This window comes from Perna viridis, chromosome 8 (assembly GCF_037379345.1).
Source record: "Perna viridis isolate PV_CMFRI_1.1 ecotype Kerala chromosome 8, ASM3737934v1, whole genome shotgun sequence".
In the NCBI taxonomy this organism is placed as follows: Eukaryota; Metazoa; Mollusca; class Bivalvia; order Mytilida; family Mytilidae; genus Perna; species Perna viridis.
Window position 1 is genome coordinate 22341576 of NC_142452.1, and position 60948 is coordinate 22402523.

The 60948-nt window shown below is 31.9% G+C and overlaps 4 protein-coding genes across 4 annotated transcripts in view; 1 reads left to right on the forward strand and 3 right to left on the reverse strand.

Annotated features, from left to right (window-relative positions):
- The window catches only part of LOC148609850 (atrial natriuretic peptide receptor 1-like), an 11993-nt gene extending 6662 nt beyond the window's left edge, over positions 1-5331 (reverse strand). The window contains exons 1-8 of the mRNA XM_088541277.1: positions 5242-5331; positions 4197-4304; positions 3030-3140; positions 2243-2378; positions 1869-2005; positions 1441-1549; positions 998-1079; positions 551-647 (exon numbers count right to left, since the gene is read on the reverse strand). Coding sequence (XP_088397403.1) covers positions 551-647; positions 998-1079; positions 1441-1549; positions 1869-2005; positions 2243-2378; positions 3030-3140; positions 4197-4304; positions 5242-5307 — 846 coding nt within the window. The 5' untranslated portion in view covers positions 5308-5331. The remainder of the gene's footprint in view (positions 1-550; positions 648-997; positions 1080-1440; positions 1550-1868; positions 2006-2242; positions 2379-3029; positions 3141-4196; positions 4305-5241) is intronic.
- A 14983-nt stretch (positions 5332-20314) lies between these two features.
- On the forward strand, positions 20315-35737 carry LOC148609851 (aldo-keto reductase 1B-like). The gene is made up of 9 exons (XM_088541278.1): positions 20315-20667; positions 22075-22239; positions 24882-24998; positions 28738-28932; positions 29469-29575; positions 30781-30856; positions 33049-33132; positions 34720-34802; positions 35517-35737. The coding sequence occupies exons 1-9, from the start codon at positions 20587-20589 to the stop codon at positions 35557-35559; spliced, it is 951 nt and encodes a 316-aa protein (XP_088397404.1). The 5' UTR covers positions 20315-20586; the 3' UTR covers positions 35560-35737.
- A 2109-nt stretch (positions 35738-37846) lies between these two features.
- Positions 37847-42035, reverse strand: LOC148609852 (protein lin-7 homolog C-like). Its single transcript, XM_088541279.1, has 4 exons — positions 41926-42035; positions 41126-41167; positions 39165-39313; positions 37847-38719 (listed from the first exon to the last, which is right to left on the reverse strand). Exons 1-4 carry the CDS (start codon positions 41960-41962, stop codon positions 38354-38356), a joined length of 594 nt encoding a protein of 197 aa, XP_088397405.1. The 5' UTR covers positions 41963-42035; the 3' UTR covers positions 37847-38353.
- A 15211-nt stretch (positions 42036-57246) lies between these two features.
- Positions 57247-60058, reverse strand: LOC148609853 (C-type lectin domain family 4 member C-like). The gene is made up of 4 exons (XM_088541356.1): positions 59796-60058; positions 58927-59012; positions 58139-58235; positions 57247-57851 (listed from the first exon to the last, which is right to left on the reverse strand). The coding sequence occupies exons 1-4, from the start codon at positions 59803-59805 to the stop codon at positions 57640-57642; spliced, it is 405 nt and encodes a 134-aa protein (XP_088397482.1). The 5' UTR covers positions 59806-60058; the 3' UTR covers positions 57247-57639.
- Between the last annotated feature and the right edge of the window lie 890 nt (positions 60059-60948).

Consider the following 60948-nt stretch of genomic DNA (forward strand, 5'->3'; position numbering starts at 1 on the left):
TGCCTCTTTTATGTTTGAAGATGTAGGTTTTGATAATTTTGTATTAATCTGTATTTTATCAACATAACCTTTTTGATTATAAAGATTTCATTTTTCTTAATGGATAGAATAAGACGTATGTATATTCTTTAAAAAAAATTATAAAAAAAATCCTTGTACCTTTAAGGTCCAAGTATGAGACAAACTCGTCTTGCTCTTCGTAAATTTGTAATGTTAACATATTCTTGGGATTAAAATGTATTTTACAGCTCCACTATCAGGAAAAATTTCAAGTCTCCCCATTACCCATTGCCACGTTCCTCATGTCTCTTTCGCTATTCATATACCGCGTCGGTTGTATGTTACGAAATCAATTGAATATTAATATTTACTTGGTACAATTTTTATATTAAAATTAGAGCAAACTAATTAAATTTCGATTCCCCATTTCCCTTTCCTCAAACCATACTGTTCAATGTCCAATTCTCCATGACCCCAGGACCAATAAAAAAGGTGTTTATCTCACTCAAGTACTGTAAGTTTTAAGTTTCAAGAGGTTTATTTAACTTACTCGAACACTTCCATGAAGTAAAGCAGTCACAAAATCAATATCCTCAAACCGGACCTGCCATATCATACTTTTTAACAACTGCACTCGACGATAGCGCCTGTGAAAAAGACATTTTAATTCTTGAACTTCTTCATCATATTCGGCCCTAATGCTAGTGATTAGAGATTTCTCCTTGAAATGTGTGTACAGCATACTAATATTTGCAATTTGCATATGATTGTTATTTTTGTATTTACATTTGTCTATCACACTTTCAGTTTGTATTATAAATGTATGATTTGTTTAAAGTTGAATGTATTTCACCTTTATAAGTTGTTAAGTTCGCGGATGACATAGAATCCCATTGACAAACAGATAAAGTCAAATTCACTTTTTACTGTCTTATTGAAAGAAAATCTGAAAGACGTTCAGTAATCAAAATAAATATGAAAATAAACTTTAAGTTACCTAAATATGATGTTGATAACAATTGCAATTACCACAATTGCAGACGAACCACATACAGCGGCAACAATAGTTGGTGTAAAATCTGCAGAAATATCATCTTAATACACAAAACTACATAAGCAGAATCAATAAAACAATCTGTACAGTGTTGATTCAGAATATAGAAATTCAAGGAGACAAATATAACGTAGGTGAAAATGTAAATAAAGTAGAAAAGAAAATTGAAACAGAAAAAAATCAAACAGGACTTTCAATTAAGATTACTATTAAACCGCTTTTAACGAAAATTTTAAGCATGTGTGCCCAGTAAACTAAGCATTTCCGGGGAGTCCAAATATTTCAAACTTTTTTAACCAAAAATATTAATAACTCTTTATATGAATGGCATTGTCGTAATGTACTGAAAACTGTATTTACACCAGTGATTCAGACAAATATAATACCTTCTCGGCAGTGCTCGTTTTCAAATCCACAGATTGGAACATCTCTAGGTGCGTTTTGAATTCCGTATTTTCCATTTACCCAACGTACAAGCTTATCACGCTTCTGAGTCTACAAAAACGGAATCAAAGAATTAAATTATCATTCGTAATGCCAAAAACAAAAAAATGTATATATACAATGTAATGTGTCAGTGTTTTCTGATTGGAAAGTATTCATGGTATATCCTTAGATCTTTAAATGATATCAACAACGGTTCAGAAGATTTTCTCATTAAATTGTTATACGTATGTACAAATGTAAAATAATAAGGAATTGATGTAAATGTTTTCTCTCTTTTCATAAAAATCTAAATTCAACTGAAGTATAGAAGAAAAAAAATGAAAAAGAAAACGCAGATTTTTAATGGAAACCAAAAATAAAGACTCACAGTGTTGACAAAAACATCATTATCTTGAAATTTAATCTCGGCTATGCGTTTAAATCTTCCATCTTCCTGTAAGTCTAACATCCAAAAGTTCAAAGCTCGGTCTCCTTTCTCATCTAACTTGATGCTGTCGGTCAAACCTATTAGATTGATTATAATATTTGGAATAAAGTATTGAAAAAAAATGCAGGTGGAGTAGTCATTCCAGTGTATCTTGGATCTCTTTCACAATGTTTTGGAAGTAGACATGATATATTTCTCTCTAACAATTCAATTTCTTTAAAAAAAAAAAACTGCACTAGCTTCAAATTTCATCAAAAAAAATATGAAACTTGTATAAAAGGTTAATCATCCACAAAAGATCAGCTACGCTATACCTTGTTGGAAAAAGTTGACAGTTCTTTTAAACATGAGATCTCCGTCAGATGGATCGACCTTATCAGCTAACATTCTGTGTACTATTATGGCCCACGTCAGTGTTGCGTCATACAAATAGGGAGCGTAGGCATCAGGCTGTAAATAGTTATTTTTTTAAACAATCACTTATATAGTATAAGCATGAAATGACTGCTATAAGGAAAAACGAGTAAGACCAGTTATATTAGTGCTTCACGACAGAACTTTGATCAGTCGTCACGTAGGCAATAATATTCTAAACTCGCGACCTTATAGTCGTGAGTACACATCAATATTTGAAGTTAAATGTATGTAGTTCTCTTCCTAAATGCATAATGAAGTACAAGATAGCAATAATTTGTGACAAATTGCTAGATCTAAATGAAACCTTTATTATTTTATATTTATTGGTGTTGGTAAGACCAACCAACACTAGCCCTATTGGTCACAAAGTGAGTTCTCTGCCTATCAGAAAAAGCTCATCTGTTACAACGTCCTAATCACTTTCTGTTGTTTTAGCATTACCAGAGATAATGCGTGTTATGATAAAAAGCTCAGTAGAAAACTAGCTTGACTGAAATAATAGACATTTAAAAAATAAGTATTTACTATATATACATCTTTTGATGTAGTGTCAATTCAAATCTTATCAAGTTACATACTTAGTCAAAACTAGTTTTATTTAAAAAAAAAAAAAAACATGTAGTAGCTTTTAATTAAATGATGAGGTTTTGAAGAAACAAATAAACGAACACCAAGTCTATTTACCTCAGAAACCGTTGGTAAATTGATCCAGTTTACATTATCCGCATATTTCATCCTCGCAACGGCAACTTTAAACTTTTCCGACTTCTCTTCAGTAAGTGTTGGTAAAATTATCTACAAATCGTCAAGAATTATATGTTAATAAAACTTTATCAACAGAATCAGCTATTGCTAGACCTTCATATAGAAAAATATTATTTTCATGTCCCAATACTACATTTCAGCATATATATATATATAATAAGACTAAATGGCATTTTCGGAACATGTCAGGTGGGCCCTCTGAGATGCGTCCTTGTATTTACCGTGATGAAGTCACTATCTTAAACAAAATTTATTCCTTTTATCGGTAAATTGCTATTCGTAAAGAAAATGATGCTCGTTATCTGAAATATGCTAAAGATATTACCGAAAAGCATTCATTAAATGGGACTATGTAATCGGATGACAACTGATCGTCATGATTTATGATACGGTCAAGTCAAAATTTATCACGTGCGTCAGTTGATGGAGCGATGTAACAGAGAAAGGTTGACCACAAAAATACTTTTGTTGTGCATTATTATCAGGATCATTTTAAAGATTATATATATTACATCATTGTAGTTTGTTTTATTTGTGGTGTCTCATAAGCCGTTATCGGTTGGCATCTTTTAACGATGACTATGTTCTTTTATTGATGTAAAATAAGTTATATAAACGATGGGGACACTTTAATAAAATATTATCAATTATAAATTCTACAATAGCGAGTTAAAATTTGTCAGTTTTCTTGAAAATAAAGTTACTCCTGAGTAGTAAGAATTGCTCGATGTCCAAAGAACGTTAAACATCGTCAGTCATATGGGTACAATCCATGTTTTATTTTAAAATAGTACTTTATAGTAAGTCACTTACAATACAAGATTAACAGCTACATAATTTTTAAGAGCATCATAGTTTTTCCTCAGCGATAGAGCAAACGATTTACATGTACATGATTGTAAGGATGCAGCAAACCTGATGTAAGCATATGCAACTAAATTTCTAATTTCTATACTTTGAAATTATCTCACTTAGCAGACATGAATATTTGTTCTGTTCCTAGAATGTTTCATTTAAAATCTACTTTATATTTTACATTATTTAAAATAGAACATCTGCGTTTAAAAAAAATAACGCAATACTGACGTGTAAAACTGACTCGAATGCAAGTCTTGCTCCATGGTCATCTGTGTCATTTCTTCGCCAACCATTTTCTGATAAGACTTCTTCATGTAGTTGTTTCCAAGAGTAGACCTTTATCAAAATCAAATGAATACACTCTACACATTGGAACAGATATGGTGTAACGAAACGCCTAAATAGTAAATACTTTCAGAAATCCCCAAAAGGACACCAACAAGTGTAAACACACATCTTGAAGTAAGCTTTGAAAGGCAGCACACAACATTTGTCACAAAATGCAGACAGTTTAAAATCGTTATACTGAAATGTGATTAATAAGTATTCGAGTGATTGTGTTCTGTTATTTACTTTTCAGAATCCTATTTGATATCAGTGAGTAATGGCGGATTTCATCAAATTTTTCAATGCATAATCTGGTAGTTAGTTGTACATTATGATTCTGCATATGATACTGTTCCATTTCAGTGTATGGAAATACAAATAGTGGCTTACAGAATCGATATGGTTATCGAAACGATTTGTTCACCGTATCATAGATTTCCTTTCCTTTTCTGTCTATCCCGGATGCGACATTTTATAAGCAACTCGACGGGTGTTCCAAGTAAAGCAAAGGATGTTAACACTAGCTGTGCACCCGGTCAACGCTCCCAGTTTTTAGTGAAGTCCAGGTTGCTCACTTGCTTTTGTTTCTTTGTACGTCTTAGTTTGGTTATTTCATGTTCTTTGTTGTGTTTGTTTGCTTTTCCTGTCTGGCCATTATCCTTAGGATTTATTCTTTTGATTTTAGCGCTGTAATCGTGGTTGCCTTGATTACTCTCATATCTTTAGAGATATGGTAAAGATACAAATAACAATACTGGTATTGTTCACCAATCTCAGAATATTTTGTACATGAAAACAATAGGAATTTTTTTCTTTCTGTAGCACTTTATACAAAAGTCATTTTTCAATATCCTTAACAGACAAAAAAACACAAACAGATACTGTAATACTAAGTGTTATAACAAGCATATGTATAATTACATTATAACTATCAAACTAAACGTACATCACCATGAATGCAAAGAAAGGCAAAGTCACCGTTTGACATCCCTAAAGAATGAGCAACTACCATGTATCGTCGGAGTGTATTCCAAGGAACAGCAAATATCAAAACTGGAATTAAACAAAATGTATGCGATTTGGTTACATGTTAGAATAATAATTTATTAATTATTCAAAGCAAAGTTAATGTAATAAAAATGCAACACTTTAATTAATATACATGAACTGAATGTGGAGACAAAACATGACGACTACGAATTAGGGTTGTACGACCATTCATTCTACAAAATTTTCCTTTAGGTTGACATCCACTTATCATTCAAAAGATCAGTACTTACTTCTTGAATATTTTCTGACTTGCTGGAAAAGACTCTCAATTTCTGAGTTCTTCATGTTGACACTGACTTCATGTGTGCTCTTGATCATTATGTCTTTGTTTTCTGCTATTGCTGCAGCAACTGCCTTGTAGGGGGCTGCTTCGTCATGGATCATGGAATATCTCTTCCATTTAAACATTTTGGAGACGTATCGCATAATTGTAGCTGGTAAAAAATTAAGAAGTAATGTTTTACACTGAATAACATTAAAACCTTACGGGGCAAATATCATGTGATTTATTTGTGTTTGTTTGGTCGGTTTTTCTATTTTTTAATATATTTTTATTGTGTAGAAATTATATGCAATGCATGCACGCACTTTTAGTACATGTAATTAATGCATTAATGCAATTGCCATAGAGAATGTGGAAAGTGTTTAAATGATATTTATTTATCATTTTGATTACAATATCATTTGCATTTTAGTGGCGTAAATGAATTTTACATCGAGGATATTCTTATTCTTCTTGTTTATCATCCTCTGTGACAGGTGCAATAACTGATATTCAACATCCTTCCAATGAAATCATATCAACGATACTTAGATTTAATGCAGTTTGTAAATCTCTAAAGCATCAATGCATAAACATTTGGTCGTTTTAAGGTTACCAAAAACCCAAATAAATAGTATGATAAAAGACAGCTAAACATAAAAACGAACTTATGGAGGCATTTTTTTAAATCTGTATTTACATGAAGTAATATAAGGGTATTGCTCAAATTAGTCAAACCATAAAAGCAATACATCGAATTCTTTAAAGCATTTTAAATCGTTAAATCATGATATAATAAATGTATTTATGCATAAATGTCACATTGTATAATATTTACGTATATATCATGTAGCAGGATTCTAAAGTTGGAATGACAATTATAAAATCATTAAGTAGACTTTTGTAAAAAAAATTATCTTATTCATAATCTCAATTTAAAATAATAAATATTTAAGACTCGGTTATGTGATCTAACAATTTGCTACAAGAACTACGTAGTATAAGTGTAATTTCCATTATACCTGTGACATTGTTCGTTTGTTATCGCTCAAACGTTCCCGTTTTCTTTGGTATCGTTTTTAAATCTTGGTAGCCAACGACAATTCATATTTAAATATTTATCAAAGATCATATCTTAGTAGTTATATACTCACGCAAATTGTTTAATGGTCCTAGGAGACGAATAAGTGTTGAGAAAATAGTTCTATTTCTGAATTCAATGTCATTTGAAACCCATCCAAATATTGGCCGTCTCCAATAGGATGCAAGGTGAGCAACTCCACGCATTGCTGTAATACAACATTATAAGAAACAAATCATACATGAAAACATTTGTAGCCATTCTTTGTGGTAAAATGAAAGGTAACCAGAGTTACGAAGACTTAATATACAATTATATACATTAAACGGCAAACAACTAGCAATTTACTAAGAGCACCTTAACGCAAATTTAAAAATCTGTCAGAGTGGTTTGGTTGGAAGTTATGTTGCTAAGATTGTCTCATATTATTGAGTTCAACAATGGTTTAATATTAAAAGTATCAAACTTAGTTCTCATCTTTATTTAATCAGTATCCTAATGCAAATATTATGAAACAACAATACAGTATTTTGCTGTCATTTACTCAATAGTAAATGTTGCGCCAATTTTTTTCACAGAAAAAAACTGGGTTTTTTTTCGGTCAACGGAACAAAAAAGGATGATCCATTATGCATTCGATATTGGATGTGAACTAGTGCAAACAGTATATAACTTATGTAAGTGAAAACCGAATTTTAACATATAATAAATTTCAAAGGTCCATTTTTGTCATGTTACAGTTAAGGTTAGGACCTGTTTTGCAAATGTTTTGTTGATGTAGTTTAATTTTGTGACAAAAGTGAGGATGTTTGTCTGTTTCCACTCCTGGTATAAGTCTTGAAATTACACCTGCGGTTGTCAACCTCTCCTTCTTACATGCATTTAAAGCTATTAACATGTATCTTTTCACCCTACATGCAATGAAAAATTATCAAAGTTACCCTAAATGTCAGGAAGCTAGTGAAATATATGATAACGTTTAACCCTATCAGTATACCTAACTCAAGTGACATTAATTTTTTTTTCTAATCAACCCTCAAGCGAGGAAATGTATAAGTACATTTCAACAAATATCCAAAAATATCCCATTAACTACGTAAAGAAATGATGACGTAATTGTACGTGTGTTGAAATAACAATTGCTGGGAATATCTGACTGAACAAAATACTTGCTGAGCATAATACCGCGGGGTCAGAGAGTGAAGTTATTCCAAACGATCGAATACTAATTTGTAATAATGTTAAAACGAGATGCTTTAATACATAAATCATTTTACATAAACCGGCATGTGTTAGAATCTTCCAAATATATTTTCTGTCTATTTAACAGTAGCAGAATATGAACATAAGTGGCAAAAAAGGGAAACATGTTCACACAATAGAAAATTCAGACCCAAAATCATATATTAAAAATCTTAAGGAAAAATGAATAACAACTTCAAAGGGAATGAATTCTGTTTAATAATGGACGCTTAAAAGTTGTATCTATATTAATTGACTTCATTTTTAATCTATCAGTACACCTGGAATATACCCAGTAGGTTGTAACCTATCGGTACACCTGGAATATACTCCTAGGTTGCCCTTTTATGTCTCAGACTAAATTTTCTTTTTGTTTAAAGTGGCGTTTTGTCTGTTTCCTTGTACATGTACATGTTGTTCTAAAATTTAGTTTCCTACATTTCTGCATGTGTATGTCACGTATTCAACTGTCGTGTTTATTTGGGTACACGTAGACATAAAAATGCAGAATTTAGAGAATATCTCAAATTTTCGTCTAACGAGTAAGAAATAACCAATTCTTAAGCTAATATAAGTCTCTACCTTTACACAAGGGCATCATATTTGGCTCATTAAGATATGCTAATTTAAACGACAAACCAGTCATAGAGACAGCTTTAAAGTTCTTCACGGCAAGATAATGCTAATATGGAATCTTCCTCATATTATTAAAAACGTTATAATGAAAAAAAGCTTTGTCTGATATGTCAACAAAAACAAACACACATATAAAAATAATTCAAAATAATAATTGCAAAGGCAAAGAAATGTCATAAAGCAATATCAAACCAGTCGCTAGTTAGGAAATGTTATTGTATCGATTTTCATGTGTTATTAACATACCATATAGTAATCAAGAAAAACAAGATTCGAGCGGAAAATCAAAAGCATGCACCCCATTAAAAAGACAAGAAAAACACACACAATGAAATAACAAAAATTTACACGAACAAAAAAAACAAAACAAAACAAAAATACATGAGCAACCATTACTCCACTAAAACCTGGAGTGTGGATCAGGTAAATTGGTAGAGTATGCGTCCTCTTTTCTGGAGTTGCTCATACAATATCCAGTCCGAGGTAGACAAAAGCGAAAAGAAGAACTACGACACGGTGAACAAATCGGTTCTCATGGTGCAGATATACACTCAATTAAAATCTTTAGATGTAATACTCTTCGGCATTGTGACGCCCATTGTTAATTAACGGCTGGACTGAGCTCATAATGATACTTTAAAACGTTCGGGTAAACTTATTTAACAGTACTATGACAAATACACTTAATTATAGAAACAAGGGCAGCCCCTGTGGTCATTTTACATTGCTTTTATTTAATGTAATTTATTATTACAACAAGCATGTTCAACATAATTGTCAATATAATAATGTTAACCGCTTTAGTTAGTGGCTTTTGTTGGCTAGACCATAAAGACGCAAACATACGTATTTTATTGTTTAAATGCTGTCCAAATTTAAAACTTACAACTTTGATGGAAAAGGAAAACTCATGATCAAACTACATTGTATAAGACAAACGCGATAAATTCTCATTCCGAATTGTCATCTTTTCTTTCATATGTGGCAACATCACTTCCGCCCCTGCGTATGGAGTTTTCATATCACAACTCATACATTATGCCAGAGCTTGCTGAAACTATGCAGACTTTTTTGTACCGTGCTAGACCTCTTACAATTAGGTTTCTGGAACAGGGTTATGTTGCTACGAGATAAAAGTCATCACTACAAATGTTTTATGTTCGTCATTATTACTCTTCCGTTTACCCTGGACGTAATATCATATTATCAACTCCGTGAGCGTTCTAAACAAGCAATGGAGCCGACACTATAGGTGCACCTGATCCACTTTCCCATTTTCTGGTAGAGCCCGGGTTGCTCATTTACTTACGTTTCTTTGTACATGTTTTTTATAATGTTCTTTGTTGTGTGATTCTGTTTTCCGTGTCTACTCTTATTGTTGGAATATATTCTTTTGATAACCGCTCAAATCTTGGTTCCTTTGATTAGTCTTTAACCAGATCGTACTGACTAAATCGGATTTCTATATATATAATACGCCATAATTATAAATAAAATATAATGTATTACCTGCAGAGCATGGAGGACCAATGAATACATCCGGTTCAAAGTTCGACTTTGCGCGGACTGCAGCAGCTAAGGCGGATTTCTGGTTACAGTCGGAGTCATACCATTTCACTCTGAAAGATCAAATCAAACATGTTTCTATCTAATGTTATTCCAACGCAGTCGATATAGTTGCGCTTTTTATCCTTTGACCTTAAGGACGCTCTTCCAAGGAAACGCAAGTCACCTGATTGCAATCCTGTTTCCCAATTTGTCAAATGCTAATAACTTAGTGCGTTAAAAAAAAAAAACGGTATCGAAAATTGAAATTGAATGCCATGCGTTTTTATCTTGAGTGAAATGTAGAAAGTTAGTAGTAAAAAGGGCAAACTTTTATTGCGTCACATTTTTTTAAAGATAGTACTTGTTTTTGATATTGCCGTATATATACGAGTATTAGATGATTATCCACTTAATGTTGTACGCATTCAAATTTAACTCAAAAAATGTTGAATATTTCTATTTGTTATACGTTTAATTGACAAATATATCGAAAATGATATATTTTATATTTGTGTTTTTCATCACGTGTTTGTTTGTTAGTTTCAAGAGTCCATTGTATTTTGTGTTCAGCTTACATTTTTTTGCATATCATGTGACTTTCCTTAAATCATATAAGCACGAAAAACGGTTATACCAGATTTCGACTGTCACAATATACAGAAGGACGGAATATGGAGTCATAGATGTAAACTTAAGTTGATTAAAGATAGTCATCACTAGTTTAAGGTCCAGTGAAAATGTCCAAACCAATTATAACCGTACAACAATAATAGATTTGCAGGTCATAAAAATCTATTTCAGGAACGAATCATTAAAAATAATGTAACCGTCCAATGTCAATCCAACATACTGGAAAGTAGAACGTTCTTTTTTTTTCTGAAATAATTGTAATAAACGAGCCAAAAAATATAACCAAGGTAAACGTTAATTTGAATACTAAAAGTTACTGTAATACTTTATTTTGAATTTTTTTTAATCATTCAGTTTTGGCTCTATACATATACTTTTGTCCAGCAATGATATCACGTTTAACCATTATTTTGCTACTTAAAATAGAAATGTTTATGCTAATTGGTCGAGGGCAAAAATGTTCAATAATATAACATGAGGTACGTTACAAGTGTCAGCTCAATAAAATTAGAAACGAAAATACAAATCAACGGTTTTGTAATCTATTAATGCGAATATAGAATTTTAATTTGATTATTAAATACTTCACTTCATTAGTTTTAATGGATCGATTATTAATATTTGATTGTTATTTATTCGGGATAATTTTTTTACACTACCCTCTGAAATTATTTAAAATCTATTCTAAGAATTCGGCAAATTGAAAATTAGTAACACGCACAAGCAAAAAAAAAACTTCAGATGAATTATGTTAGTATGTACTTATTAAACAACCCTTGTCCGTGGTGTTAACTATTACTACAATAAGATAACCAAAGTTAGATGTATTTTCTAGTCAATTCAAGGACCTACTTAAACTAAACACTAATCATACTCCTTACAAATGCACCCTGAATTGAGAAAAAAACAGCATAAGACAAATCCTGTTTTTTTTCGGGATATTTTTCTGAGTGGCAATTGCTTATAGTGTCCTGCGCATTAGTTTTTATACCAGTGTGTTTCGTTTTCTTTTTTTTTTATTTCGTCGTATTCTTAACGTTATTTGATTTTCGTCGTATTCCATCATTTATTAATGTTAAAACCATGTTTTTTTTTCATACACAGTTAGAAAAAGTTAATACTTGTCAGAATTTCAAAAAACAAATATGCAAAAACGATAAAATTGTTTGTTTTGAATGTTTTGTTTTATTTTTTCTAACTTCCTAACTCCCTAAAGGATTTTGTAATTTTTTTTCTCCCTTGTACATTATATATAGATTGTTCTATCAGAAATTTCATAAAGCAAAGAATCGCTCTATTTCATAATAATATCAAATAAATATGTATTATAACACATAATCTTGTAAACAACACATACATTTCATTGAGATAACATATCAAAGTCTGAGCTTAGTGACACGTTTTAATGAGGGGAATTGTCTTTCTGAATATGCTAACACATTTGTGCTTTTATTTATTTGTATTCATTCTTCTGGGTGTATAAACATACATAGATATAATAGAAACATTACAAATGTCGACATGCTGAACATGTGTTTCAAGGAGTATCTTCTGAATATCTGCATTAAAACTAAATACTTAGAAAGATAGAGATCCAAAAAATCATTTGTCGACAAGAAGTTCTCAAAACCAAAAATATCGAAATGCAAAGCTTAATCAGGCATCAAGAGAATATATCGTGTCCAATATCAAGACGGAAGTTTTAGTGGTTTTGTATTTTGGGATGCTCCAAATAAGTCATAGTATAAATCGGATAAGATAAGTCTGACTACTAAGCTGGTGAGTACAATCGTGAACAAGTAGTGTCATCGACTCAGTGATTTTAAATACAGAAATGCCAGTCATGTGAATGATGCAACTTTTAGTATGCTGAACACGTGTTTTCAAGAGTATGCCTGTACCAAGTCAGGACCGTTACGGCGGTTTCCGTTTTTTGTCCTGATATTGTTATTTGTTTTACGAACTTCCCTTTTGACATTTCCTTTTGACTTTTCCATAGATTTTACCAGTATATAACCAAAATTTGGTTACCAATACTCAGAGGGTTATGTTCCAAATATACATTGTATACAAGACGTACTCAAAACTTAACATATTGAAATAGAAAGCCAAATCCAACACCATAAGTCTACACCATGTAGTGTTAGGAATCATGCATCTGTGTTTTAGAGATTTTAAATTTGAAAATTCTTGCATATTTCGATAAATAATCCTTGATATAAATCAGGGCGAGTCTGACCACCGCGCTGGTCAATAAACTTATTCAAAACCGAAAACAGAACCTGTGCTTGTCATGACTTATTAAACAAACGCCATAACGTCAAACAAATTAATGTATATTGATAACTAACGTTGAAACTGAGCTACAGTTTGGTTTATTTTATAAATCAGTTTCAAATATTTATTGGGCTAACGAATACTGTCAAAGAGGACAGGGCGACAAATCAAATGATTATAGGGCAAATGAATGCATACAGACAGGACGTCAAATTCAAATAATACAGAGTAAAGAAATATAGGTAGCATGTAAATTATTCAAACAGAGAAACAGGATACAGACAAATAGAAAGTCAAATCAACATACAAATGAACAAGTCAGAATAATGTTCTCTAAACTATTAAAGATCAAAGGAATACAGACAAATAGAACGACAAATCCCAATTCCAAAGCAAGGGAAAATAGACAAAGGAAGCAACGTTATCCAAACTTCTACAGAGTGTATTTATGAATACACCTAAATAAAACGAGTGTTTTAGCTGTTATTGCCCATTTTCATGGCAACAATTTCATTCCAGAAAAGTTTAATATTTTGATCAATGCATTTTGTAGGCAATAGAGTTATAGCTGTGATGCGTGAATTCTTTGTTTTTTAAGAGTTGTTTTTACCACATTTTAGTAGAAAACAAAAGGATCAAAATGTAATGCTAATACTAGATTTCATGTCGAGTGTATTGTCTCATGTTTAAATCATGGTGATAGTTTTGCAGCTATGATGAATACAAATACATGAAATTCCAGAACATGAATCATAAAGGAATTACAGTGTTTGTCAAAGTCATGGTCATTACTTCTAAAACATAAAATAAGTCATTAATTACTTGGTTCACCAAAGATGAGTTTCTTTGAAAGAGTTCGTGATTTGGGTAATAGAAGTTGACCTTCCATCATAATAATTCACTTCACAAAGTGTTAATTCTAATGTATTAATATACAACACCTGTGGAGACATCACATATATTGAACTTTAAAGCCTAAAAAATATCTTGAAAACAGTAGTCTCTGGTCTATCAATAAAAATGTCAATATTGCAAGCTTCAAGTAGGTGATAACATATTTTACAAACTGTCGGCAAAAGTACCAAGAATGGTTTAAATCTAATGCAGCAAAACCCAAATATATTGCCCAGTACAAAATCATAGATCTAATTAACTCTTAGAGGTTAAGATAAATTTGTTATTTCAGACTTGTTTTGAGTATACACTCTTAGTAATTTTAGATAATATTGAGCCTTTTGCTTTTTTGTGCATGTGCGTTAGTGTTTTCTTGTATGTTTGCTGACGCATTCAATCAATAATTTATTAGCTCAGGAATGTCCTACAGAGAATAACGTCTTGAACTTTCAATTTCGAGTCTTAAGTGTTCCATTTATGCATGGAAACTTGATTAAGCTTAGTGTAATAAACATTACAAATTCACAATATATAACAATTTCTTCTTCTGTAAAACACTTGTTAATTTTAACAATTATATATAGATTTAGTGGTAGAATGCTGATTTCACATTATGGTAATATTTCATTTCTTCCTAGTTTTCCTTTCCTCTTTCGTCTACCCCGGCCCGGACTTGACTTTTATGAGCAACTCGGCAGGTGTTTCTAGAAAAGCAGAGGACGCTTACCCTACCGGTGCACCTGGTCCATGCTCCCAGTTTTTAATGGAGTCCGAGTTGCTCATTTGCTTGTGTTACTTTGTATATATGAATTTAGTTACTTTATGTTCTTTGTTGTGTATGTCTGTTTTCCATGCCTGGTCTTTGTCCCCGGATTACATTTCTTTTATTACCCTATAACCTTGGCTCACTTGATTACTCTTAAATTAGATTAACGTGTTACACATTGTTTCGAATATGTTTGAATATGTTTTATCGTTGTTTATTTTATCAAATTAATAGATAAATAAAACTTTAAATAGCCCCTGTTTACTAAAATGATATTTATCATTATTTACAACGCAGCTTGTAGTGAATTTATATAAGATATATACTCCAACTAAAGTTTGGAAAAAAACAGAAGCAATGTAAAATTTGTAAATTTAAATCAAATTAAATCATTCAACGTCATGGTTCCATTAAATAATATTCGTGATATATAAGAAATATGTGCTACAATTACAATAACATTTTCAAATATTCGTTTTACTATGCAAAATGAACGCCTTCTTAGATATCAATTCCAAGCATTTTTTCATTTACAAGCATCCTGTTTCGTTTGTCAGAACGACAAGAAACATCATTATTTAAAATGTACTCGACGATTTACTGAAAATTATAGTAGTTACGTGTGATTAATAAAAAGGCTACTAGGGTTAACGTGCATATCACGATGTGGATGCTTAAGTTCATAAAGCGACAAATTTGTAGTGGCAACCAACAAACAAAAGCAAAGACCTATTAATGACCTGAAAATCCATTCTTGCTTAAGGTGATGAGCCGTTGTTTTGTGATTTTTAAATTTGTTTATCTATTAACTGTTTAAATAAATTATTAGAATAGAAGTAAAACGAAAAGCAGAGGCAAGATTTTTTATCACCTTTTCGTAACGATCAATGTTGACTAATAACCTCAAAATCTACATGTATCTAATAGAATAAAAACGATTAAATATGTATCGAGTCGCAGCAAACTAAAATAAAGGAAAATTTGCCATACGGAAACAAAATCATATGTATATGTATTGCATTTCTGTTGACATGTTATCCTTCAAACTTTTAAAAAGCAGTTATATAATTTAATTTTGACAAAATTAAATAAATTTCTGTACACTTGTGTATGTGTGTACCAATTAAAATTTTTCAAACCTGTGACATCCACATTTTTGTTGTATTAAAAATGACACTTTATTGTTTCCAGTTGTCATTAAAATATGATTTCGTCACAATATATTTCGTGCAAAGTATAATACATAAAAGCATATTAATTATAGTAAATTGATTGATAATTTATTGCAATACGCCTGAAGGATACAAACATTGTTGTCAGTCGGTGAAGACATTATGGTCTCTACATACTCCTTGTTTAGTGTATCTACATATGAACACAGAACAAAATCGTTACAATAAAAGTGATCGTCATAAATTTGAAGTTGAACTTAATATTTAAAAATCTTCAGGAAGAAATGATCTAATACATAATTTCAGTAGAACATATTGAACGACAGAGCACTAAATGGTGAAAGGATTCCTCATGGTCGTAAGGGTCATGCAATGATTAGAAAAGCAGAGGACGCTTACCTACCGGTGCACCTGGTTCATGCTCCCAGTTTTTAGTGGAGTTCGAGTTGCTCATTTGCTTTTGTTACTTTGTATGAATGATTTTAGTTACTTTATGTTCTTTGTTGTGTATGTCTGTTTTCCATGTCTGGTCTTTGTGCCTGGGTTACATTCTTTTGATTTCCACTATAACCTTGGTTCCCTTGATTATTCTTTTTAATGTGATTTCTATTTATATAGAGTGAGATAATTACTTAAGCAATAATGCATTCACTTACAAACTTCATTTCATTTGTATTAATTCAATCTTAAGCCATACTTCAGTACAATTTAAGTATATGCTTCATTCATAACTATTAATAATTTTGTACTAACATATCAACTTTCTGTCTGCATCTCTGTAAAAGTAGTTTTAATAGATTTTTTAGAAATTTAATTGAATATAGGTTTTGGTAATTGATCTAAAATGTATGTCATTTCATAAACCACTTAATTTTTTTATAAAACACAAAGTGGAACATGATTTATGCCCATAAATATACGATGTTAATAAATCTGTGTAAATTTCATAAGGTACTACATGCTATCGAGTACAATGACGGGTCATATGTCATTAGAACACCTTGTGACAACGTGACGGGAATTACAGTCATAATTGCATTATATGTATATTTTCTTTTTTAATTTGATGAGTTTGTTTACCACATCTGTACATGAAGAGTGATTTCTGTTTATACATTTGTTGTATTTAAGAATTCGACCAGCAATGTACAATTAAATTAAAAAGTGAATGGGGATTTCCGTACATTGTCAATACGCTACGGGTTTTACTAACTATATTGCCATGTGGTTTACCTAGGCGTCTATTTGCATTCAATACACATGAAATAATCCAGAAATGTGAACACACAAACTGTAAAGATTTCCGAATAAACAATGTCGGATTTCATGAAAGCAGTCAATGATTTGGAATAGGTTTCGATATTGTCTTTTGTATGTCCAAAGTTAAACAAAGTTGTTAAAAACCAGTTTACTAAATGTTAACAAAAATATCTTCGAAATAAGTGTCCACTGAAATGTCGTTCTTTATTTTTTTTAGATGAACCTGCTTTCAACTATATCAAAATATGATATAAATGTTAAAGAACATGCATATTTACAACATTGTCAGTGGATTTTTACTTTACAAAATGAAAGAAAATTTGAAATTAAAAAAAAAGTGTGTTTTTTTTTTTGTTTTTTTTTTGTTTTTGTTTTTTTTTTAAACAACAATTTTAGTGAGTATCAAGAAACATGAACAAATACATTATCAGTGAACTACTTTCACTATACAAAATAAAAATTTGGAAAAAATATCATATTTTATTGAACAATATCATATTTTATTGCTGATACAGGAATAGTGTTTACACTTTTACACAGTGGAAACAATTAAGTAATACACCTATTAATCACCATGAAATTTACCAGTTGTTGAAACAGTAATTCATTGTATGACACAAAATACAAAAGTTTAATTTTTTCTTGCACAACAAAACAAATAATTTGAAACTTATAAAAAAGCTAATTAAATATCAATGCCATGTAACTTACCGGACTGAGTGGTTCTGAAGAAGGTGTGAAGTGGGCATTGATATTGCATGTAAAGCCAATTTTAGTCCTCCGACGCTAGACGAAGCGTTAAGTCCATGGTATGTATTTTTCGGTGCCATCCATGCTATTCTGAATTCTCTACACCAACATATAACGATTTCAAATATGAGAATGAAGAATACCCTTTTGACTATACACATTATGAATTTCGCTTTCAGAGTGTAGTACGACAAGGCTGTCCTTTGACGGCCTTTATTTACGAAATCATTTGCACAAGTTATCACTCAGTAAGTTATTAAATCATTATAACTATGTAATCCAATTTTATAAAGATAATTATGAATTCAAAAGAACGTGCAAAACAAAAGGCCAACTTCCATATTGTTAAAATAAAATCTGATGACGTCACAGACACGGCCAATGAACATAGAGCTAACAAACTTTCTTAGGTGATATTATATGCATCATTTAGACAGCTAGCAATCCTTATGTTACAAAAGACATATTTACTACCAAACAATCTGACAGCTTGTAATATTATGGCAATTCATCACGGTAAAAGGGAAACTATTCAGAAGTCAGAACTTGAATCACATCTATTTAGCGAAAATACCAATCACAATATTTCAATGAATATTTCAATGTTTTAAAACAAGGATTTACAGTTTGTTTTCTACAGGCTTTGGAATTTCAGCTTTCACTTTAACCATGATTAATCTCAACATTAACTATGCTTCAACATGCTCGTATTTTTAGTGTATGAAACAATAGGACGAAATAGAAAAAATACTTAACATAATTATTAATATCCATTCTTGTGTAAGAATATAAGTTATTTCTACTAGACCAAAAAAGAAAAAAAAAACTCATGATAAATGAGTTATGTCATTTCTATGATATCCAGAAGATGTTTAATTGCACATGAATAAAAACCTGCAGAAAATCAATGTGTTCTACCTAAAACAAACTTTCCTAATTGTATATGCTGGCCTCAATACTAAACGAGTAAAACTACCATGTACTAGTGTTTCATATACATGTAATAACAGACTGTACAAAAGAGACGTGAAATGGGGATTTGTAGGTCGAAAAGTAACGCGTCATGTCCTAGTCGGTATCGGCAATCGATTTAATTTTTAGTAGTAGCACCAATTCAGAAAATAGCTTGCCAGACCACCTTTAGCATTGTTGGGGTAGCTTCCAAAGCACCTGATATCAATCCCGTGTTTATTTGTGTGGTATTTTATATTCCTAATGCTTTTGTTTTTTGTGTGACGTCTTGTTCACACCATCTTCATTTTTTTTTAATGAGGGGGGGGGGGTATTTATTTATTTATTTTGTTTTCCTTGTTTTATTTTTCCCCTTTTTTAATGTTTAATATTTTTTTAGGTTTGCTACATTAATTGTGTATGTATCTACAGATTGCTTTTGATTTCTGTCTTAACGTTTATGCAATATGTTTTTTTGGACTTTGGCGTATGTTATAACCCTCTGCTGACGCTTCTGTATTTTTTTATTATTATTATTAATTCGCTAATATTATTATCGACTTCTTGGACTCGTAATTTCAGTACTTTACATTCGTATATGTCTTGCATATTACTACACCACATTACCACATTATGCTATTGATCAGTCCCGTAGTTACCGTCAATTCTAGCATAATTCATACGAGATCAAAATGTACCTCTTAAATGTCCACATGTCATGTCCACGTGTGTTTTTGCTTGTATGAGAACGGGACGTTTACTTGTACATTAAAAGATGAAATGATCGGTTAGCATTGAATTTAGTGTAATATTACTCAGTTTCCGATTCGGACACAGGGGCTCGTTATATAGGTCATAAACATCATCAGGGGTCCGATAACATTAATGACCTATATATAGTCATTGCCACATGTTTAATTTGATTCCTAACCTGGTTCCCTGGTCAATATTATAAGCGACTCAAGTTTTTAAGACCGCTGAAAATTTGAGAGAAACTTGTGGAACGAACACATCACCTGCACTTCCTGATACACAGTTTATTTTATTGAGAAAACATCTATCAATCTTATTCGAATATAATTCTTTCCTTTATTACAAGATATAATATTCGTATTCTGTAGACATGTGCAATTTACTTACAAATGCCTTCTGGAACTCGTTAAATTGAGTTTTCGAGGTTTTCTCTGCTTAGTTTTACATACCATATCGTCATAATTAATTGTTGAACGTACTCGATAATGTTTAAATTTTACAGAACAGTCAGTATTGAAATACTTTTTACGATGAACAGATTGAGCGTTACATATTTATCGTTGATTTTAACAAACGTATTGGCTTGTTCTGCCACAGTCTTAATAACACTATTACAATCTTCGACAACATTATTTATATTGGGTGGATTGTATAAACGCGGGAAGGGATTGCCTCCCCTCACGTAGAAACACTCTCTAGGTTTTTCTTTCACTCTCGCGTAAAATCCAAAGTACCCTATCTGTAAACTGTGCCAATGTCAGAGGTTATATCAGGGAATGTACTGTTCTACAAAGATAATTTGTTTGGTTTTGCTAAGCTCATCAAATGACAGGTTAAAAGAACTGTGAATACTTGAATATTATAGATAACGTGTTTAGATTTAGGATTACACATTATTTTATCTTTACACTAATATGTAGAACTTTTAGTCAAGTATATTTGTTTACTGGTTTTGGTGATTTGGACACTTTTTGCTCTTTTTGGGTTTGTTTTCAAGAGCTTGCATTTACTCCAAGGACATGGCAGATAAATTTAGCTTCGTTTTACCGAGTGGAAATGTTATGCCAGCTCTCGGATTCGGAACGTATGCCCCACAAGACGTGAGTTAATTCGTTAGTGTTATTTGCAGCACGTGAAAATAGATACTATACTTGACACTATATAGGATTTATTTTAAGTACAATAAATCGGTAGGCACATGTTTGTTACGTGACAGCTGACCGAGAAACACAATTATCACACAATACTGTTTTCATTGAAAGCTATATATATATGGAATGAACAATTTTCTTCATTGAACTAAAGCTCGCTGTATTATTTTTTAAAACAATTTTTAAAACAATAATTTAGACTTTGAACTGTTTTGGGTCACTCAGCCAAACCGAACATAATAAATAAAATTACTTATGTGATAATTATATAAAAAAATATACAAAAACATTTTTTTTTCTTATTTTTTTTTTTTTTTTTTTTGGATTTCAGTAAATTTAATTAAGTTAGCCCCTATGACATTGCCTCCTGTGGGAGGTTTTTGTGTATTCAATTATTTAGTATATTTCGCAGATCAGTAATTTGTACATTTTTAATGAAAACCTTCCACAAATTTTATTTTTTATGTGGGTGATTTTTTCATTCTACCTCCTAATGACTGGGAGAGTTAACAGGTATGAATTTTGTACTGTTGATGTAAACATTTGATGCTATGTCTGAACATTGATGTACAGAGTCAGGTTTTTATCATAACTTTAAACTGGTTGAGGTCGCCAGGAGATCTATTATTAGATATGAATGACCTATAATCAAATATTATTGTGTAATGTTTGTTTACAGTATAGAACCCCCTCTATCTGTGTTAGCCTAGGACCTGTAGTAATGATAAAGCAGGCTTTCAAGCCCACATTTGTTTTTTTATTAATTTTTGTAAATTTTTTATGAAAATTTACTCCCATGCTACCACCAATATGTTAGACAAGTTTTAAAACCATTAATGACAATAATAATTCACCTAAACATTTCAAATACATGTAGATGTTATTTGAATATTTATTATGTTTTTTTTTTGTGATGTCAGAATTTCAGAACCATATTGTTGTTTTGCTTGAGTCATTACCATTCATTGATTTCTTGCAAGTTCTCTCCTAAACATGTAACTTCAAACAAAGTGCATTATATTAAAATTCAAGAAAATTCAAGAATGCTTATGGCAATGCTGTTGGATGGCTGCTGTTTTTGTTTTTTTTTACGCAGATGGTTTTTGGTTTTCCTCCACCCTTAGTTGAAGTTTGCCATTGTCTAAAATGAAGTAACCATTCTATTTTTGGGTAATATTGTTTTATATCATAATGCTTTTGAACATTATTTTAAGTATGATTTCTAGAAACTATATGTACATGAAATAGGTGGTCAAAAGAAACATCTTTTGTCAACTAATCTCACTGAAATTCTAGTTTTTGTTCAAATGATTGCCCCGTAGATCCATATCTTAAGGTTTTTTGTTTTTTTTCCAGGGTGAAGATAAGGTCCTTGTAGCTGTAAGAGCTGCCATCAAAGCAGGATATAGACATCTTGATTGTGCTGCTATTTATAGAAATGAGCGGGCTGTAGGTCAGGCAATAAAGCAACTTATTGTAGAATCAAACATCACAAGGAAGGATGTATTTGTTACAAGTAAGGTGAGTTGGATCCATGTACAAGCTTGAAAAATAGGCTGGATGCGGGGGGTGGGGGGGAAGCAGCCATAGGGGCTTCACAAGATTCTCAAAGAATATAGTTTTATACATTGGTGTTAGGTAAAAAAAAATTGCCGTATTGATATGGTTACTTTCTGGTTCAGGAATGTGTTTCATAGTAAACTTGTAGAACTGAAACTAGAAGTTTTAAAGATAGATGAGTAAAAATGTTTCTGGTATATGAACATGAGTGTTGCATCCCTTTCTTTCGTACCATAGGAAATTGGTGGTGGGTTAATAAGTTTTGGCCATATTTATAGTATATCCAATTCAGATATTGTAATTCAGGAAGTGATTTAAATGAATAAATACTGTGTAAAACAGTGGAAAGTGCATGCATGTACTTGCATGTAAGTCAAGGTTCAGCTGTGTTGTAGTTAGTCATAGTAAAGTGTTTTTTTTTCTTTCTTGATATTTACTTTAAGATTCCATATACATGTATTTATATTTTCCAAATACAGACATTTTACCTCCTTTTAGTTCACCTGGCCTAAAAGGCCATGTGAGCTTTTCTCATGTCCGTCGAGGTCATCATGGTCTGTCGTTAACTTTTCTTTAAAAATCTTCTCCTCTGAAAAACCTGAATAGAATTTGATAAAACTTAGTGACAATCATCCTTGGCATGTCTACTCCCATAATTATATCTGTTATGGTCCCTCGCCAAAGACCATGGCTGCTGTTACTAAAAATAGAAAATGGGGGTATTTCCATATATTTTTGCCTATATCTCAAAAACTGTTTTAGTAAGAAGAAATTTGAGACATCTTAGGCTCTTTGGCTTGAAGAGATCTATCTTCCCTGAAAATTTCAAGATAATAGAAAATGGGGGTATTTCCATATATTTTTGCCTATATCTCAAAAACTGTTTTAGTAAGAAGAAATTTGAGACATCTTAGGCTCTTTGGCTTGAAGAGATCTATCTTCCCTGAAAATTTCAAGGTTTACTTATTTTGAAGTTATTACCCTTTTTCTGCTGATTTTACCTTTTTTTGGCAGTTTTGCTTATTATTAAGAAAATGAAAGCAGATTGATGTTTAAGGTAAAATGATAAATTGTTCAGTATTTCAATATCGGTTATTGGTGCAAATTTTTTTTAAATCTGTTGACCCTTCTTGGAGTCATGGCCCTTGGAAGTGTCATTTTTGAAGTTTTTATCAGTTTTCACATATTATTTTAAAAATGGAAGCAGATCGATCATTAGTATAATTTGACAAAATGTTCAGTATTTCAATATCTGTTATTGATGCAAATTTCAAAAAAATCTGTTAATCCTTCTTGGAGTTATGTCCCTTGAATGTGTCATTTTGATATTTTTATCAGTTTTTGCCTTATATTTAGAATCTGAAGCAGATTGACGATACTTGTATGTTGCTAAAATGTTCAGTAGTTCAATATCTATTTTTGGTGCCAATTTAAAAAAAAATCTGTTAATCCTAAAATTTTGGAGGTATAGCCCTTGAAAAAGTCATTTTAGACGCTTTTATCAGTTTTTGCCTATTATTTACAAAACTAAAGCAGATTGGTAATTAATGTAAATTTAAAAGATATATATTTAAAAGTATGTAAAGATATATGATTGGTACAAATTTGGAAAAAATAGGTTAATTGTATTTTCTATTAATTTTTTGCACTTTTAGCATGTTATTCAGTTAACATAAGTAGAATCATGATATTTTATTTACATGTTCTGTACCATGACAAATATCATCTGCAAAACTGGTAAAATGTGTATATAGTCATGTATTCAACTTTTTACAGTTTTTAAACCAGGTGATCGATTCAGGCTCTTGAGAGCCTCTTGTTCACTTAAATGACTATTACAACAGTAATTATACCTACTGATAAAGAATGTTTCAAAGCAAAAACAACACTGACAAGTTTTTAAATGTATACTATCATTCATCTCATTGAAAACTTTCTGACATGACAGTAAATAAAATGTGATTAGAATAATTCATAATAATATTTGTTTTTAACTTCGTATTTTCTAAATGTTGTGCCACTGTGGCCAGTGTCATTATACCTTTCTCTTTGTTTCTTTCACTCTGTCCTTTTCCAGACCAGTATTCTACTAATCTGTCTTCTAAATGCTTGCATATATATTAAGTTGGTTCTTGGTTGTGTTTTTATATCTTGATGGTTTACAATTCTAGTGTGCAATTTATATTGCTCCACTAATTAGATGAAATCCAGATAATTTCATAAATACATGTATATGTTATTTGTTGAGTGTTTCAAAATGACAGCAGAATTGTGTGTCAAAAGTGCTTAGTTTATCCTCTGAAAAAAACAGTGTCCAATATGAATCATGTGTCCACATTGGTCATCAAATGTACAGGGTACAATAGGCTGCAGGGGATATTGGTCCTTTTAGGACAATGTCTAGTTTCTTCTAAATGCTAAACAGATATACATTTGTATTGATTTTATTATTGGCATAAATTTTTACCTTGATAGGTTACTGACCAAGTTATGCGTATGATAATTGTGTTTCACAAACACTTGTACACAAATTTAAGTTTGGATATCAGCCACACCACATAGGAAGAGAGCCAAATGTATTTTAGGAATAATTTATATTGTAGCTATGGAACACCTGCCATAGACCAGATTTGGTCAGATCTAGTTTAAAGAAGACATTAGATGATCTTGGATTGGATTATGTGGACCAATACCTTATTCATTGGCCAATGGGTTACAAGGTAAAGTTAAATAGATAGTAGAATTTCAGCAGTCCCATTTTTTTTTAAATAATGGGTTTGTGATTACAATATTGAAAACTCATGTTAATAAATTCTTTGCATTACCTACACCAAATTTGTCTCAATATTGCAAAAAATTGAAACTTGATCCATCAGGACGGATCGTTCATCATGTCATAGTCTTCCTCTCTTCTTCTGTCTCACTGTCTACCCCAGACTTTACATGTTTTAAGAACAGAGAACACTTACCCTACTGGTGCACCTGATCCATGCTCTTTGTTTTTGATGGAGTCCGAGTTGCTCATTTACTTTTGTTTCTTTGTAGATTGTATATTTGATATTTCATGTTCTCTGTTGTGTGTGTCTGTTTTCACTATCTAGTCTTTTTCCATGGATTATATTTTTTTGATTTCCGTTGGAATCGTGGTTCCTATGATTACTCCCTGAAAAAAAAGGCAATAATAAATACACATGATAGTTTTAGACATTACAGAAATTGTGCTACAATTAAGTTATATTGCAGTTCATGACAGAAATGCTAGTTTTATCAAAGATACACTCGAACCTCGATGTGTCGAACTTGGATTAGTCGAAATCTCGGATAACTCGAACTAATTACAAAGTCCCAGCAAAACTCCCCTTGCTCCAATACAATTTTACCTCGGATGACTCGAACTCAGATGAATCGAAACCTTGGATAACTCGAGGTAATCATTCAATCCCCTTGACAGGACATCGAGGTTAATTAACCCTGATGTCTCAAAGTCAACTAATAAAACTGATTGTTTTATTACAAACCATGATCAAAGTGTGTTTTAACAACAATTAGCGTGGCTATTAAAATTAATTTGTTGACACTCTTTAATGTTTGATTTGTTTATTTAATTAATTTAAAATTGCGCATGTTGTTAAAATAAACAACAGTGATATCGGATATTTTGATACCGATGATTTGTAATGACAGACGATAGTAAGAGTATTTCAACGACAACATTCGTTTCACTAGTGAATCTGAAATTTTATCGTAATATTGTAGAGCACATGGTTTGATGATATTCCTGATTGCGAATCAAACAAAGCAGCACATTATGAACTATGGCGTTTTTGATATAGAAAAAACAAAAAGGAAATTTCACTAAAATTCTCGCTGCCATTCAGTATTTTAAACATGATATACATACAAAAAATATCTTCCGATATGAAATGCATGACATTACGAAGTACCGTGTAAAGTGAAGCATATGTACATGTACAGGTATGAAAAATGATGTAAATACAGAAACAATCATGGACCAAACTACTAGTATTTCCGGTTTATCCTCGACCTCGGATTACTTGAACCTCGGATAAATTGAACATTTTTGCATGATCCTTTCAACTTTGACTTAACGAGGATTTAACGTGTATTTTTTTTATTTTTTTCTTTTGTTGTGTGGTCCTTTATATTTGTATTGCATTTTTGTTTTTTCTGTATTTTTTAATTCTGTTTAGTGTATTTAGGAAGGTTTTGTTTGTTTTTTTTTTTGTATATTTTTTAAATTCTATTTAGAAATGAAAACAAAAAATTTAATGGCCTCAATTTCAAATGGAGTTTTCCTTTTGTGCCAAAAAGGAGGCCTTTTGCGCCAGAACTCTTTTGCACCAGTATTCCTTTTGCTCCAGTTTACTACTTGATTTTCGTAGTTAAATTGTGCCAATAAATTAATGACCGTTTTGCACCAAAATACAGATAAATTTATATCTATACCCCACGCAACAAAGTTGGAAGGGTATAATGTTTTTGACCCGTCAGTCCATCTTCAGTTTTCTGGACTTTTTTCTAAACACATGCAGATATTGAGATGATTTTTGGTATATAAGTTCACCATGATAAGTTGTAGGTCAAGTGTACCTTTCGTTATGCTCCGATGATTTTTACCGAAATTACAGGCCTTGAACTTAGTAAAATTCACGGAAATAACAGTTCTCTGGACTCTTTTTGCAGATATAAACATGATTTTTAGTATTTAAATCTACCATGATAAGTTACAGGACAAGGCTTTAGATGGTTTTGCTCCAATAATTTACCAACATTACGGGCTTTGAACTAAATTCACAGAAATAACTGTTTCTCTGACTCTTTTTTTCAAAACGCTTGCAGATTATGACATGATTTTTGGTATATAAATTTACCATGATAATTTATAGGTCAAGTGTATGTTTTGTTCCACTACAACGATATTTACCTTGGGTTAACTTTAACTCAAAGAAATCACAGTCTGGAGCTTTCAACTACCATTCTGAGTAACAGAAGTTAGTTAGAAGATTAAGGTCTAAAGTCTAAAAAACACTCTTATTTTTTTTTTATCAGGGTCCTTCTACATGTATTTCTCTTACGAAAAAATCTACTTTAGTATCCAACATGGGGACGCTTGGGGAATGTGAGCGTGCTCACTAAGGTTTTTTAATTGATATTGTTTAAGTGCTACATTAGATGCGTGGTGTGGTTATTGTATTTTATTCACCATTTTTAAAAAAGATCTCTTTGTACTTCATTGTTTATCTCTTTGGCAAGTATAATTATAAAAATGTTAAAATGAGTCCAAATCTACCCTTCCACAAATTATTTCTTAAAGAATGTAAATATAAACCCTCCTCTTTTTTCCAGGCTTGGGGCCGGCAGGTTTCTCCGATGGATTTAACGTTCATTTTAAAAAAAAAAAAAGTTATTTTGATATACTAGCATTATTAATTATATAACACTTACTGGACTAATCCAGATTTGTCTGGTTTTGGTTAGGATAACAAATTTTAGGTTTTTTTTTAAGAATAATAAAATTGAAATAAAAAAAAAATAATAATTATGATAGAAAATTTATATTTGTTTTTTATTCCAGATTCATTTTTGAATGTGACGACTCTATTCGCTACAGGGAAGATAACGTAAACTTATAGAAGGGTCTTAAAAATTCCCAATGATGTTAGAACTGTCAAATTTGTGATGCAAATTTTTGGTCGTTCCCTCCACGGGACTTGGAACTCGTACCACTGTGACATCTATGGCAACAAGTCCAGCACCCTAGACCACTTGGCCAGCTAGGCTATATAAAAATATAGCTTTCACTAGCCGGGTCATTATTTCATGGTCATTTTACCTAAGATTTTTTTTTTTTTTTTTTTTTTTTTTTTTTTTTTTTAATTTTCTTATTTGTATTTTGAACAAAAGGTAGTCTTTTTCTGGTGGAAAAGGACTACACAGGAAAAATATTTGTTGGCACAATTTAATTATGATTTTTTATCCAATTGGTGCAAAAGGACGATGCCCAATTTCAAACTAATTGAAAGTTGTAATCGTAGTTAAATAAGCAATTATAAACATTATGAAAAGATCAAAGATCAAAATACATGATAACTAATTGATTATACCATTCATCTTAACTTTAAAACTTAGACTACATAAAATTTCAAAACAAAAAAATGTTTAAATTTGACAATTCCATTATTTAAACATTTTTATTTATATCAGTCCACATAGTATAAGTTGCAAAGAAATTAAATTTCAATTTTTCACTTTCAGGATTAATAGAAATATTATTCATAATGAATCAAATAATTTCTCATGAGGGAGGGGGGTGGCTTTTGTCTGGGGGCTTTTTCCTGATCCCACTGAATTTGTAATTCCAATGTAAACAAATTTGTTTGTTTTCACTTGTTTCTTTTGTTTTTACATGTTTAGCTGTATTTAACCTATTCTTGATAGGAAGGTGGAGAGTTTATACCACGAGGAGAAGATGGAACAGTATTGTATTCAGATGTAGACTTTGTAGACACATGGAAAGCATTGGAAGACTGTGTTGATGAAGGATTAGCAAAGGACATAGGACTCTCTAATTTCAATAAAAGTCAGATTGAAAGAATTCTGGAAATAGCAAGAATAAAACCCAGCTGTAACCAGGTTAGTTCTTAGGTAAATTTGGAAAAAAACAATTTGTTTAAGTAAGATAAAACATTGAAGTATAATTTTGAGTTAGCTTTTTGTGTTTTTGAATTGCTGTTATTGAGAAACACGTTTGTGCAAGAGAGAAGTCTGTTCTGCATTGTATTTTTCAGTGATAGATACCAGTAAATGCTATTTATTGTCTCACTGTATGGGAGAATTTTCAGCATTGTCTATTTCCTTTGATAAATTTTGTTGTGACACATCTGTAGTGAAATAATGAGTCTGAATCTATTTGTTTTAATCCTTGTTTAAAAATAGCCAAAATTATGAAAAGCTTTTTTTTTTTCTTCAGTTGGTGGCTCATATGCCTTTGATTTCTTGGAAATTACGTTAATTATGGTTATAAACACTCTACAGTGTATATGACATCTCTGAGCTATAAGAATGTGTAATTACTTAAATCAACCAAGCATGCAAATGAAGTACATTACTTTTCATCATTATATTTATTAAAAAAATAAGTTTATTACTATTCTTTTTGCTTATTTCAGGTTGAGTGCCATATTCATTTAGCTCAGACCAAATTAATAGAATTCTGCAAGTCAAAGAATATTGCCTTAACAGCCTATACCCCTCTTGGTGCCCCAGGAAGCTTAAGGTAAGTGAATTGTACAGGTATACCTCCAGTTTTAAATAATCAGATGGAATTCAAGTAAATATTCTCCCAAATGCTAAACTGCTATAATCTCTTCCAGCCCAATCCTTAAGTACATGTTCCTCTCCAGCTAAGAATCATGCAAAATGTGATGCAGATCGTAATGAATAATTAAACATATCATCATATAGACCTATAAAACAACTTTATAATAAAAATAAAAATGTGTAGCCTTATTTGAGTGTATCACATATTTCATTTCATTTGCACTCCTGCATTTTCTATTTACTTTTCCATTTAAGAGGGTCTGGCTCAACCTAGTACCTTATAAGAAAAACCAGCCTTTGGCAAACACGTGAAAGTTATTTAACGAAATCTGAATAGCTCATGAAAACACAGTGGGAAGAAGTTTTTGATTTTTATACGTCCGTCAAAGACGGGATGTATTATGGTATACCGTTTTCCGTCCTTCCATCCATCCGTCCATCGTCCACAATTCGGACAATAACTCAAAAATGCTATACAAACTTTAATGAAACTTTGGTGAATTGTTCATATCTATTGACATAAGTTCCCTTTCGATTTTTATAAATTTTAGATTTTTGGTTTCCGTGTTATGAATTTTTATACTTAAAAGGGAGATTTTCAAGTTTTTGTACCATTACTCAAAAGCACTTTCACTGACTTTTATGAAACTTTGGTGAATTGTTTATATTTATTGACGTAAGCTCCCTTCTGATTTGTATAAATGTCAAATTTTACGTTTCTGTGTTATGAAGTTTTACTCTTTAAAAAAGGCTGGTAACGACCAAGGAAATTTTATTCGTTGAAAAATCGTTTAAAACAGACCATTTGTTATAATGATAGACTAATAAATATAAAAAATACTTGGTAACCTTGTCAGAAAAGTGTGTTTTAAACAAGATAGAAATGTGTAGGTGAAAAATCAATACAATAAACTTAGTTAAAATTGAGGTAGCCTTGAAAGTGCCAAATTTTTTGTGCATTTTTTATTTAATTTTTTTTTAGGAAGAAGGTATTCCCAGTATTTCTAGTTGATCATATAAATTCATTAAAAGCATAAGGACAAGTTAAAAGGGCAAAGGGTGTATCATGTGCTTAAAGCGCAGCTGTTTATTATATAAGTCTATCATCCTGCATTTTGAGTTTAGTTATTTTGGTTACAATATTATATAATTTTGTTTCAGTGAGCCACCTCCAACTGTCATGGAAGAGCCCTTAGTCAAACAGCTAGCATCACAGAAAAATAAATCACCATCACAGGTACATTGTTCCTCAATGAAATCAAATTCCAATTAATATGGGCATTTCTTGAAATTTTCACAATGAAATAAAAGGGTAGATAATTCTTTTTGAAAGTATAAAGGAAGAAAACATTATCTGCATATTTTGTTAGTAATATATATGCCTCATTGTTTTTCTCAAGCTAGAATTAGAGCTTGGTAATATTGATGATAATTACAGGTAATAATTACTGACAGATATTTGAGAAAGGGAGATAAATGAGATGAAACAATGTTCAATGTGTTTGTGTGCTTTGTCATCAATTTTCCTTGATGTTTCTTGCAATTCTCTTTATATTTTAAGACAAATCTGTTATTTTTTATTTTATGATATATGATATTATAGCTCACTTGGCCTAAAAGGCCATGTGAGCTTTTGGCATCATTGGCATCCGTTGGCGATGGTGGTGCTGTTGTTGTCGTCCATCTTAAACTTTTCTTTAAAAATCTTCTCCTATGAAACTACTCAGTGGATTATTACCAAACTTGAGTCACGAGCATCCTTAGGGTATCTACTTTAATTATATAGATTAAAAAGATGGACAGCATTGCTATTTTTAGACCACAGGGGTCAAGTTATCAAGTTCTACATATGTCTCAAAAAAACTATTAGGAATATTGGAAAATAAATGTGACTTCCGTTCTACAGTTTGAAGAGCTCTACAAATGTCTGTATTGAGTCAAAGATGTGGGGTCACTCCTTGTTCGAGTTATTGGCCTTGAAAGGTGAAAAATGACGTTTTTTTTCTAGTTTTCTGGCGAATATTGTGAAAACTAAAATAGAAAGAAAAAACATTCAATTCATGAAATGATCTTTAGGCACAATATGATGTGTTTTTTTTGTTTTTTTTTTGTAGTTTTCAGCTATATTTTGAAAACTATAATAGATAGAAGAAAACTTTCAATTGATGAAATGATGCTTATGATAAGGCCTACATAAGTGTCCATTGCTTCAAAATTCTTGGAAGACTCCTTGTTAGAGTGATTGCCCCTGAAAGGCAAAAGTAAAGCTTTTGGAGCTTTTAGCTCACCTGGCCTAAAAAGCCATCTGTCATCATTGTCACAGTTGTCTGTTATTAAAGAATCTTTAAATTTTCTCCTCTGAAACCACTAAACAGAATTTCATTAAACTTTGTCACAATCATCCTTAGCAGGGGACTACTTCCATAACTATATCTGTTATGGTCCCTTGCTGAAAAAACATTGTCATTGGTACAGTACCTGAACTGGTCCATAGGACAAAAATTACGATTGGTCATTGATCACTGATCAGTTTCCGATCAATCATCGATCTGTCAAACTGATCCATAAAACAGGTGATTGTATCACATGGCCACAGAGCAGTCAATATATTTTACAGATTCCGTTGTTTTATTTGTCAATATTACACATATAAACATAAAGCAGTAGATTTAAACTTCAATTAATACATTTATTTTACATTTGTTTTATTACTATCAAAACAATCGTCATTTTACATTACATAACTGCGATCAGATTGGTCACCAGTTATCGGTTATCGATCTGTCAGCAATCAATCAGTCAGCAGTCTTCGATCCATCAAACCGGTTCAGGGACTGTACTTAATATAGAACATAGGGGTCTCACCATACACTTTGGCATATATCTTAAAAACCTTAACAAATGGATGAAATGTAAGCTTATAGGCTCCTTTCCTTGATGAAATCTACCTATCCCGAAAATTTCAAGTTGATTTGATTACCGATTTATGAGTTATTACCCCTTCTATTCAATTTTTACAGATTTGTTACAGTTTTTGTGGTAATTTTCTTGAAAAGTATAGCAGCTTGCTTGACCATTCCAACTGTGTGAACAATAAAAAGACAAGCTCCATCAATGGTACAAATTTTTACCTGTGTAGGAAACAATAGCAAATTGATGATTAATGTCCATTGAAAAATGTTCAATATGATAAGTTCTATTTTTGGTGCAAATTTGAGAAAAATCTGTTTATTTTGCAAAAAGCTGTATCCCCTTAAAATGCACTTTTGATGATTTTTCCACTTTTTTCCTGTTTTCCAGAAAACCAAAGTTGCTTGACACAACTTTGGTACATTGTTCCATCTCCAGTTCCATGTGTCAGGATACCCCATGTGTTTTTGGATACAATTTGAAGACCCTTCAATCAATGGCAGTTTCATTTAATTTCAGATACTAATTAGATTTTTACTGCAAAGAGGTATTGGTGTATTGCCAAAGAGTGTAACTCCTTCTAGAATTGTGGAGAATTTTCAGGTTGGTCTTATTGGTAGATATTCATTTTGGGGGAAGTGAACAAGACAAAGTGTCATGTATGTAGACACTCATTGTACAAACCATATTCTCTAGTGAAAAGAGTTAGGTTTGAATCATTTTGACATACAAGAAATGCTGCTTTGTTGGCAGTGCAGCTGATTTTTTCCAAAAATACATAATTCAGTTGTCATAAAGCTTGGAATAAAATGTATTTTATCATTTCAAAATTCATGTGATATTTAATGAAAGCAATACATGCACCTTTATGCACCTGATGACAAAAGTACACAAGTCCATTAATTCTAATACTAAAAATTATTTTTCATCTTTTGTTTACTTTTAAAAGTACATGTACAAGAGAACACATATAATAAACAAGTCTGCAGGTTTCAGGATATAGCTGTTAATTTATTCTGACACCCATGTTTAAAAGAAATGTGCATTGAAAATTGTTTTTGAATTATTTTATATAAGCACTAAATTTAGAATCAAGTGAATCTCTGTGAAGGAACAACATTCTAATTGAGGAAGAAGAATTTGAATTTGATGTGTAAGCTATTGGGTAAATGGTAAAAAACTTTTGAATGAAAGTTAATCAAGCTTGGTATTTATCTCAAACAGGATATAATTTGTTATAATTAAACATGTAACTTATTATTTATTATACTTTTTGGAGTTCTGATCCTTTGGAATCAAAATACCCTATGTCACTGGTTCATTAGAGAAATGAATGTTCCTTGGGGTATCTTCATCAGAGAAACTTCCATTCTGTTTCTGAACACTACACAAAATATAGTCCATATGTAATTCATTTTATATCAATCAATATCTCTTTTCAATTCAGTAAATTATTCAGCTAAATAATATTCTATCATATCGCTGCAAATAAAATTAACACCTAGTCTTCAAATCAATTAAAGATTTGAGGGACTTTTTTGGCCTTGAAAGATTTGTCAAAACTAAACATTTAGAAGATTCAGCTTTTGCAGAAGGTGTCAAGAAATATTTAATATGTTAAGCATGTTCCATTTAATATGCTTATTAGTTAAATTCTTCATCATCTCAGTAGTATTATATGATAAATGAACAGGAAGTGAATAGCAGTAATTTTTAGCAAGTTAAATTGGCATAAAAATTCAAATTGATGACTTGATTGAGCAGTTGGGGCCCAAAACAAGCATTCTTGAATGGTGTGTCTATACTTGCTCATACTGTTCAGTATTTAGGTTGTATCAAGATGTACCCTGAAAAGCATTTTATAAATGTATAGGTACTTAGTAAATGTTTTTAGTAATATAATTAATATCATTTCAGTTAAAATGATCATGTAATGTTTTCAGTGCTGACTACCTTTTCATATATATGCTGTTTCAAACTAACATATTTAAAGCTTTTTCTTTCTTAGTTTCTCATTATACCCGTCTTGGTATATATAGATAAGACATATGTTGGGACTGTTTTATGGTGTTCTCAGATATCAACTTCTAGTACACATTTGGGTATACCTAGCACAACAACACATTCTACATATTACTTAGACTTGCAGAATATGCCGAGTCATTTAAAATGTCAAAATCATCATTCCAGGTGTTTGACTTTGAATTGTCAGATGATGAAATGATCCAGCTTTTAAATCTGAATAAAGATCACAGACTTCGTTTAGAAGACATGTAAGTAATTAATCAAAGAAAAATATTTTTTTAAGCAAGAAAAAACAACTTTTTTTTATTTGAGGCGGGTGACATACTTGCAACTTCAAGACAATGTAATGTTTTTGATTTCACAACAGAGATAGTTATTCAGCCAGTGACTGTATATCAGGTGTAAACATACAGTCAGTAAATTTTTACTGCTCAAATTGCAGTATAAATAATGATCCTCATACCTTTCAATTTCACTGTTTGTTTCCCATTTACATTTACAAGCAACAGCTAAACTAATTCCTTGTAAACTTTAATGTAATGTCAATTACAGGTCATGCAAGGAGATAACATTGTGCACATTCTGACAAGGAAAAAAATTAATATTGTTGAAGATATGTGATTACAAGATGAACATCTATTATATATACATGTAGAACTCATAATTAGGACCTCTGTGATCATAAAAAAACTTTGCCAGTGTCCAAAGATTTTAATTATAATCAACTCCAACGTTACCAATAAACAAATGAATGTTAGTTTTGAACATCTCAACATAATATCACATCTCTTCCTATCAAACTTACTGTGATATTATCTATCTTGACTTATAAAACTGCTGTTATTCTGTATGTTATCAAAATGCATGAATACATGTATATATTTTATTTGAAGTCATATTTTACTGTAGGCATAATGTATACACGTCTTTGAATTCACATCTTTCTTTATTATCATTTTCAGAGCATTAAAACACAAGTACTACCCATTCTATGATGAATATTGAGACAGAAGAAGCATTTTAACACATTTTCAGCATTTTTAGCTTTTAAATCAGACATTGTTCATGAAGTATTCATTCTTTAAATATGTTCATTGTATACCAAAGCACATTGCCATGGCAATCAACATATCTTGCTTAAGTGTGTAATTAGTAAGACCTCTATAAAATAGCCATACTCAGATTTGTGTTTATTTCTTTTGCCTTGAAGTAAGGTAAATACTTGAGGTCTATCACATTTTGTTGATGGCATCATGTTACCTGATACAGGTACATTAAATAAACTCATCAAGACATGCGAGAAGTTTGATATCCCTGCAAACAAAAATAAACTATTCCATAGAAGTGTAAAAATGATAATATTTTAACTCCTGATTTGAAAACTGATTTCCAAGTATTTGGTCCTTTAAAGCTTTATTGTGTAGCATACCATGTGGTGCATGTACATAACACCCTTATTATTTGAAGATGTGCATTAAAATTAGACTTGAAAAATATTCAGAAATATCATACCTCTACTTGTAAGAATGGGTGTATACTGCAAAAAGTTTGCGTTTTCTCTCAGCATATCTACTAGGCAGTATGATTTACTTTTGAGCAAACCAAATTTGCTTTTAAAAAAAAGTTACAGTAACTGCAATGGTTTCCTTTTTGGTTCACAGCCAGAGCATGATGATTTGTCCACGGTCTCCATTGTTCAGTACTGACTTTTAAAGATGACATATGAAAGAAATTTTGTCACTTTTCTTCAGAATGAATTTTTATTGGATCTGAATACTGACATTTAAAGAAGCTTTAAACTAATGAGGGCTTTTCCAATAAATTTTCCCTTAAGTGTGTGGAAAGCCACAATTCATAAGGGGTACCAGCAAAAGAATTTCATTTTGGCTGTGCATTATATTGTTTAAAATATCAGAAGTACATGTACCCCCAATCCAGGTTTTAATATTTAAGTGGCAGTCCATCACCAAACTATTATTTACTAGAATAGCCCCGAGTTATATTGTTTTTCTCTTACATTCACTACTGTTGGACACAAACCATTTTCTTTTTAAGGGGTGGGGGGGGGGGCACTGGGATTTCATGTTGAGTTTGTGAATGAAAATTCTTTTCACACAAGCCTGGAAATAAAAAGAACTTTGAGTGGCAGATGGAGTTAAAAAAAAAAACAGATATATATAAATCCACATTGTTAATTCATGGGGGAAATATTTGTCATAATTTTCTTTGGTTCTATATGATGGAATGTTTTTGTATTAAGTATGTAGCTTTAATCATGTTAATGAGTTGGAAATTGTCTCTTTTTTATTTTTAGTTCTGTTAACCATGACTATTATTGGATGGAACTTGATTAAATTTCAAACTGTTTATGGCATTTTAGCATGACCTAGCATGTGAGATGTACATGTAATGTGAAGTGAAATAATGTTAAACCCCATTTTCTGGAAATTCAATTACATTTCTGTGATAGAACCATGCAGGTTATGATACATTTACAGTTTATGTAATATTGTACATGTATAACTGAAATAGACTTGTAAAACACATTTACCATACACTCTCAAAAGAAACAAAAGAGGTGATGTAGATACAAAATGAAATTTGTGGAACACTTTGCAGTTCATTTCAACCTAATTTTCTTACATGATAAAATTTTCTTCACCTTATTAAACTATTGGGCTAATTTGTGAAGTGCAACATTAACAGTTTGATAATAGTAGCATGGTGACCATATTGATAGATATCATATTTAATATGATCTACCTGGTTCTTACATTGATCTGTACTGAAGCACAAATGAAGAAACAAAAGAAAATGTATTTAAAAATGTCCACAAAAAGGTAATGACCGTCCACGTCTCTACAAATATAGATGAACATTTGAAAAAAAAGGAAGATTGGCTGATTGTAGTTATATGTCCTACGACAGACATTTGAACAACTGATCAACCAAACCGACCCTGCTAAATGCTTGTCTAATATGATGAAAAAGAGATTTTATGTGCTAGATTACAGATGCAACAGCCCACAGTTATGATATTAATAGACACACGCCCAACTTGGGCACATTGTTCTAACTCTAAGTCAACCAGTGGTCACTTTATCTACTTAATGCTGCATGTTTGGAAAGGGAAGCAATGACTACTAATTTTAAAGTCTATTCAGAAAAAAAGGAAGAAGAAAGTGGTCAAGAAAAAAAATTGTCCTATTGTTTAAGCTCGGTCACCTCATATCTTTCCATACCCAAGTAGATGATATGTATTTAGAAACATAAAAAAGGGAAGATAAAAAGCTGAATGTTAAACTTTTATTTACAATAAATCACAACCTACATTAAATGTTCTAGTAAATAAAATACATACACCTGATATAATGTAAAATAAAAGACCTATAAATACAAAGTTAATGGCAAAATAATTAAGTTTTTATACAACAACCTACATTAGACAACACTTACAATGTATAATGGTATATGAGAATGTTTTGATTGGCTAATAAAAATCACATTTTATCTATTAAAAGCAACAATTTTGAGAAAAATGTGGTGCACAATCCAATGATATTTTCTTCCAAAAATTTGAATGATTTACATGCACATGAACCCAGTTTATACACATATGTGTCTGAATTCAATGTTTCTTGTCTCCTTGCTTAATAATTACAACTATTTATGTCTTAAACACATGAACCTTTCAGAATTTCAATAATCAACAGTGTTGAAAGATGAAAAATTCAGTGTGGTTTGTTTTGTTACACATCAATATTTTCTATGCAATTATAAGAACATAGATATGGTTAAATCAGGGTGCTTGTCTTCTGGAGGACATTCTCTGTTTATCAAATCTAGCTTCAATTTCTTCAAGAACACGAGGGGTATATCTAACCACCAATCGAACAGTACCCTTGGCTTCTTTCAATAACTCTACTGCTCTTTCGTGGTGTTCACCTTCAACACTGATCCCATTTACAGACAACAATTGGTCCCCTCGTTTAAGACCTCCATGTCTATCTGCCACACCATCTTGGATGATACGAGATATGTAAATTGGCGAGTTTTGCTCTTTTCCTCCCATGACATTGAAGCCTAGACCCTCCTCAGTTTTGGGTAATTCTACGACCCTTGGATGAGCATGTCCTTCACTGGCAGCAAATGCTGCCACTGTAGCCTGTTAAAGAGAAAAAAAATCTTACGTGTAGGATTTTTCACTTTTTCTTTGTGGACCTTTCTTTAGGATGCAAAAGAGTCGAAGATATTTCACTCTTGAAAGTAAATTTTAACCCCTGATAGAATAGGTATCATTATAATGAAGTACAGCTCTACAGCTTTATAGTACTTTGTAATTGTAGTCTCACTGAGGTTAAATTAAGTACAGCTCTACAGCTTTGAAGTACCATTTCATTGTAGTTTCACTGAGGTTTAATGAAGTACATGTATGCCTCTACAGATTTAAAGTATCATAGTTTCACTAGGGTTCATAGTTTAAAAAATTACTTCACCACAGTTTGACACATCACAAATCCTTATCATTGTAAATTTGAAATTATAGGCCTTGCAAATTTAATTATATATTCTCACAAAATCAACTTTGCATGGCCTTCATTTAACTGTACCTTGGCAGTAGCATTAGCCCTGACTTCATCATTGCCAGTGATATCTACTGTTTCATAGATATGTTCATACACCTCTCTTACAGCATTGAGGAAATCACTAGCTAAGATCTTCTGTAAGGCTGCTAACTTCTGTGGTGGAACCTGGCCACCTGAAGAATAATGTTATGTACTGCATAAGTTACATGTAAATTCATTATTATAAATTTCAAAATCTGGGGTAAATATACATTGTAATGTAAAATTTCAAATGTGTACTGAATATCAAATAAGACAAACATGTATATGCTAAATACATGTAGTTATTTTTTTGTATAGCTGAAGTGTTATACATTGTGTATCAACATTTTTGGAATATAAAAAGTACAATTCTTTACTATTTAGGTGTACTAACAATTACTGACAATGATATCTGATCACCTGAATGGACTTAAACTGCCACAAAAGTGCTTTACTTTCTTTGCACTGAAGTCAATCATTTATAATTAAAACATAGGTATTGACCTTCGAAAATTCTAAAGCAAATTTTTGTTTTTGTGATATGTTTTGACAGAAATTGAAGTTGTTTACAATTCTAAGCTGAAAATTTAGATGGGAGAAATTTCTGTGAATGAGGCTAAATCTCCTGCTTTGATACAGACACATAAGGAGGAAAATGTTTAATTTTCATGAAATATCAGGAGCCTCCTGCCAATACACATATTCACTTAAATAATAAATTTGTTTTTTGTAAAAATGCACAAAATGTGCATGCATGAACCACCTTCTTTTTTTTAGTTTATTGCAATGGTATGCTGTTCGTACACTAACAGATGTGTATACTTTAGATACAAATGTATCAAGACAAACTTGAAAACTAAAAAAGAATTTTACTAAAGAACATCCACATAATATATGATGTGTACAACTGTATATGTACATGTAAAAGTAATTTGTACATGGAATAATTATTCCGAGTGCATAAATTTCAAAATTTTGAGCAGTTGATGTGTGACCTGTCACAAAAATGAATCACATGCATACAATGTATTACCTCTACAGAGCACCTCATACAGTCACATTTAGTAATGAAGTTGAAAGAGTAATCAAGGGAACCAAGGTTATTAGCAGTGATCAAAAGAATGTAATCCAGGGACAAAGACCAGACATGGAAAACAGACATACACAACAAAGAACATAAAGTAAAATCATACATACAAAGTAACAAAAGTAAATGAGCAACTCGGACTCCACTAAAAACTGGGAGCATGGACCAGGTGCACCGGTAGGGTAAGTGTCCTCTGCTTTTCTAGAAACACCCGCCGAGTTGCTCATAAAAAGTCAAGTCCGGAGTAGACAAACGAGGAAAGGAAAACTATGACCCATTGAATAAATCAGTTTTCATGGTGCTGATGGATACACCATAACGATCCACGAGTTCATGATGACGACCATAAAACTTCTGTAGTGATGACTTCAATCTTGTAGCAACATAACCCTGTTCCAGAAGCCTATTTGTTGGAGTTCTAGCGCGATACAAAAAGTCTGCGTAGTTTCGGCAAGCTCTGGCATAACGTATGAGTTGTGATATGAACACTCCATACGCAGGAGCCGAAGGAATGTTGCCACAGATGAAAGGAAAGTTGACAATTCTGAATGAAAAGTCATTACGTTTGTCGTAAAGTTTGGTCAATAGTTTTCCTTTACCATCGATTTCTAAGTGTAGGTCAAGATATGAGGCTGACTTCACAGTGTCTGTAGTATCTTTTATCTCAAGTTCTTTTGGGTAGATGCGATGTATCAAATCCCGGAAATAAGGATTGTTTAAAGATAACACGTCATCTATATAGCGGAAACTGAGATTGAAGGATCTAGCCAAACAATATTCTTTCTTTCTTTTGAATTTGTTAATTACATTTGTATGTTGAAGAAAATTTTAAACATTCAGAATCCTTTTGACCTACATTGAAAGGATCAGAACTTACTTTTTTGTAAAGCTTCTAATAAATCAATTGCTCTGTTGATGTCTGTTAAAAAAGAAGAAATAAATTACATAAAAATGTACAATGTAAATACAGAACATTGTATGTGTAAATAAATTTAGTCATTTACAGGTAATGATTCTGAAAAATATTTTTCTCATTATTGTGTGAACTTTTATTTTATTTTATTTTGCCCAGAAGTAAGGAATTCCACTGCATAATTTAAGTTATTATGTACCAGTAATAAGCATTCTCTTCATTATCTACATTTACTTGTATTATTTTTATTTAGAACATTTACAATAAAAATGTACATGTACATATTTATAGAAATACATGTACAATTCTATGGGTTGGCAAAAGGAGGCTATGTGCATGGAAGAACAACAAATAAAAATGATTTCACAATGCACAGAAAATAATATTCCATAATCAAAATGCCTTTAAATGGTAAATGACTTGACATTCATTTTATTTAAAAGGAAATCTGCTAAATGCTTCGCTCGAACTTGAGGCAAATGTCTTCCTCATATCATTTTACAACTTTTTTGTTCAAAAAGGGTGTAAAATAAATTGTTAACATCAGTAATCAGCCACTGATAGACACAATTTCTATGATGTAAACAGTTTATTGGTCCTTTAACTGTTCAATTTTAGAAAAAAAATATGGGCTTGTATGACTTGGTACATTACATAAATTGTGTTTTGAAAACTAGAAACAAGCATATCTACTAACAATGTTCTGCTTTATTATATTCGACTAAAACAAAACAAACAATCGGCTGTTCATAATATATTTTTACCTTTTTCTAAGTGAAGAGGCTCAACGTTTGCGGCCATCTCGCTTCCTGGTTGGAGTAATCGGACTTGGATGGGGCTCAACGTCCACTCGTATCTGTGCTATTTCGTACCATAGGTAATTTAAAGGAAGTTCAGTAGGATTTAGGCGCTTACCCTATAGTTTTGTGGAAAAATGCTTACTTTGTGAAGCGTATGTTTTGTTGCCTTTTTTCTTCCCACATCTCTGATACATGCTATTCTTCAAACTGAAAAATTGATGGTATATATAGACATGCTTGCAGCAACACCAATCAACCATTGCTGACCCAGGCAAACACTATTTTCTGAAGAAAGTTCCGAAAAAAAATTATTGCATTTACATCTATTCTTTTGAGTTATCAAAGTTCATTTATAGAAAAATCTCAGTTTTTCGGATTCCCTAAAATGAAAATAAAGTCATAACGATTTTTTTTTCGAACGTTGTTCTCTATTACGTGGCCATGCAAGTGTCAAAATCAAACGAATTCTAGAAAACCGCTAAACTATTCTTTTTCGAAGAAAGGAAACTGTTGAGAACAAATTTTCAAATGGAAAAGAAGACAAGTTTTTTGACAAAAATCCTACTAACCTTACATATTAAGAACTCAATCAGCGTCTATTAAACTTAACTCAGGACAGACAAGCACAGTTCGATTATCAGTTACACTACGGTTACTCCTACAACGTAAGAGGTTGGATTTCCGTTCCTCCATGGCACCAAATCAGAAAATAGCTTGCCAGACAGCCTCTAGCATTGCATAGTATACTTACTATGGTATGATTTGAAGGAAAGCCTCACAGCAACAATAAGTCTTTTTTTTTAAACGTTTGGGTCCTTACTTAAATAGACTCAATAAACTTACTGTTTTCCATACCTGGATACTCAGTAATTTGAAAAGGCGCAAGAAAGAAAACTTCGTTTGTGTACGATGATTATATAATATCTTAAATAAAGCTTAAAAGCACCTTTACAAATCAGACGGTGAGGACTATGGCCATTGAAACTTATATAAAATTGCAAACAAAATAGCACCTGCTTGTCTTTATAATTTATTAAGATTAATATTATATTTTTCCAGATATTCCAATGCCTTCGACAAACCAAGGGACCAAACTACAAGGTATGGAAAGAAATTTTAGTCTTTTACATGTACTGCAACAACATCGTGGAACCACCCCCCGTACCATTTTGGGACTGAAAATAATTTTCAACATTTTATTAGCATGTTTCAATCCTGGAATCGATCGAAATCTCCTATTCAGTTGTCAAATAGCTTTTATGCGTGGTCGCAGTTTTATGTTAAATTAATTGATGGTTTACAAGTTAAATTTTAAAGCAGCTTTTAATTCCCTTCTTCAGTCTTTTTTAAATCTTTTTCTTGATATGTTGATATAGTTCTTAGTATCTTTGATAACTGTGAATACTTTTTTTCGAAAACCTCCAAATTAGATGAAAAGCTATAACATGAATACATTAAGATCTATTTTGTTACTTTTTCTTGGTGCAATAACTTTTAAAATGTTTGAAAACCTCAAATATGGAAATAAAAAGTGAAATGTTCACTATTTTAATGCTTCACTTCTCTATATAATCTGAGAGATAGGTAATAGGTGAGAAACCGGCTATAGGTCTGTGTTGGAGATTGCGCTCTTGTGACCGGGAGTATATAAGATACTTGCGCGACATACCCAAAGTTTTTTTAAATGAGACCAAAGGTGCATGACTGCCGCCTTTTTGTTTTCTTTTTCAGGCGAAATAAAAAAAAACAAACTTTTTTTTGTAAAAAATCATGTCCATGACACCTTGAATTCGTTGATTTTAGGATTTAAGAGGCTGTCCATGTGAAAATCAGGTAAATCCTATAATATGGGTGGCACAGGGTAAATTTTATCCTACTGTATTTTTTTGTTCCTGTGTAATGGATCTATAACATGTACATCAAAAAGTATAGTTTGTTTTAAATCACAATGGATGGCTCAAAACTGATTTTAAAGATCCCCAACAAAGCAACCAAATTTTGCTCAAATTAAAGACTTGCTTCCCTTTCTTCGATTAGTTTTTCAATGCTTTCTATGTAATTTATTTCTCTTTAATTATGGCAGTTAATAAAAAAACCAACATTCAATTTTGAGAAAGGATACATTTGTGAAATAAAATGGATGATTTTTTTTTAATGTACCAACCATTGCCTAGTTTTTGCAGGGACTTCCTTTAAATATCTAATTACACAATCCTTTCAGCTTTTCTTTCAGTTATCTTAATATTGTTTTATTGATGAATGGTTTAAATAATACCTTTTTTTATTTTCATTTATTTATTGTTCATATCTTCTGTACTGTTTTGACGACTGGTATGCTGCACATTTGTATTTAAATATACCGGAAATAATTAATGAACTGTAATGGAATCGGGAAGTTTAGCGCGCTATAAAACTTTTAACCCACCCTTCATTTGGAAATGCATGTACCAATTCAGGACCATTGCGGTGGCTTTCCAACTTTCTGGTTTTTGCCCTAATAATGCCGTTTGTTTTAGACTATTCCTTTGGACTACCACCCATAAATTTTATCGGTTCGATAATTTTTTTATAACATTCATAACATTAATTTGTTGATTTTTAAGATAAACATAAAAAAGTCATTCATGTGTGTGTTATAATAAAGTTCCAACCCCGCCTATCGATTAACAAACACAAAACATGAACAATGTTCTTGAACGAAGGAATATAATGGAGGTTGTGCAGCGAAAGGAAGATAATCTATAGGAATGTTGCATCCACAAATGAGAGAAAGCATATTTATGTTTAACATGGGATGAAAAAAAGAAAAGAAATTGAAGGTAATTTCTTTCTTAAAAGCCACTCTGCATCCCCAAGCTTGTGAGTGGCTATTCAAAATACACTAATAGGCTGCATTAGCTTTTTTTTAAATTTAAATATTTTTTTAATCTTTTTTTACATCTTATTTTTTTAGTTTTGTTATGTTGTCATGACAAAAACGGCCACTATATTTACAGTCTTGTGACTGGCTGTTATCTTGAATTACATCACGACCTCAAACTTATTCTGACGGGCGCATTTACCCCTTCTTTTGCATATGCAACTTCTGTAATTTTGAGACAACAAATCGTAAGAACAGTCAAGGACATTAAAACCACTTATGCACAAAAGGGGAGAGTTTTTTTGTTATTATTATTATTATTTTTTTTTTTTTTTTTTTTTTTTTTTTGCGCAACGCAATTTTTGGTTTATTTATATTTCAGTAGCAAGCGAAATCAATATTTGTATTTGAAAATCTGCCTTGTTAAATAATGGCGAATGAATGAAGTAAAAAAATGCATGTTGTTTTCAAAATTTTTAACATTTGTTGTTCATTGTTTTATCATTTATTTATTTTTCAAGCAAGATCCTAGCTCCCCCTTTTCCACTCGCTTTCAAAATGGTCGATGACTTCGTAACACTTCGCCGTACTTTACCATTTTAACCCTTATAAGGACATCTTTAGCAACATTCGTTTTTAGTTTTAGCTGGTCAGATTAATTTGTTCAGCTATCGGAATTATTACAGTTTTCCACGGATGGTGGGAATATTTTATAGATATCGGTAAAATGGACCCTGGACTGGTCAAATACTGTGGAATTTGTACTAAACCAGTAGCTTTGACCCATCGTCGTGTGTTATTTACCGTGCATGGCACATCACTTAAATGTGCTGATATAACACCCAACGCTTATACCGAATACAAGATAACCAAGGAACCATGGGCCTGCGGGCCAAATTTTTGTGCGTCTTTTAAATTTACAAACATATCGATAAATGAGGAAAATCTCAGTGACACCACACTTAATACTCTGATGGTATCCCAACTAAACTTATCATGATCAGAGGGAAACCTGTCCGACAACAACGACAAATATAATAATTTAGATGAATTAGCCATTTTAAGATCGAAGCACCCGAATCGCTTCTTATGAGCTTATCCCAATATAAATAGTGTGCGATATAAAATATGTCACATAAAAATATTGAATAAGAAACCAAACTACTGTGATAATAACTTTGATCATGTTAACTATAGATTCAGCGATATGCACAGTATGGTAACTCAGGACTGAAGTTCCTCCAAAATCAGAAAAAAAATCATTTAGATGCTACAAAGACTTTGACCATGATATCATTCTTTTAGACCTAGATGAATTTGGAATAAAAATGTATGTGACAGTACATACGATGTAAATGTATGTTATTCCAACTGACTAAATTTTCAGAAAGTGAAATTGTAAACTAACACGGACTCGTAACTACTGTTTCTTGATCTTAGTATTCATATCGATAGTGGTAAACTAAATACTAAACTTTACAATAGAAGGAATGATTTTTCATTCCCTATTGTTAACTATCCGTTATAGATGGTGACAAAATGGTGTTTACATATCACAGTCGTATTTTTAACAATGATTCGGATTTAAACAAAAGGGATAATCATATAACCGAAAAATTACTACAACAAGGTATTCGATATCACAAGCTCATAAAAGTATTCAAAAATATTTTCAACCGATACCATGATACAAGGAACTCAGTCTCAAATACAGATGCACTTGTAAGGGATTAATACATGCGGGTATCTCTCACCCTTTGTTTTGCGGTAATATACTGCACAAATCACGAAAAGCTCGATACTCACCCAGTAAATTAACTAAACCGTTGAATAGGCTCATTCATAAGGGATATAGTTATGATATTGTTGTTACAAAACCGTTAAGGATAGCATTTTTTGGTATTAACATTGATTCGCTCATAGAGAATTTACATAGAAATATAGAACTATATTTTACATGACATGGGTTGTGTCCTTATTGTATGACTTATGATGTTCGTAATTCTCAACCCCGCACGGGTAGATTTGGGGTTGATTTTTACATACGATGAGGGCATAACTTGAAGGTTTGAACTTGTCAGGAGCTGTCATGTAATTTAACTGCTAAGAGTCCTTAGTTTGTACATTTGTGTAGTTTATATTCAGTTTCTTTATTTTCGTTGTAACTTAGACCTTTTTGAACTGATTATGAGGTGTGTTTTATTGTGTAATATTTTCTCCACAGCGGCCAGATTTTAAAGGAGGAGGGTTGTGATCACGCTAAAGTACTTTAACCCCGCTGCATTGTTTGCGCATATCCCAAATCAGGAATTTCTGCCCTTTGTATGTCTTGTTTCGTTTTCATCTAAAGTTTATTTTCATGTTACTTGAGCATATAGGGTCAACTCTTTCGTTGTACCTGTGTATAAAGATTTTTGGGGCCAGCTGCAGCCTGTCCTGTGGTATGAGGATTTCCTCGTCTTCCATTGAAGATGGCCTAGGGCTGAATTTTTTATTCCGGTGGGGTCGTTGTCTCTTTAACATATATACCATACCTATTCTCGTTTTATTATTTTTTAAATGTAAATTTATAGAAATCTATTACATGTGTACCATTAAAGCAGAGGTAAATTGTGCTAAACACTGTATCGTTTGGAAAAGACTCAATTTGTCAATGTGGAAAAACATTACGCGAGTATTTTGAATGTTTATAAAATTAGTAAAAATTACAATGTTGATGATTTTTGTTCGAAACCTATATATAATGATTTTGTAGAAAATCATTTATGTAAATTTGGTATTAAGAACACTGGTTTGGATCAAGTGTCACCAAAGATTTTGAAAATGACTGGACTAGTTGTTGTACAACCAAAAACAAATTAGAGTTATATACGTCTGATTTTCCAGATATTAATTTTAGGTTGCACGAGCTCGAGTTGTACCAGTGCATAAAAAGAATACTGTACTCACAAAAGATAATTATAGAACAAAAACACACAACAAAGCACATAAAATAACTAAAATAATACATACAAAGCAGCAAAAGTATATGAGCAAACATGGACAACACTAAAAACTGGGAGCACGGACTAGGTGCACCGGTAGGGTGAGTGTCCTCTGCTTTTCTAGAAACACCCAACGAGTTGCTTATAAAAAGTCAAGTCCAGGGTAGACGAAAGAGGAAAGGAAAACTATGACATGTTGAACAAATCAGTGTTATGGAGGAGATGGATACACGGTCCAGGAGTGTTTGATGACGACCATAAATCTTCTATAGTGATGATTTTAACCTTGTAGCAACATAACGCTGTTGCAGAAGCCTAATTGTTAGAAGTCTAGCGCGATACAAAAAAGTCTTTGTAGTTACGACAAGCTCTGACATAACGTAGGAGTTTATATATAGTCATGCCACAATGGAAGAGGGGTGTTCAGCGCGCTGTAAAACCTAGATTCAACCCACCATTTCGTTCAAAAAGCCTGTACCAGGTCAGAACAATTGCAGTATCAGCTGCTCCGGTGGTGTAATATCTATTTTGCCACATTTATTTTGGACTTGACTTGATTATGAAACGGATTAGTGTTCGGTAGTTTTGTTGTTACTCTTATTGTGGTATGGAAACTCCATACGCAGGTACTGAAGGGATGCCACAGATGAAAGGAAAGTTGATAATATTTCAGAATGAAAAGTCATCGCGTTTGTCTTATAGTTTGATCAGTAGTTTTCATTTACCATCGATCTCTAAGTGTAGGTCAAGATATAAGGCTGGCTTCACAGTGTCTGTAGTATCTTTTGTCTCAAGTTCTTTGAGGTAGATGCGATGTATAAAACCCCCCGAAACTAGAATTGTTTAACGATGATACGTCAAATATATAGCGGAAACGGAGATTAAAGGACCTAGTTAAACTATGTTCATCTTTAGGATCAGTTCAATTATAGTCAGGCTTATTAGAGTGAAGGAACAGGTCAGAAAGTAGACAACAATTTGTTCCTATTGGAATGACGACCGTTTGATGAAAAATGCGTCATTCTTAAGGTGGCATGGATTTTTTTTCAAAGTATGAGGCATCGACACCACGAGCTACATATGTTTATCTAGATGTAGCGTTTTTTTATTATTATTTTTATTAATATTTTAATTAATTAATTAATTTTTTTTTAGTAACAGCGATGTACAATGTTTTTGAGATTTTAACTTAGTATGGGGAATAGCAGTATAAGGTTGCGGCATACAGATACGGTTGAGGTGCATTGTTTTGTACGAAAAATTGATCTGGTGAAAAAAAAGGGAAATGTTGTGTAAATATTGATGATGGGTGTTATGGTCTTTGAACATAAACAGATACAATACTTGTGAAGATAAAGAGGGGAAAATGAATGCTTTAAGCTATCCGGAAAGATTCAGGGCCTTGCCGGATTGGATTCTCCACTCTGCATCAACTTTCTTTTTTTCAAAAATGCAAAATTTCACACAAACTTTAAGAATAAAAATCATGAACAGATGAGCAGAAAAAGGTTTATTTCTAATTATTATTTTGTTGTTTTACAATAATACCATGTCCGTTTACTTTTTCTGGCAGTGCCTGATATTACAGAAAACCTGTTTTTTGACAGTTAATTTTTTAAGGCACCCAAAATTTGTTATGAAAATTAATATATTTTTTATTATGTTACCATGGCAACAGATTTTTATGACAAAATTTAAAAGAATATCTGTATTTATTCCTGGATCTCCATAACATAAGATTTTGACAAAGAGTAATCAAGGGAACCAAGGTTATAGCGGTAATCAAAAGTATGTAATCCAGGGACAAAGACCAAAAGACAAATATATACTTTATACAGTAAACAATTGTTGGATCTGCTAGTGTCTCAATATAACCATATTGAAGATAGCAACTTGTGCAATTATGCAGATGACGATACCTATCATAGTTATGCTGCTAAAAATGTAGACAGCCTTGTCAATATTCTTGAAAATGAAAGCATTGTCAAAGTATTTATTAAATGGTTCTGTGACAATCAAATGCAAGCAAATCTTGATAAGTTGCAAGCCATGGCTATTGACAAAAAGACTTTCGATGAAATCATATGATTTGACCTAGATGGTAACATTATTAAATATTAAATATGATGATGAAGTAAAGCTGTTGGGGTAACATTTTATTCCTGTCTAAATTGCAAATATTATGCATAAAAAAATATGTCAAAAATATCTCAACAGCTAAATGTTCTAAAATGGACTTGAATTCATCTGAATAAGCTTGGAAGATTGACAATATATTATTCTTTTATTTTATCAAACTTTAACTACTGTCCACTGGTAAGAAATTTTTGTGGTGAGACTAGCATGAGGAAATGGCATTAAGATTTATTTTTAATGATGACCATTTTAACACATGAACAGCTGCTACTTAAGTCTAATTTCCCACATCTGAAAATCAGACAATTACGTTTTTTTTTTTTTTTTTTTTTTGCAATTCACACTTTTAATTCTGTAAAGTCCAGAATAAAAATGATTGCCCTCAAGGGGCCACTCCAATACTTATTTGATAGGGGCTTCTGCAGGTATTCTATAACATTACCCTATTCATCTATTTTGCTTTTGAAAAAAATGTAGACCTTATCATTATATTTTGTCAGAAAAAGAGATCTAATCTATATAGAAGGAGTGTCCCCATATGGCCAAATACCTCTAATGAACTGAGTCAGACGAAAAAGTATTACTACACAGACACAATATTGTAACTGATTATTGGAATTCGTGCGCGAATATAACTACTATAAACTTAGAATGAAGTGTATCTGAGACTTTACAATGTTATGAAAGCTTGACAAAAAATGGTTAAATAAAAGATATACCTGGAAGAAAAGTTTTGAAAATGAAAACAGTGCCAGTTTCTTGGATTATTGGTGGCATGGAGGACAAATAACACTTTTCCTTGTGGTAAGAAAATACTAAAAAAGAATCGTACTTCACTCCTCGATATTTTAACTGGAATGCTAGAGGTCTATCCCAGTCGATTTGAGTGATCCATTTTATCCAGATTAGCGATAGGACCCTAGCTTCAACACACATTATGATTATGGTGGCCTGTTGAATGAAAATTACAGGACTTTCCCCATATAATTACATTTTTGATCGGGCATTTATTCTTCATATACGAAAATAACAGATGATAGGACAATAATGTTTTTGTTTATCCATAATGTAAACTTATTTACTTATCATATAACTATGTTTGTTTTGCCCTACCTATTCACATATTTGGTACCTTTTCAGCCGCCGGCATACCCTATCACCTTATATATATATAGAAAGTGCCATTTGAGAAACACATCATATTCAGTTCTTTTAATGAGTAAAACAAAATAGAAAGAACTCGAAAACTATCAGAAAAGATGAAGTTATTTTTACTGTAACGTAATCTTAACCTGTATATTTTTATTTGTTTGATTTAAGGACATATTGAATTTTATCCATAAGGACAGTCTTTTTGTTACTTTCGGGACATGACTTTATTTTTGTTAGTATATCTAAGAACATTAAGGAGAATTAAGAAAGTACATGCAACAAACGTAGACCCCACACCGTTTCGTGGTGATCACTATGACAATATGTGGAAATAAGGCTATTTATTGAGAAAATCCAACACACTTTCCTGGTAAAAAGTATATATTTTTTTTTGCAAATCCGTACTTTATGGAGATCCACAAAAAATATATATTCTTTAATAATTTAATGTTTTTTTCTTCAAGTCAAGATAAGTTACTTTCCATAAACTAACTTAATTGATGCTGTGACGTCATTAACGTCGATCGATCCGCGGTCCGCGATTCAGAACTAGATAAAGCTTTGATGAGGGGACAAATTTTAATTTTGACATTATTGATAAGAAACTAAGAAAATACGAACTATTTTTTTTTCTTATTTTTTTACCAGTTTATGCTTGCGTAACCAACTCTTAGGCAGTTTTGACTTCTTCATAAACCACTTCGCTGTTCATGGCCCCAAAATTGATAATTTCGCATCACCTTGTCAAAAATTCAAAACAATTCTTAAGTATTTTGTCACAAAAACCTGGAGATATTGTAACATAATGAAATATATATATGTTTCCATAAAAAATTATAGGTGTCTTCCCAAAATTAACTGTCACTGTTTTCTAAAATAATAGGCATTCCAAATTGCCCGAAAAAAAAAGCAGGCGTGGTTTTGTTCATTTGTTCATGATTTTAATTCTTAAAGTTTGTGCGAAATTTTGCATTTTTGAAGAACAGAAAGTTGGAGCAGAGGAGAGAACCCAACCCGCAAGGACCTGAAGCCAATGAGAAATTGAATCATTCCAGATAGCTTAAAGCATGCATTTACACCTGTAATACATCTATTCATGCCCCATTAGGTGTTTTTTCGAATAACAAGGTACAGATCTTAATCACTGAACATGTACATATTCAATTTTTTTCAAAATTCAAGTTTTTTTTTCAATTTGCAAATACAAAACATTGAAACCAAGGATGAGTAATTCCTTTGAATGTTACAAAACGTGAACTTAATTCGAATATAATATTACATCAGACAATAGTTGCTTTTCGATTTTAAGAAAACAAAATACTTTGAATATGGTTATCATGGCAAAAATCGAAAATATCAATTTTTGGATATTTTCTATACCCCATAGTTATTATCTTTAAATAAAATGACATTCCCAACAAATGGTACAAATGTTAATATTTAGAATATATACAGGATATATCTATAAAAACCAAACAAATATATTTCGTGGTAAAATAAAGGTCATAGAAAGAAATGCTTGTTCATAAAAAATGAAATTATGATACTTGCTTTTTAATTGAACATGCAATGAGATCATTTTACCTTGATATTTAAAATGTTGTTTTTTTTTTTCTTGTCTTTTGAATTTTCAAACAACTTACTTTAAATTATTAAAGGTATTAATAAAATGCTAACTAAATAACACTAAAATACCAATTTCTGGAAAATTACAATAGTAACCATTTTTATTTGAATTTCTCAAAACAAAAATAATAACATATCAGTGAATTCTCTAGTTTTCTATAATTTCCTTGTGCAAGGACCGATCTATCCGTTCTGAACTGTACACATATTTACGGTTGCAATTTTATGTTTTGTAAAACACGATTTTGAAAATGAAAATGACTTATTTTGGGAGCCATTATAGACACTTTTAATTCCTTACCATCCATTTAGGTAATCTTAATTTAATTTGTTTTCAACATTTTTTTTATAATAATTTACTTCCTTTATTCCTCAGGCAAATTTGTATAAGGAATGTGATGACTATTCGCTGCACTGCTCCATCGGATCAAATTGATACAGGGAAAATAATTTTAACTTATTGAAGGGTCTGACAAATTCCCAACGATGTTAAAACTGTCAAATTTGCGAAGCAAATTTTTGGTCTGTCCCTCCGCGGGATTCAAACTCGTACCGCTGTGACATCTACGGCCAGCTACATACTCTATCCTACATAATAACACCAAGATGAACATACATCGTGTACTAAGTTACAACCCTGATTAATTCTACGAGGAGGAATGACCCGGCCAGCCAAAGCTATAATTTTATATAGCCTAGCTATATATATATATATATATATATATATATAGAAGGGTCTGAAAAATTCCCAAAGATGTTAGGACTGTCAAATTTGCGAGGCAAATTTTTGGTCGTTCCTCCGTGGGACTCGAACTCGTACCGCTGTGACATCTATGGCAACACCGCCTGCACTAAGTCCAGCGCCCTAGACCACTCGAAAAAATATAGCTTTCGCTGGCCGGGTCATTCCTCCTCGTAGGATTAATCTAGGGCTGTAACTTAGTACACGATGTATGGTGGTACGGGACAGTTCATTTAGATGTTAATATGTAGGATAGAGGATCAAATTAATGATGCATGTCACAACAAATCAATATTATACAACGTCTCAGAATGTGACGACTCTATGTGCTACACTGCTCCATCGGATCAAATTGATACAGGGAAGATAACGTTAACTTATAGAAGGGCCTGAAAATTCCCAACGATGTTAGAACTGTCAAATTTTGGTCGTTCCCTCCGTGGGACTCGAACTCGTACTACTGTGACATCTATGGCAACACCGCCTGCACTAAGTCCAGCGCCCTAGACCACTCGAAAAAATATAGCTTTCGCTGGCCGGGTCATTCCTCCTCGTAGGATTAATCTAGGGCTGTAACTTAGTACATGATGTATGGTGGTACGGGACAGTTCATTTAGATGTTAATATGTAGGATAGAGGATCATATTAATGATGCATGTCACAACAAATCAATATTATACAACGTCTCAGAATGTGACGACTCTATGTGCTACACTGCTCCATCGGATCAAATTGATACAGGGAAGATAATGTTAACTTATAGAAGGGCCTGAAAAATTCCCAACGATGTTAGAACTGTCAAATTTTGGTCGTTCCCTCCGCAGGACTCGAACTCGTACCACTGTGACATCTATGGCAACACCGCCTGCACTAAGTCCAGCGCCCTAATTAATTTAAATCGTCTTCAAAATAGTGCGTGCTCCTTGCACACGTGTGAAAGATAATATGCACACTGATAAAGATTTGCTCTAACCTATTTCAATAGCAGAATGTGGCACACCATTTACGCTATTATCTAATTATTTCTATGGAGATGCCATCATCTATATATCATCGATGTTGGTTAATTGAAAGACAAGGAACAGCACACTGGGATGAATTAATTGTAAATCAAATATGAATTACAAATTAAGAAGACTAGTATTACATGTACATGTATATTGCATGTGTATAATATTCTTGTTTGGTCATTCTTTTAAATTTAAATAATGATGTAATTATATATAGCCTCCATAGTCGTATAGTGCTAGATTATCAGAATTTCAATTTCATTGCCTACTTATTTTTCATTCTATATTTATATTTGTGAGAAAATTGTTTTTAAATATTTAAAATAGTTAAGAAACATTTTCTAAATTCGTTTTAAAACGTTTATAAAAAAATAATGTATTAAAATGATTTTTTTCTTACATTTTTACTTTTTATTGAACATTTCAGAAAACATTATTAAAACCATATCTGGAAATGTTTTAACCTGTTTCAAAGGAATGTAATGAAAACATTATCAGAAAATATTTTGTCGTAACATATAAGGAACATTTTTATAAGATACCCAAATAATGTTTTAAAAACAGATCCAAAAACATTACAGTGACATATTATTTAAAAAATTCAAAAACATTTCAACAAACAGTTCTGAAAACCTTTTTCAAACTTAAACGGTAAAATGTTTAAAAACAAAAAGTTATCAAAACATTTTGAAAAAAATTAAAATGTTTTTTTAAGAACAATTTTAAAATGTTGAAAATGTTTTAGCAAACTACCAATTAACTCTAAATAAAATATTTCGAAAAAAGGGTCGTGCTACCTGGGTTGTTACCATTGACAATATAGGTCATATAAGTTCCCAGACACCCGATATCTATCTGTAGCTATTGCCAATTGTTTAATTCGGCTCCGGGTAATCAGTTGATTGAAAACATTCTGGTCATTACTGTTACGAAAGAGTACGCAATCATATTAAGGGAACCAATATTCTATCGGAAAGAGTAATCAAGGGAACCAAGGTTACAGCGGTAATCAAAAGAATGTAATCCAGGGACAAAGACCAGAGATGGAAAACAGACACACACAACAAAGAACAAAGTAACTAAAATCATACATACAAAGTAACAAAAGTAAATGAGCAACTCGGACTCCACTAAAAACTGGGAGCATGGACCAGGTGTACCGTTAAGGTAAGCGTCCTCTGCTTTTCTAGAAACACCCGCCGACTTGCTCATAAAAAGTCAAGTCCGGGGTAGACAAACGAGGAATGGAAAACTACGACCCGTTGAATAAATCAGTTTTCATGGTGCTGATGGATACACCATAACGATCCACGAGTTCATGATGACGACCATAAAACTTCTGTAGTGATGACTTCAATCTTGTAGTAACATAACCCTGACACCCGTGCATAGCGCATTCATGCCATTTCGGATGTTGAAAGCAAGCAAAAGTCAGTGGCAGAGAATAGTTGACGATTAGCGGCTTTGAAGACTTCAGTCTTTAATTTCTTTATTTCCTTGATTGTATTTGACGTGTCAGATTTTGCAAAATCTTTTTCTTCGCTTTATGATTAATTGCTCGATGTAAGAATGTATATCGTGTGAAAATGAAATTAATTCTTGCATGCGTGGCCTTTTAATATGAAGGCACACCCGATTGGCAATAAACTTTGTATAAAGTAGCTTATGAACTATTCTATTAAGTCCCAAAAGATTGTTTACCGCTTACACTATACACGACAGATTAGTTTAGTTTATACTTTCCCTTAGTGAGGCCAGTAGCGTTGCTGTAGAGTTATTAAATCACTCTATTTTCGTTCAGAGATTAAAACATGCCTGTGAAAACATATCTTTAAATCGATAATAGTGAGCATTGCTTTGTATAAAGTAAGTCAAAGAATGTTGCACTTTGGCCTTTATTTTAGAATTGTTGATATTTGTTATTGATATGTCGAGGGTTGATGTAAAGGACGATATGGACAAATGCAATGTCACAATCACATATTTCAATCATTTCAAATTAAAAGTTCAAGTCATATATTGAATGTAGTTTCTTTCTGTAGTTCCCTCTGTGGGACTCGACCTCGTACCACTGTGACATCTATGGCAATACGGCCTGCACCAAGTCCATCGCCCTATACCACTCGGCTAGCTAGGCTTTATAAAAATATTTGTTTCGCAAATTTGACAGTTCTAACATCGTTGGGAATTTTTTAGACCCTTCTATCAGTTTACGTTATCTTCCCTGTATAAAGTTGATCCGATGGAGCAGTGTAGTGAATATAGTCGTCACATTCTGAGACGTTGTATAATATTGATTTGTTGTGGTGATATGCATCATTAATATGATCCTCTATACTACATAATAACATCTAAATGAGCTGTCTCGTACTACCATACATCGTGTACTTAGTTAAAGCCCTAGATTAATCCTACGAGGAGGAATGACCCGGCCAGCGGAAGCTATATTTTTATATAGCCTAGTTGGCCGAGTGGTCTAGGGCGCTGGATTTTGTGCAGGCGGTGTTGCCATAGATATATATAAGCATAGCATTTGATTTATAATAAGAGCGTTACCATTCACGTTGAGTTGATACCGTTGCCGTTGACGAAAGGGTTTGGGCTGATACTTGCTTGAAACTACCGCTGCTATCAAAGGGATGAAAACGACCATACTACCCCCAACAATGTGATAATAAATATATTTTTTTGTGAAGAGTGTAAGTATTAGAGGACTTTTCCTATCGTCGAGTGAAAAAAATGTTCAAGTTCGCAATACAATATGAACGAATTCAATTACCCTAAAACATGGCTTTTTGTGATGAATTATAATATATTTTACACCTAAATGTACATCCAAACTGTATGTCATGTTTTACAATTGCCCATATATTCATGTGTTGGCTGTAGTCACTGAAAACTTGCCTTTTACAGTGTGAGGTACCATCCGATTACATGTTATCCAATTGTTGTTGCCATATGCTGTTTACCCGCTCAAAATGTTCAAATTCTGATAATTTTATTCTTTAATTCCAGATAACGAAATGTATATATATTCACCGTTCTATATTTTCGAAACACTAATAGTTGGTTTTAAGATATTCTATCCAAACTCCTAATTGTCTGTTTCATGTAGCAAAAACATATAATTAACATTTTTATGTAGTAAGAAAGAACCAAGAGTTTTCATTAGTGATATTCGCAGACAAACAGTTCGGGGGCTGAGCATTTGCCATCGCCCCATTGATACGAAAACGTTCTCCATAAGATAAGACACTTCTCATATGACGGGTTATTAGGTTGTGTACTATGAAAGTCACTAAATGACATTGGCTGGCCCGGAAGAGTAACCCATTCAAAACCTCCACTGTAGTAACCACCTACCCAGTATCCACCATGACCTTCATGAAGCAAAAAAACGATCAAAATAGAAATACATATTGATTGAAATAAAATACGGTCCTAATTATTAAGATTTTCTACATTTTCGGTTGATATATGTATCCGAATTTTCAAAGGTTTGTATTTTTCTTTAAAATATACCGCATTTTCAGTTAAAGGTAGTAAATTAATCTGAAAATGACGCTTTGGGACATATCTTAAATAGGTATTTTTGCAATCTTTTACATTCATCCCATTTGGAAAGTACATTTTACCATTAGTAATAAATATACAAAAAAATGTATACCTGTTCCCCCTGCTAGTTTGAGCTGTTGCTTTACAAAGTCGTTTTCGCCACGTGTCTCAAAAACTGCCAAATCTCCTCCATTCTTGATACATATATTCTGTCGATAGTAACATTGTAATAAAGGATAAACATGTAGGCAAACTGCTAGGCTATGTCTGATGACAGTTATATATTGTTCATCAGTATGAAATAACATGGCAAAGAACAAATATGTAAACAATTAGATTGTAACGAAGAACTAGTCTACAGACAGTTATAATGTGATAGAGAGCAAGTTGGCAAACAAAAACACTGTAACTAAAGTTTTTTTAAGACAACAATAATCGATAGAAAAAAAAACTAATTTGCATACCATAACCTTAAAAGAGAGAAATTGTCTGAAAACAGGTGTCGCATTATGTATAATTGATAAAAAATGGAAGTATAATGTACATACCAACGAGTGTTATGTGGATCTATAGGGGAGATAGTTACTTTGTGGTAAGAAATTTGTCTGATTCTTAAAAGTTACATTAAATATATCTTATAATAAGGAATTAACCTTTAGACAAGGGCGTGAAAAACTTGCTGAAGTAATGAGAATAAGAGTATAGAACGATACCCAGTAATAATTGGTGTATGTCGTAGACATGTGACAGCGTTAATTATATTTTGCGGAAAACGATGAAGTGGGTCATGTAAAAAAGGAAAACATTTTCTCTATTTTTAATATATTCCAAATCGTCTGTTTTCATGCTATCTTTATTTTCTATTTTGAAATACCAAATGACAACTGGTAAGCTGCTTACCCGAGATGTTGTCCAACTTTGTTTATTCAGGGTTGGGTCGATCATGTACAAACTTGAACCATACCTCACACATTGATGACAGGTAGCTAAAAGTAAAAATATACCGAAACGGATCAAAAGGAGAAGTTCGCTTGTAAATAATTGTTTTCTTTATTTTGTTTTATTAAAATAAATCCACCCAAAAATATTGTTATTTGATGTGTTTAAATGGGAGACACGGCACTTACACACACCTAAGCCGAAATTTGTAATTTTTTTATATTATTTTTGAAATATGATTTGAGAATTACAAACAAGCATACAATCTTTGCAATGAGTAAAATGTGAAGATACTCATAACGAATTGTAAAGAAGCCATATGAGTGATATAAAATCACAAGAAAAATTATATAACCCTCTCAACACCAAAAAATGAAACCCGCATTTTGAAAAAAAAATATTTTATTGCTAATTTAGGCGAGATTTATTAGGAAAAAAGACCTGACATAGTACAACATAGCAAACACACCAGCGTATTACCTAAATATAAAAATAGTTAATACTTTTAGAGATTGCAAAAATACCTTCAACAAGTGTAATCACACCATTCAGTAAGCTCAGTAAGGTTCCGACAACAAAAGTAATAAAATACACGTAATAGGACGCTTGCAGTTACTGAAAGCTAGCACGAAACATATCAAAGAATGTGACAACACCAAAACGAAAACCGAAACCGTTTGATATTGCACGTACTTCGGTCTGAAATAATGTTTATTCAAAAGATGCTACTGTAAATTTAATTGAGAATTATCATTAATAATAGTTGAATATATAAATATATTTAACATTTTTTGTAGTTGATCTTTAAGGACTTGAATTGAAAGACATACCTGTTATCATATTAAAGTATTTCCATCCAACTTCCGCAACTGTAGATACACCCAGAAACAGGAAGTCTGTATTGTATATAACGCAGCTCTGGCTCAGCTTGTTGTAAGAGTAGGATATACATGCGGTTATATTTGTACAGAAACATTGACATTTTATTACATTTTCAGATTTAACACTCGCAATTTCTTTTTCCAATATTCTGAAGTTTGTAAAGTCCACATTCAAAAAACCATTACTTTTTCTTGTTTCTCCAGCTATTATACAAATAGCATGGAACATGAGAATTGTAAATAATTGTAAAACTCTTTGTACTACCTTCATACTTTTAATACGTGCATACACCTAATGTATGCTATAAAATGAAATATCTTAATTCGTTAAACAAAAAGAAATACCAATCGTATAAACAAGCGCGATATCCCATGAAATTGGAATACACATTGTACCACGATATAGATTAAAACATTGATGATTATGTACAAGGTAAAATCTTTAGCTGAATTTATAACTTGGCAAGGAAATAATGGTGCTATTTTTCATGTTTGATCATTTAATGGTTCATTATTAACTTTCGACAAATATAGGTTTAATTCCACCATAAAGTTCCTCTTACCTAAGACAAACCTGCATATTTAGAATACATTTAATGAATAACGGGAGTATTCTGCATGTGCAAGTTTCTCAGGGAACATGGCCAGTTAACACTATGAAATCTGACTAAGAAAACAGCAATACCAATCTAACCATATACGTAGTGTGATATTCTTTTAATAAATGGTGGTAAGTGTTTGAACGTTCGCTGATGTATTCATTTTCCAGATTCATGTGTCAGTATCAACTACCTATATTCTGACTTAGTAACCTCACAAAGGACACCCTGTTATGTGGTACGTTCGTGCTATTGGCTCTGTAACTCCATTACAAACACATAATTTATTTGACCAAGTACACAACCTTTAGTAAAAACAATGGTGCATATCGCTTATAAATGCATACAATGGTGCATATCGCTAATAAATGCATAACTTCAAAATGAACCAGTATGAAATTGCGACTGGAAGTGATTGACTACCACCCTAAACGTTTGTTTACCGCGCCATATTTGTAGCTCGACAGAAAACCAAAAATACAAATAATTTCATGATAATTTAT

Coding starts and splice junctions, on each gene's coding strand:
- LOC148609851 (XM_088541278.1), top strand. CDS start 20,587: ATGGCAGATAAATTTAGCTTCGTTTTACCGAGTGGAAATGTTATGCCA. Junction 22,240..24,881: donor ATGTATTTGTTACAAGTAAG/GTGAGTTGGATC, acceptor TTTATATTGTAG/CTATGGAACACCTGCCATAG. Junction 28,933..29,468: donor TAAAACCCAGCTGTAACCAG/GTTAGTTCTTAG, acceptor TGCTTATTTCAG/GTTGAGTGCCATATTCATTT.
- LOC148609852 (XM_088541279.1), bottom strand. CDS start 41,962: ATGGCCGCAAACGTTGAGCCTCTTCACTTAGAAAAAG. Junction 41,168..41,925: donor GCCTCTTCACTTAGAAAAAG/GTAAAAATATAT, acceptor CTTTTTTAACAG/ACATCAACAGAGCAATTGAT. Junction 38,720..39,164: donor GGGCTAATGCTACTGCCAAG/GTACAGTTAAAT, acceptor TCTCTTTAACAG/GCTACAGTGGCAGCATTTGC.
- LOC148609853 (XM_088541356.1), bottom strand. Junction 58,236..58,926: donor AAAGTTGGACAACATCTCGG/GTAAGCAGCTTA, acceptor TACTATCGACAG/AATATATGTATCAAGAATGG. Junction 57,852..58,138: donor CAAACTAGCAGGGGGAACAG/GTATACATTTTT, acceptor TGCTTCATGAAG/GTCATGGTGGATACTGGGTA.